Source organism: Trematomus bernacchii, unplaced genomic scaffold (genome assembly GCF_902827165.1).
Source record: "Trematomus bernacchii unplaced genomic scaffold, fTreBer1.1, whole genome shotgun sequence".
Taxonomy (NCBI): domain Eukaryota; kingdom Metazoa; phylum Chordata; class Actinopteri; order Perciformes; family Nototheniidae; genus Trematomus; species Trematomus bernacchii.
The window spans coordinates 2387708-2448655 of NW_022987733.1; the positions used below are offsets into that span (position 1 = coordinate 2387708).

The following is a 60948-nucleotide window of genomic DNA, read 5'->3' on the forward strand; positions in this document are numbered from 1 at the left end:
ATGACATTTTCGCGCTAAACACCAATAAGTGGAGGAATACAAACTAAAGCCGGACTTGTTTACAGGAAGCTGAGCAGACGTCTCTGTCTCTGTGACGCCTGTGGTCTCGAGCATTTATTGTTTAAATCCCCCGAAATCACAACAACATTCCTGCCATTTCTTTCATCGTTCTGAAGAAGAGGCTGTCTCCACTGATGGAGGGCGGATGAGAGGTGTGAGTTACATCTCTATCAAACTTTAAAGCTTTAAGAGGAGGAGGAAGAGGAGGAGGAGGAGGAAGAAGAGGAGGAGGTTTGTTATGCAATGTTACGCCCGCATCCTGTTTCTATTGTGACTGTGGAAGGCAGAGTTAATGGTCTATGCTGTTATGGTTTCCTCAACAAGGACAGCAAATAATGCGTAAAGGACACAACAGATTATACGTTTTCTTTTGAGTACAATCCATAAATTACGTTGTCCGACAAACGCGTTACCACTTCCATTAGGAGAAACGTGCTGCAGCTTAAAAAAAAAAATTAAAACACAAATGTGCTAAATCACATGAAAATGAAGAAACATCTTCAGCAACTTTAAAACACATTTGCAGTATTTAGGAAACATCAGAAGAAAGATGTGCAGCGTTTAGTCAAAGTGTTGCATAAACCAAACTTTGCAAAGACAAAGCGCTGCAATAGTGGAAGTGTTTTTGTCATTAAAGTTTTTTTTGTTATAAATACTTCAATGTAACTTTGGAAATGGATATGAACCAAACCAAGTTTCATGTAAATGGGGCTTTCGTACGGTGGCCGACAGGTGCAAACACACTTCAACAGCCCAAAACATTTCCATTAGGTTTTACCAACGAGAGGAAACATGCGTAGTGTTTACAAAAAGCTGCAAGAAGCTCAAACACAACGGAGACCAGGGGACACTAAAGAGTGACGCACACAGCTGGGAGACCAGGGGACACTAAAGAGTGACGCACACAGCTGGGAGACTAGGGGACACTAAAGAGTGACGCACACAGCTGGGAGAGCAGGGGACACTAAAGAGTGACGCACACAGCTGGGAGACTAGGGGACACTAAAGAGTGACGCACACAGCTGGGAGAGCAGGGGACACTAAAGAGTGACGCACACAGCTGGGAGACCAGGGGACACTAAAAAGTGACGCATAGAGCTGGGACACCAGGGGACACTAAAAAGTGACGCACACAGCTGGAGACCAGGGCAGGGGACACTAAAGAGTGACGCACACGGCTGGAGCGCTTGGGGTGTTTCTCGATGTCAAGGAAAGCTGCTCCAGAGCCACTATTTCAAGGATACTACGTCATCGAGTCCCGCCGAAGGACTGTTCCGATGTCCAGGATCCTTGGAATTCTACCGAGGCCGGCGTCCTTCGTTGCGGGAAATTTCAAGGCTGCACATGTGTAGACTCCGCGGTCTTAAAATCCCCACAATGCTTTGCGCACGGACCAATTTCCAAATCTTTGGCAGAAATCGCGCTCCATTTAAGGCGGGGCCTCGCATATGACGCACACCTGCACACCTGTTAGCCTGTTCCACCATTCTTCGTTTTCCGAGGATAGGAAGGATTCTTGCCTCGCTTCTGAAGCAAGTGACTCGGAGGGACATGTGCTAACAAGCAAGCCTCCTCGACATTGAGAAACACCCTTGGTGACGTTCAGGATTATAAAGCTGAACAACTGTCTCTGTCTCAGAGTTAGTCGTCTCATAACTGTAAGTGTTTGTCAGGATATCTGAAAGGACTAGGTTAGCTACGTTAGCTAGCTAGCTTACAGCAGATCTGCAGTAACATCTGAAGGAGTCATGTGACCACATTGTTAAAATAAGACCATAAAACATTTTAGGTAAGTTTCCAACAACAGAGACAGTTGTCCAGCTTTATATAAAAACATTTAGCGCCCCCTGCAGCGTTTTAGTAAATTATATTTCTACATTTTCATGTGTTTTGGCACATTTGTGATTTTATATTTGCATCGTTTCTGAAGCTTCACTGCGTTTCTTAATTTTACATTAGGCCTTAATCCTCTTCCATACAAATCCTTATCAAATATACTTTATAAACATGAAAAATGTTGATGCTATTGTCTCAAAATGTAAACACACTACATTTCCTTTTTCATCCTTTATTTCTTTGCAGACGTTGATGCAGTTGTGATGCATTAGTGATATGACAGGTTGTTTATTTTCTGTTTTATGTCACAGAGATGCCTAGAGTCGCTGTCATTCCAGAGCTTAAAGACACTCAAGGCAGACACCTGACATCTTGCAATAGGATTGTTGTGATAGTAAACAAACAGAGCTTCCTGTCATTAGGACATTCACGTCAGATTGGAGATAACACTTTACAATGGCGCCATTTTTCAAGTGTTGCAACACCAAAGTTCAACCAAAGTTTAGTAGATTCAAATCTCTTCTTTCGCCAACAAGAGGAACCCTTACTGTGCATTCATCTACACCTTTCAATACAACTTAAATAAACTGTCAATAATGTTTAAAGGGGAATTATTTATTTATGGATTACAGTCGCAGTTCTAAACATGTCCTTAAAGTTTTAAAATAATTGACATTGCAGATGAGTTGTCTGGGAACGTAATTTCTTCAGTTACCGCTTATTGGTAACTCATTAATCATCAAAACAGGTTTTTAATTGTATCTAACCGTGACAGATTAGTGCAGGTGTCGACTTGTTTTTGGAAGAAACCCATTAGTTTATGTCACGGTAAAGTCATTTTACAGTCCGTAAGAACTATTTTCCCTCTTCGTAAATGCCTACTGTACAAGTCTCATCCTGTCTTTTCTCCTGAACTTCTCTTGTTTCTCATCGCTTCATCTCTGCAGATACAGTTACAGGTTTCACTTAAATCAACAACCTGAGGTTCACACACTGAGACACTTTGGTCAGGTGAACATCCACAGGTGTAGATTTAAGCGACCTGGTATTCTTGCAGGAAGAGCTAATGGACAACAGATTAACACAATGACCTTCTGACCAATTGAGATTTTAGCTGGCGATATTTTTGGTTTACTGTCCTACATTGGAATGATTTCAAACCTGTTTTTATTTATCCTAATAATTATAAAGGTGTGCCTTGGAAGTATTTGTTTACATAAATTGTGATCAAAGAGGGAGGCGTGTGGCGCAGTGGGTTGTGTGTAGGTGTTCGGATCAGGGGGTGACAGGTTCAAACCCCACTGCAGTCTGCATGTCGTTGTGTCCCTGAGACACTTCACCCCAAATTGCTCCTGTGGGGATTGTCCACAGTATTGAGTATGTAAGTCGCTTTGGATAAAAGCGTCTAACAAGTAACATGTAATGTAATGTAATGTAATCAAAACGTTTGAGACCCACTGAGATAACTTAGACTAAAGTGAACTATCTAAACACTCAAGAGTCCTTTACCTCACTGAGCTGTAGTTATCAGCCTCTCAGTCTGACAGGAGAGAGCTCTACTTCTACCTTCTTGTAGAAACATCTTCTTATATCCGTTAGCGCAGCTAGCACCAGATGCTAACAACAACAATAGTCGGTACCGGTGCGCCCTCTCTCTCTCTCTCGCTCCCACGCTCACACTTTGGCTGTGAGCTGCGGGCGCCTGATAAGCCAACATCCCCCACTTTCATCATTAACAGCGCCCATCGTACAGAGCAAATGAAAAGTGTAATCGGGGTGAAAAGGGTGTTACCTCTACTTAATTATGAATATTGTTACATGAAGGCCGAAAGTTAGGATGAGCGCAAACAGTCAAAAATGTTTTTTTCCCTCCCAGAGACCAGCGCAGCGCCCCCCCAGATCTGGGCCCTAGGCGACCGCCAAAAAACCAGCCCTGACCTCTGATTTTGAATCTGGACAAAGCAGAAACGCCGAGTGGCTTTGTGAAAGTGCTAATAAACTGCAGTTCATCAAATGGCCACTTGAGGCTGGCTTCAAAAAGGATGTGTTGGAATGAGTCCAAAACTCAGAAATTAGTTAGCATTTTATCACATCCTATGGACATTTGAATATGTTTTTGCTTGCCTGAAATAAAGTCTATGGCTATTACAATTTGAAGAGATTTTAACGCTTTGTTCTACGATAAAAAATACATCAGTTAATACCCCACTGGTGAATTTTTAAATGGTCGGTTGCTAACAAGTGGGTAAATGAGACGACTGCAAGATGCATTTTTGTGATTGCATTTTTTCTTCAGTTTAATGTTATAGAGATGTTTTAAATTGTTGTCATTCCAGGGTTTTACTCAACAGTGGCTGAAATCTTGCGCGTGTCACATGCTAGTACAAAGTGTTCCTGTCATTATGACATTCACGTCAGATTGGAGATAATACTTAGCAATTCCTCAAATGTTGCCAATTGTAAAAATGTTCATGTGTGGCACTTCTGTGGTAATTCTTAGTCAGTTCCACCAGGCTCATGTTCTGTAGATTTAAATCTCTTTCAACAAATGTGGTGAATAACTCTGCTCCTTTAACCTTGAACATAAAAGCTGGTAAAAAATTACTCAGATTTTGTTGTTTTGTTGGGGTTTCTTTTAAACAAAAATAAGCTCAATCAAACGTAAATGGAAAGCAGAATACCGAATTCTCACCAGTCATTATATTTCTACCTGTTTCCCAACTCTCTTTACCAGGGCTGTGATATTGAGCGCTGTTTAGATAGTATTGACAGTCAGCTGCTTAATCCAGTGGAAATAAACAGTGGAAGTTGTTAGACATGCACACTTTAATCCAACTGAGCGGATTACATTTGATACAGATTTGTTTTGATGTTTGACCGAGATATGTGGATTACTTCAGCTTTGCTTTGTGTGATTTTGAGACATTTTAAGCTGTTTTATGGTGCACAAATACATCTGTAATTACTGATGTGTGCACAATTTTCAAACATAGCTAGGTATGCTAATGCGTATTGGAACAATTAAAAGTGTGACCTGGTGGTAGCGCTAAAGCAAAGGATATGCAAAACTACTAGAATTCATCCTGAGGCTGGCATTGTGTTGTGTACCAAATTATACAGTAATCCGTTTTATAGTTTTTGAGATGCTAACCCTAATTTTATTATATTATATATTATTATATGTCCATGTTTTAGTTTATTCCTTCTACTTAAGTACTTGATATTGTTTTATTGCACTACTTTTATTTTAGGTACATTGTTGTATTATTTTCATAGGCTTTTATACAATCTGACTTCTTTTTGCAACCAGAAGTTATATTACAAATCATAACTCACCTTCTGTGTGTTGTACATTTTAAGTGTGTTTTTTTATGATTTGGGTTCCTTGAAAAGTACCCTATAAATACAATTACTACTTTTATTATTAATTTTTATTTCATTAGTTGTATTATTATCAGTATAAATGAATGCCAAACAAGATATACTCAGGAGAGCAAAATTAAAGAGAGGTCCTACGCTCATTTTCAGGTTTATTTTAGTATTTGTGTCTCTACTGTGTCCATGCTTTAATGTTCAAAAAGCTCTTCAAAGAGCCCAGTCTGCTCTGATTGGTTAGCTGGCAGGCTCTGTTGTGATTGGTCGACCGCTTAGAGAAGTCCCGCCCCTTCAGCCAATCACATACAATGTGTTGGAGCGCTAGCCAATAGAAGCGTGAGTGTTACATATCGATGTCACTATGTTCTAGAAGTAAACAAAGGAGTCCAATGGAGGCGTTTCAGGCGGGCGGGGAGAGAAAATATGTTAGCCTCTGCAGACCATTTACATGCACTAAAACCTATAGAACACACAATGGAAACCCCAAAAACCTCAATAGGGCCTATTTGGGATTAACTCTGAATTATAAAAAACCTTGTGAGAGTTATCGGGGCAACAAGAAAATATCCAAACTGGGAAAAAAGTCATGTAAAGAAACCCGGTGTCACCTGACTCTCACCATGAGACTCCAGCAGTTCAACTGTGCGTGCCATAGATGTTTTATTTGCTGTTGAAGTTGGTGTTTCTTGTCTCTCCATCAGTGCAGCAGGCTGGCTCCTAGGACATAAGGCGATAAGACAATCTCCCGATCAGAGAGGGTGTGTTTGTGTGTGTCTGTGTGTGTGTGTGGGGGGGGGGGGGGGTAACTGTAGTAACACCATGGAGGCTACAAGAGGCCTGGCACCAGATGAGAGGAGATAAAGACCTGATGAAACCTGCCTGTGAGGTCACAAAGAGAAGCTGTCGAGGTATTTCACACATTATACTGTATACCAGGGGGGGGGGTACACGCTCAATGCAGAGTGAGTATGTGTGCATTGAAAAAACATCTATCTTAGCTTATCATGTCATCGTTAGGTTTATAATATGTTTAAAAAAAATCAAGGGAGCAAATATCCGGAAAACAGGGAGATTCGATTCAATTTTCACTTTCGATACGTTTTCATACAAACAAAAATTGTTCCTTTCCATTTAGTTTTTTACAAATACAAACCTGGTTCACAACTGTTTCGCCGTTTTATTGCATTGACGCAAATATTGTGAATGTTGAAATCACATACAAAAATTCTGATTCACAGGATGATATGTCAAGAAAGAAATATGTATGTTCTTGTACAGAAATTACAACGTTTTTATTCCCCAAAAATTATGAAACATTTAAAAAGGTTTAATGAGCAGTTTTTCCACACACACACACACACACACACACACACACACACACACACACACACACACACACACACACACACACACACACACACACACACACACACACACACACACACACACACACACACACACACACACACACACACACACACACACCAGAGAGGCCCTGCAGGCTGAACAGAGTGAGACAGGTTGGGAATGTAGATTATCTGTGTGTCTGCTCAGATCTCTATCTGCCTGTGGGAACATCACGGGGCGTCGACAGTTCAGACACGACGGGTTCAGCAGTAAATCACAACATGTCGGGGACAACAGGTCAAATATTCTCTCCTGTTTTTGTCTAGACGTTGCTAATTTAATAAAATACGTATGATAACTTAATTTAGGTTAGTGTGTGGGAGAAAAACTCCCTTTGCAGACCATTTGCATGCACTAAACCTATATAACACACTGCTAGGAGGTTTTTTTTCAAATTTAAAACATAGGATTATTTTGTTAATTGGATACATTTTTTAGCTTTACTTTCTGCCTGGCTGCTTCAACAAACTTTTCTTGTACCTTGACTATATATATTAATATTGGAATGAGAATAATAGTGTAATTTGCAATGTTTTATCAGACTACATCTAGGTCAACATGTCTCCTAAAACAAATATTCTTGCAATTCATAATGGTTTTCTTTTGAACCGTTATAGGAGGAGGAATCATAGTGATAAGGAGGTGGAAGGTGTGTGTTTATGCACCTTGGGTCAACATTTACAATAATTAATTTGGCAGTACGACAAGGAAGCACCGTGAGACGAGGTATGTCAAGGTTTACTTACCCAGCATTCATAGCGTGACCGTCCTCCTGAATGCACCTGATGAAAGAAACACAAAGCAGTGAAAGAAAAGTCAGTCGAAAGAACAAGTTCTCCTGAAGTGCTGCTTTTATTTTCTCCTATGAGCACCGACTAAAATCTCACACCTGAATCTGCTGCACTGTTGTATAGAAATTAAGCTACACCGAGGAGAGGAATGCAAAACATTGTTTGCTGCATAACAAAGGGTCAAAGGTTAAATCCAGATCCATTTACACTCCCTGTGAGCATGTGTGTGCAGAGATAAGAAAGGAACCCGCATTTACCTGCATGAGAAGCGGGGGGTTACAGGTGACCCTCTCTGAGCTGTCAGGAATATTTCTTTTTCAGGGGGCAAATCTTTCAATACGCTCAAAAACTGTCACTCTCCAGGAGAAGGGGCATGTGTAAAAATGTTAAAAATGTCCTCGGGGCTAGGGGGGAACCTTTCAGAGCGGTGCAAATGTTGTCAGAGGGAACATACTTTTAACTGTGAGGCTGTCTCCATGACCCCGCCACTTGTCACGCCTTTCGTCAACAGAGTCACGCACCGTGCAGCACTGATCCGGCATCAAACCTGCTCCCAATCAGCCTCTCATCTGCTGCACCGGGATGGGAGGGACACGTCAGATAAATACTTTTATTACACGGGTTAGTGTAAGTGTTGTTTGGACATTCAGCGCTCTGCTATATTTCTGTAGAGTGGTGAAGGAATGAGTCCCTAAAAATCAGAAATTAGTCAGTATTATATCACTTCCTGTTCTCTCGTGTTGAAGTAAAAAAAAGTTGAATGTGTGTTTGGTAGTAAGCATGAAATAAGGTCTGTGATTAACACAAGCTAAATACATTTTTGTTCTACAACACATAAATAAAGGAGGTTGCTAACAAGTGTCTAAAAGAGACGACTAAACATCATCAGGCCCAACATTAGCCACCTTTAGCTTAGTGGTGGTGACGTGAAGTCATGTGACCGTGCTGTAGTTCCTTTATGGCCCAACATTAGCCGCCTTTAGCTTAGCGGTGGTGACGTGAAGTCATGTGACCGTGCTGTCGTTCCTTTATAGCCCAACATTAGCCGCCTTTACAGTAGCTTAACGGTGGTGACGTGAAGTCATGTGACCGTGCTGTAGTTCCTTTATAGCCCAACATTAGCCGCCTTTAGCTTAGCGGTGGTGAGGTGAAGTCATGTGACCGTGCTGTAGTTCCTTTATAGCCCAACATTAGCCACCTTTAGCTTAGCAGTGGTGAGGTGAAGTCATGTGACCGTGCTGTAGTTCCTTTATAGCCCAACATTAGCCACCTTTAGCTTAGCGGTGGTGACGTGAAGTCATGTGACCGTGCTGTAGTTCCTTTATAGCCCAACATTAGCCGCCTTTAGCTTAGCGGTGGTGACGTGAAGTCATGTGACGGTGCTGCAGTGACGTGCGGTGAGGTTCATGGCTGGTGAGGCACTGACATATTATATTTTGACCTTAATCGAAATATTCGGTTATTTTCAAAAGCTTTTTTAGTCTGGGATTCGATTCATTTTAAACAGACCGTTCAACAAAAGGATACCCAAAATCTAAATATTGGATTGTTCTTTCTTAGTAAGATCCCATTTTCATTACAAATGTGGTCTTACCTTGACTTGAAGATGAAGTCCATGCTCTCCTTCTGGACAACAATCTCTATTACTTTTTTGTAAATGTCCTCATCTTCCTCTAGTTTAAAAACAAAAGTCTAGTTTGTTGTTTGCTCTACCGTCTCTGCGTAGAATAACAGTAGCAACAAGAACCTGTGGACTCACGTGCGCCCCCTTCAGTGCGGCAGAGGTTATGGCTGCCTCCCCTGGTGCTTTTTTCATTGCCGACGTATGATGAGACCAGCGAGCCTAAATATCATATATACGTGAAATAAGTTATTTAGAGACTATGGATGGCGAGGATAAATGTAATAAAGGGATCTACAAACATTACATTGGTGACCTACAGTGAGATGGTAACAGGCATGCGCTTAGGGCCCGCTTTCCAGCCAGTTTCTGTGGGGTGACGCATTCTGAGGTGAGGCAGATCTCATCTGTGCCTCACCTCACCCCACAGTAAATGGCTTGAGCGCGCTCACAAAATAAGTGGCCGTGCTAAATTAGTGCCCGTGCTCCAGCAAGTTACTGTGGGCTTACGAGAGGCAGAGCTCGTCCCTGCCTAATTTCTCATCTCTCCCGTAGCGGAGCTCGGCAAATTTGCTGATTTTGACTATAAAAAGCGATTGGAATCATACATAAATCACACTTACAACACAGATCAGTGGAGACATTTTATTATTATTACTATTTAGTTTTTCTTTAGTTGTTTTTCCGTTACATTGGAGTATGGCAGGTGAGGCTCTGCCTCCCCTGTCTCCCCTGACTGCACGTTGCTGCGGTGCTGTAGTTCCTTTGTAGCATGACTTTAGCTTTTTACTTCAGAAATCATAAAGTGGTGTTAATATGTGGAGATTATCCGGCTGAACTAAAAGTGTGAGTATCATAAACGTTGGTTTGCCACAGAGGTTATTTTCTGCAATAATCAAAAATCCAATGGAGAAATCTCATTGGCTTATGTTGAGGAACCAGGGAGATGTTATTTTAAGGGTTATAATTTCCAGCTGAATTAATTAAGAAGCTAAACAGGATGAACAGGAATATTCCGACTCAAAATAATGTGATTCCCAGGCCCTCTCTCTGCTGCAGGAGTGAAACCTCACACCGAGAACTAATCAATCAATCACATAAATCTGAAGTGTCAGAGAGCGTTCACCTGCAGGCGGAAATATGTTACTGAGAACTGCTGCAGCTGCAGAGCAGAGAAGAAATCGGTCTTGGAAAGGAAAATAATCTGTGAAGGCTCCAAACACTTCCCATTCTTCATGTTGAACTCCATCTGACTTGAGAAAAAGTACAATAAGCCTTTTGCATTTCAATAAGTAGAGTTAATCACATATCGTAGTTAAAATGCTTTGTGTAAAATCGTTTTGCATATGTGCTTTAATTGAGCTGATATGGACGATATGGGTTTTAATTGTGCTTTTGTTTGTTTTCCTTTTAATGAATCAATTTACTGCAGATGAAAATTAACCTCTATGGCCGAATCTGGCACCTTTACATGATAGACTCAAGGCTCATGTTATTAATGTGCATTGTCCCTCCTTAATGTAAATAAATAAATAAATACTACGAAGTATACAAAGGGAATGTTTTTCTTCTCTGCTTGTATCATGATATGAACTGTTGACCGTGGTGTTTGAGTCCACACTCATAGGACTCAAACTCTGTATAAACTAAACACACATTTTGCATTATAAAATGCATTAAAGTTACGACATTAAAGGTGGGGTAGGTAAGTTTGAGAAACCGGCTCGAGATACACTTGTTATATTCCATGGAATGCTCTTAACATCCCGATAGCAATGAATATCTGAAGTGCTTTGACAAAAAATCCATAAAAAATGTCATCTGTGGAAGCCGCAGTACTGTAAAAAGTACGACCAATCATCTGAGCCGGCCCGGCTAAAATAACTGGATGGACTACCTGCCTGTCAGCCTTCCATCTGTGCACAAACTTATCTCGTGCCCTCATTGGTCATGTGCACGTTCATGTGTTGGAGGAGGGGCTCTGTAAGGAAGTGGCAGATTCTTTCCGGTTGTGTATTTTCAAATTCTAGCGATCTCGAGCTGGTTTCTCCAAAATGACCTACCCCACCTTTAAGGAGCGATAAGAGCGTCATGTTTCTTAATTTATTCCTCCAAAGAATACTCTATTTTGTTTGGCCTAAGCATGTTTCTTCCTCCTTCCAGAAAAAGTGATGGCAACACGAAACAAATTGTTGTCCCTGGTGTTTAAAGAGGCCTTATTCTGCTTTTTGGGGTTTTCTCTTTCTTGTAGTGTGCTATATATAGGCTTTAGTGCATGTAAATCTACAAAGGCTAAAATCCCTGTGTTCCCTCCAGAGAGAGTTTCTCTATCCCTGGATCGCACAGATGAAACTAAGAGAGGAAGAAGTGTTAGTATTAATACTGTCTGCATACAGCAGAGGGCAATGTCTGTGCTGCTTACACACCGGAATCTGTGATGCTGATGAAAGAGAGAAAGAGGGGGAGAAATGCATGTAAAGTTGGGTTTTGTGATGACAGTTGCTCCATTTCAGAATGAAATAAGATAAAAGATAAATAAAATAGAATAAAATATGTATATAAACAGGAAGTTAAAGAAAAATGTCAATATATACAGGGGTGCAATGCTATAAATACGATAGTTAATAATTGCACAGTTTAAGATAGATAGATAGATAGATAGATAGATAGATAGATAGATAGATAGATAGATAGATAGATAGATAGATAGATAGATAGATAGATAAATAGATAGATAGGTAGATAGATAGATGGATAGATAGATAGATAGATAGATAGATAGATAGATAGATAGATAGATAGATAGATAGAGATAGATAGATATATAGATAGATAGATATATAGATAGATAGATAGATAGATAGATAGATAGATAGATAGATAGATAGATAGATAGATAGATAGATAGATGGATAGATAGATGGATAGATAGAGCTGCAGAGACAGTTGTCTGTTTTCACCTCGAGGCGTTTGGGTGAATATTAATTGGAGGGTAAGAAAGAGTCCCATTGATGACGGAGCTCAGTGGACGAGCAACACAACAAAAACAACAAAAGGACCCCATTATTTCATCTTTTCTCCACATTGGTCGGTGTTTGTGTAACCACCGCCTACTGTCACTGCGTGAGGCCGTGACCGACACAGCTTCCAATGACAAAGATGGCTGAATGCACTCTTTAGTCCTCTTTGGCAGCGGCCCCTCTGGGAAAGGATAGGAAACACAGGGAGGCTTATTGTGCTCAGGCTCATCACCATATACACACTGTATGCTACAATATGCTGTGTTACAGGAGGAGACAATATAATACTCAGCGTGCCAATTGGAGATTTTCAGTCAAATACGTGCGTAAACAAAAACAGGATTTCAATGCCACAGCGCTCAAGAGTGAAAATCACAATCACAACAGAGCCGGCCAGCTAACCAATCAGAGCAGACTGGGCTCTGGTTTCAGACAGAGGGTGAAAAGAGGTGCTGCAGCACAGGCAGTATGAGAGAAATAAAGAGCTTTTTAACATTAAAGCATGGAGACATGTAGAGACACTACATATTGATATACACCTGAACATCAGCAGGAGAGGACTCTTTAAAGTAGAGACACTACATACTGATATACACCTGAACATCAGCAGGAGAGGACTCTTTAAAGTAGAGACACTACATACTGATATACACCTGAACATCAGCAGGAGAGGACTCTTTAAAGTAGAGACACTACATACTGATATACACCTGAACATCAGCAGGAGAGGACTCTTTAAAGTAGAGACACTACATACTGATATACACCTGAACATCAGCAGGAGAGGACTCTTTAAAGTAGAGACACTACATACTGATATACACCTGAACATCAGCAGGAGAGGACTCTTTAAAGTAGAGACACTACGTTCTGATATACACCTGAACATCAGCAGGAGAGGACTCTTTAAAGTAGAGACACTACATACTGATATACACCTGAACATCAGCAGGAGAGGACTCTTTAAAGTAGAGACACTACATACTGATATACACCTGAACATCAGCAGGAGAGGACTCTTTAAAGTAGAGACACTACATACTGATATACACCTGAACATCAGCAGGAGAGGACTCTTTAAAGTAGAGACACTACATACTGATATACACCTGAACATCAGCAGGAGAGGACTCTTTAAAGTAGAGACACTACATACTGATATACACCTGAACATCAGCAGGAGAGGACTCTTTAAAGTAGAGACACTACATACTGATATACACCTGAACATCAGCAGGAGAGGACTCTTTAAAGTAGAGACACTACATACTGATATACACCTGAACATCAGCAGGAGAGGACTCTTTAAAGTAGAGACACTACATACTGATATACACCTGAACATCAGCAGGAGAGGACTCTTTAAAGTAGAGACACGACATACTGATATACACCTGAACATCAGCAGGAGAGAACTCTTTAAAGTAGAGACACTACATACTGATATACACCTGAACATCAGCAGGAGAGGACTCTTTAAAGTAGAGACACTACATACTGATATACACCTGAACATCAGCAGGAGAGGACTCTTTAAAGTAGAGACACTACATACTGATATACACCTGAACATCAGCAGGAGAGGACTCTTTAAAGTAGAGACACTACATACTGATATACACCTGAACATCAGCAGGAGAGGACTCTTTAAAGTAGAGACACTACATACTGATATACACCTGAACATCAGCAGGAGAGGACTCTTTAAAGTAGAGACTCTAGATACTGATATACACCTGAACATCATCAGGAGAGGACTCTTTAAAGTAGAGACACTACATACTGATATACACCTGAACATCAGCAGGAGAGGACTCTTTAAAGTAGAGACACTACATACTGATATACACCTGAACATCAGCAGGAGAGAACTCTTTAAAGTAGAGACACTACATACTGATATACACCTGAACATCAGCAGGAGAGGACTCTTTAAAGTAGAGACACTACATACTGATATACACCTGAACATGAGAATAATAGAGCCCATTTAAAGATGCAGGTGTAGGTTGGCTTCCAAGGTATTGCAGCTTGGTTCAGAAACGTCACCAATTTTACAAATAAGGATCATAGTCACTGTTAAAAAAGTACTAGATTCCTTCGGTTCTCTTTTGATGGTTTCACTAACTAACACAGAGCGGAATCAGAGACAAAGACAGCATGTCAGAGCTTCATTTGGTCATCAACATGTGGAGCAGAGAGGACAAACATCCTGTTTACACCCTGTTGACAACAGGCTGGGCCATATGACCCGGGTGAGGCGAGAGAGAGAGAGAGAGAGAGAAAGAGAGAGAGAGAGAGAGAGAGAGAGAGAGAGAGAGAGAGAGAGAGAGAGAGAGAGAGAGAGAGAGAGAGAGAGAGAGAGAGAGAGAGAGAGAGATGAACAGTCAGGGCTCGGACAGGAGAGCAAACAGGGATTAACATCTACACAAAGTTATGAATTATCCAGGAATTCAGACACTTTGAAGACATCGTGGAAATGTGGGAGGATGAGCGGACATCTGGAGCTTCTCAACTTCACAGGTTTGGACCATTTGTATTTATTTTATCAGTGCTACTTTCATATTTAGGTTAAAGTATAGTCTGCAAATACCATGCTGACCTTATATACTCCAACAAGTGCATAAAATGCTGGAGTATTTGTCACAGTTAATTATAATTTCTCCTATTGTCAGAAAAGTTTATGCATCAAAGACTGCAGTTTCGCAATAATTTTGTATCTTTTTTCTTATAAACTGCAGGATCTGACAGAGCTACTCCCTTCATAATGAACTGTGCTGTGATTCTTCTGTTGATATCGAGCTGCTTCACCTCCTCAGCTTTATATATCCCCAACAGAGCAGGTACAGTAACAATGATTAAGAGTTTTTCCTGATCCAAAGAAATGTTCGTCTGATCTTTCCAACTTCAAAGTTAGGGTTTAAATTCACGTTACTTTTCTGAAACTAAGACAAGAGGCTGTTTTACGATAATGATTGGCTGGGTGTGTTCAGGCCTGAATGTGGGCAGGGTTTGAACCTCTTACTCAAGTTATTTTTCCATTTTTAAAACACAATTTCTTTGTGTGATGCGTTTCTAAGTGGATCTCCATGAAGGCCTTCCAGAGGGACTGCCCAGTGTTATTCCCTTTTGTTTGATTTATGATGTTGGGACTAAAAACATATGACTTAGAAATGACATTACTATACAACCAAAGAGCATTAGGCGTTTTCACACTGGAGTACTTTTCCCCGTACTTTTCCCGTTTAGTTCCGATAGTTCCTGGGATTTTGCATTCACACCAAAAAGAGAACTTAGTTCTTGAGAACTTTTCCCCCTTTTCAGTCCCTGCTAGAGAGTAGGTACTTTCCTGGGGAGAAAAAAGTTCCAATTTCTGATTGGCTGGGCGGATTGCAAACCACGCCCCGTAAAACTCGGAAACGTTTTGTGAAGCCGCCATTGTATTTGCTGGCATTAGCATTATTAGCATTAGCATTAGCCCCGCGCACCAACGGAGAGAGAATAACTTATGGCAACACAAAAAAAACATGGGAGCGGTGGAGTGATGAGGAGGTGTCGGCGTTCTGGCGATTTACTCTGAAGGCTTCAGTAGAAGCTGCTGGGAGTCCCAGTGGTTTTCACTATAAGTAATGGGTTTTTTTTAGGCGGAGGTAAGAATTTACACTTTTACTATGTTCCATCTGAATTTACTCTGACACAGAAACATCTATATTGATTTTGACACTTCTACATCCAACTCACAGATGTAACCTTGCTTTGAGAAAAAAGATTATTAATTTAACCCTTTTAGAAGTGAAGTTATAGTCATTTGTCCTGTCATTTTCGAGCCTGAAACCTGAAAAACAGGCTTGGGGTCTAACAGGTTAAGACATCTGTAGGTCAAACAGATGGTGCCCATGCAGGGTGTGAACTGTCCTTCACAATGTTCTTTACTCTACTGAGGAAGCGGGAGATTGATTGATTGATTGTTTGACTGATTGATCCCGGTTCCTCCACAGTTACCTCGAAGCTGAAGTACCTCTTGGAGCCTCCGGTTTACGCCGAGGTCGTCGCTCGAAGAGGACAAAACGCCACCCTGCCGTGTATCCTGAGAACCAAACCCAGACATTACAAAGTTAAGTGGACCAAGCTGGAGCCGGAGAACATGGGGCGGGAAAACATCATCATGATCTCTAACGCACAAGCCTTCAAACCGTACGGCCATCTTGGAGCGCGAGCGTCTCTCCGGAGATCTCACAGCATGGATGCCTCGCTGCAGATCAGACGCCTCCTGCTGGACGATGGGGGGAAGTACCGCTGCGAGCTGGTGAACGGCATCGAGGACGAGAGCGTGGTCATTACTCTGAGGATAGAAGGTAATCAAAGCAGTATGGAGACCATTGGCAGCCAGAGGTGGGAAGTAGTGGAGTACAAATACTTCGTTACTGTAAGTACATGTTTCTGGTATCAGTACTTTACTCCACTACTTATTTTTCTGACGACTTTTTCCTTCTAACATTTTGAACACAAATACCTGAACTTTCTACTTCTTACATTTTCCAAACAGGCTGGTTACTTTAGTTTTAACCTGTTAGGCCCCAAGCCTGTTTTTCAGGTCTCAGGCTCGAAAATGACATTTCCAGAACAAATTACCTTAACTACACTTCTAAAAGGGGAAAATTAATAATCTTTTTTCTCAAAGTAATGATAAACCTGTGAGTTGGATGTAGAAAAGTCAGAATCAATATAGATATTTTTTATTTTAAAGAAAATTCAGATTGAACTAAAGCTACTCGTGTGTTGTCTGTATTTGCTTCCCCTGTCACGAGTTCAGATCGCTCAGTGATGATACTTATATTTCTATAATCTGTGGAATCTCAGGATGTTATCTAAGCTTGTTTGTGCAGATCCAATAAGTATATCGATCGGCATAGCTAGAGTTCTGTGCTAACGGCCTTAATATTGTTTTGCCCGTGGCTAACTCAGAGGCTCAGCGTTAGCATTGAGATTTTTTGTGAAAAAAAAAAAAAAAGATCAGTTAGCTGAGTTTCTTTCCGTTACATAGATATGAAACATTCATAGTTTATTAAATCTTAAGAAGCCCTCAGAGACTTTTGCTTGCAGATGTTGTGATTTCGGCCCCTTCGGCGGGTCCGTGGGGCTTAAGAGGTGTTAATCTGCGTTTGGTGGCGTGATCATTATTATTTAGAGTCATTGCGTGCCTATTGATTTGAACACGATCCGTGTATCCATCATTTCCTGGTCTTCTCTAAAGAAGAGGGACCAATGAAAACGTTGTCATGTTGCCGTTGTTCAGCATGGAAACATTCATTAGCTAACAATGACATTATTGTTCTATTAATATAAAGGGAGGTCAGGTACTGTACTCTTTAAAACAGCTGCTAGTTATGGGTACTTTTTACTTAAGTACATCTCAAAGCCCATACTTCTTTACTTTTACTTGAGTAAAGAAGTTTAGTCAGTACTTCTACTTTTACCAGAGTATTTTTAAACTCAAGTATCTGTACTTCTACTTGAGTAAAGGATGTGTGTACTTTTCCATCTCTGATCAAAACACCCTGCTTCTGTCTGCAGGAGTTGTATTTCCGTACCAGAGTGAAAACGGCCGCTACAGATTGACTTTCCACGAGGCGAAGGAGGTTTGTGCCGAGCAAGACGGCATCTTAGCTTCCTACTACCAGCTGTACAGAGGTAAACAGGACTGAAAAGTTTGTATTTCAATCTCAATCTCAATCTTTATTTATAGCACATTTAAAACGACCTCAGTTGACCAAAGCGCTGTACAGGGAACAAATACAATATAATAGACTCTGTGCATTACATTAATGCACACAATGTACAACAATATCTGTTTTCTTTCTTTTTTTAATACTGCCGATTTTTATTCCATATTTTATTCCTTTTTATTCCATTCCATTTCATGTAAATACTGTTTTTTTGAAATTATTTGTAATATTTTTCAAGTTCTCTATCTGTGTTTTTAGTTTTAGTTATGGTGCGATCACACCGGACGCGATGCGAATATAACCGCTCTAGTTTCACCGCGGTCCGCGGCTGTCAGCTGTGTTTATTTGCGTCATTCAAACAAGACGCGCTGACGAGGGAGCGGGGCTTATCTCCATGTAAATACTATGGTAGATACCAACTACAACTAAATTAACATATTGACCGTGATTTAATTGTAATACACGTTTCAAAAGGATGCCGAAGTAACAACATACTGATTACGGTTAGTAAAAACCATGAATTAAAGCTTTGACAAGTGTGCAGACAAGACGGCAGGCGAAAAACCTTTTAAAATTGGTGTTTTCTGAATTGAGATCAGCTAACGTTGTATATGCTCCGTCCACACTCACAACAACGTCCTAAAGACAGAAATAAAGCAGCGACTGTATTCACCATGACATAGACAGTCTGTGGTTTGTACATGTTTAACTTTTGTCCAGTTTCTGAACAGATATGAGGAGCTGTGAGCTCTGAGTGCTAACAGCTAACGGCTGATGTTTTGGTTTTCTGATTCAACGTAAGTGACGGCAGGCTGAGATCCTCACCGATAATTGGCTACCGCGCGAATGCGTCAAGCGAATTTCACGCTTGAGTTGAACAAATGTAACTCGAGCGGTTCGCATCGCATCAACCGCTTCATGCGCACCGTCGGAGCGAATTCGCGTCTGTCCGTGTCTTTGTATTGACTTTACATGTAATCGCGCCGCCCCCAAAATTCGCATCGCGTCCAGTGTGAACGCAGCATTAATGTGGGCATATGTATAAATGTGTCTTTTGATTGTAGGTATTGAAGTAAGAAGATATGATTCTACACTATATTGAAGTAAACATGTATTATTTTGAACTGTTTTATGTAATCACAAACGGGTTTTGATAATCACTTAGAAAAATAATGTTATTCTCACTTTTAAATTCACTGACTTAGAGATTCTGTGTTTCACACACCAACATTGATCCTTATCACCACTAAGAGCCAGATGCGGTCACTAAGTCGTTAAAAGACATCGTAAAATAAGTGGAGAAGAGCTTAAATGTCTGTGGGAGAATGGTTTAGGTGAAAATATCCCCTAGAAAGGAATGTAGAGTAAGATAAGGTAAAGATAAACATTGACTTTTGACCTGGTGTGGTTGGGGATCTCACTCTGTTCGAAAACTCTGATTGACCTCGGCCAGAAGCGAATCCAGCCAATCAGGGCACTTGGGGGAGGTGGTCAGTTTAAACAGCTCCTCCCCAGGGGCTCTCTAATTCGCTTGGGAGAAAAGTGGGAAGGAAGAATCGACAAATCTCCGCCCCAAAGACAGATAGAAATACTGATGTTTGTGTGTGTAAAATTGCTTTTTGGTTTGGTGAGTTTGTTGGTCCTGATAACTGTATCCGCATCGCATCACAAACTTGAAGTCCAATTTCTTCTCGTTTGATGAGTTTGTCTGGTCCTGACGCTTTTATCCGCATCGCATCACAAATCTGAAGCCCAGAGTACTCTGTATAACTTGTATAATTGTTCTATTTCCTACCAGTAAACTCAGATAATTGTTGTAACTTTTGATTCCGGTGTTTTCAATTCCTTTCTTAATTTAATAGAGATCCAGCCTCATCCAACGAACGGCGCGGAGAGGGGGGCTATTTAGCCACCAGAAAAGTGTTCTACTCCTACAGTATATACATATTTTTATACATGTTTTTATATATATTTGTTTTTGTATTCGGGATTGTGGGAAACTGTATTTCGATGTCTCTGTCTGTACACACAAACTGAAAGATTGACAATAAAGTTGACTTTGAGAGCTGCAACAGCGAAAGCCCTGTCACCTCAGGTTTGTTCATTGTATTTGCACATATTTTTCATTGTATTTGCACACAGTAACATGTGGACTTGCAGGTAAATCAGCGTGTTTGTCCTCCTGCAGCGTGGACGGAGGGTCTGGACTGGTGTAACGCCGGCTGGCTGCAGGACGGCACGGTTCATTACCCCATTATCCAGCCCCGACCCGCATGCGGAGGAGAGCTGCTCCCCGGCATCCGCAGTTATGGAGCGAAAGATAAAAATCAGGATCGGTTTGACGCTTTCTGCTTCACCTCGCAGACTTCTGGTAAGCTTTGAGTGGTTGAAGATTGTTAGGAAAAAAGTATCACTCGTCACCGGCTTGAGCTTTTGTCTTAACTTACATTATTTAATATCATATTCTGTTCTTGTACATAATCATATTCTATTTACACGTATATAGACTTTTTGCACTATTTATTTTTATTTTTGGAGGAGCTCAGGTCAGAAGATTTTCATTGCCATTTCTACACTGTAGCTGATAAATCCTTTGAATCTTTTGAATCTTTAATACTTGATAAGACACTGCTGCTAAGGAGGATCAAGGGAGAGAAAGAAAAGAGGTTAAATGTATATAATATCCTGCTTATATTTGTTTCTGTAAATTTGTATTTCCACATGAATATTTTCCACATGTATATTTTTAACTTTTTTAATGCTATTTTATTTCTATTTGAGACGTTTACATTTTTGATTGTTTATTTATAGTCTTTTAATTTCTCCAGTGTACAATGCCTTGTCTTTTTATGCTGCTGCAACACAAACATTTCCCAAATTGGGATTGTTCGAAAAATATCCCTCGTCCCCGGCTTGATCTTCAACATCAGGATCCATGTATTTGTGATCCTCTCCAGAATGGAAGTAGTCATCACATACAGAGCATCAACTAGTTCCTGAACAGTGTCCTTCACATGCTGATATCCAAGAGAGGGAGTTACACAGTCACAAGATGGAGGAATAGAAAGCAGTATTCAATGTTTACTTCAGATTAGCTCCACGTCAGAAATGAGCATGCTTGTCATATGTCTATCTCCATAGAGGCTGAATCATCATGTTAATCACATAGCTATCATATGCCTCAAACAGTCCTGATGCTCTTCTAGGTACTCATACATCCTGTCATGTACACAGCTACAGTTGGGATACCTTTGTTATCATGTGATACCCAAATATTGGAAGAGTTCATTCAGTATTTTCCCAACAAAGATCAAGGTTTTGTCTGGTTTGGAAAGCCTGAAGCAAATGGGACTTTTAAGGGCGTTTCACAAACCAATATTTAGTTTCAATTGATATCTGGTGCGGCTCGTTTGGGTGGTTTTGAACTCAATAATCGTGCATCGATGCAGACCAAAGAAAATGGTCCGAGACAGGTTGTGTGAGTTGGTCTTGGACCGTTTCCAAATAAACCAGAGTGGTGTTTCATTGCAGTGAGAAAATAATCCGACCAAATTGCATGAAATGAACCAAGTTTCGGTGTCGGTTTACTAATTCTGATAGAAGACTAGTATCAGTAGAGTGTGGTTTCGTGTACCAAATGCTTTCTAATAAGCCCCACAGTTTATCAAGTTGTGTTAAAAATGACAGAGAAATCTCTGAAGAAGTTTCTTAGTATTGAATTGGATTTCCCCATAGTCAAAAACATATAATTCAATATCCAAATCCCTGAAATTGATCCAGTGGGTTAAATTCTGTGGGAAAATACTGTTTCCTCGGCTGGAAATGACGTCCGCATTTTCGAAAATTCAAGTGGTTGACAGGATTTCTTTCAAATAAATGGCCAATGAACATGGACATTGTGGTGCTTCTATCCTCTTTTTAAACATTGTTAGAGCTTTCTGCAGGACCATAAAGACATACAGGTTGTGGTAGCTAACGTTCTCTGGATTAAAGCTCTCTTATAAAATAATTTCACAAATTGGGATCAACAAAGTATCTATCTATCTATCCATCTATCTTATCTCCTCTCTCAGGCTCCGTCTCCTTCGTCTCGGGGTCTTTCTCCTTCGAACAGGCCGGGCACGCATGTCAGCGTCAGGGAGCGGAGTTGGCGCTGGTCGGCCATCTTTACTCCGCCTGGCGTTTCCAAAACTACGACCAGTGTGACGGCGGATGGCTGAGAGACGGCAGCGTACGGTTTCCCATCAGCAACCCCCGGGAACTCTGCGGAGGAATCCCTGAAGCCGGGGTGCGCTCGTTCGGATTCCCCAACAAGATGAAGCCTCTGTTTGGAGCCTATTGCTACATGTAGCCCGAAAATAAGAAGAAATTCGACAGCAGGGCAACTTAGAGATCGAGTTTAAGCAGGAAAACATGTCCCAGAATTCACTGCTAAGCTTAAATTGATCTGCCAACAAAATGTCCTGAGAAAGATCTCAGCTACGATGATACGAACAGTAATGGAGAAATATGAGGTTGAATTCAAATGTTAATGTCTTTAAAAATGAAAAAGTCATTATTTAATCTAGTTTAATTTTCTTTTTAAGTATGGTGGCCGGTGCTACAACAAACCAAAACACTTCCACTTCCACTTAGTGGATTATAAAGCTGAACAACTGTCTCTGTTGCAGAGTGAGTCTGTCTCATAACTGTAAGTGTTTGTCAGTATATCTTAAATGACTAGGTTAGCTACGTTAGCTAGCTAGCTTACAGCAGATCTGCAGTAACATCAGAAGGAGTCATGTGATCACATTGTTAAAATAAGTCCATACATTTTTTTTTTAGGTATGTTTCCAACAACAGAGACAGTTGTCCAGCTTTATAATCCTGAACGTCACCAAGCGCTGTGTGCTTCACTTTTTAGTGTCCCCTGGTTTCCGTTGTGTTTTGAGATTTTTGCAGCGTTTTGTATTTGCAGCGTTTAAGCGTTTCAGCTTTAAAGGTCCCATGTCATGGCCATTTCTACTGATCATAATTCCATTGTTGAGGTCTACTAGAATAGATTTCTATTGTGCAATGTTCCAAAATCACATTGGTTTCTCATACAGCATCTCTGTATAGTATGTGTATTCACTCTCTGTCCTAAATGGCTTGTTGGAGCTCCTGCCCCCCCCCCCCCCCCCCTCCCTGTGAGCCCAGTGGCCATCTGCGAGACAGCGAGACACAGCGAAACCCAGCCCGAAACCAGCCCGAACACACACACACACCCGCAGCCTGGCTGGGAGTTTGTGTGTGTGCTCACACACCGACTCACAGCCTCGCCGCGTCCCACCGTCTCAGGGAGGAGAAATCGGCGGAGCTGCAGCTGAGAAAAGATTGAGTGTGTGTGTGTGAGGAAGTCCGTGGATTGGTCCATTTGGACCAATCCACGGACTTAACGTAACGGCTCCGCGGACGTAACGTAACGGCTCCGCGGATTGGTCCATTTTGACCAATGGGTCCATTTGGGTGGTCGTTACGTCACTTAGTACCAGGAAGAAAAAGAGAAATCTCCAACGAGGCGTTCTGGGGCAGCATAGACAGATCTTTTCTGTGTTAGAGTTTTACTCGCTGCAGGGTGTACTTTGAGGGTTTGTGACTCTGCAGACCGTTTACATGCAGAAAAACCTTCATAACACACAAGGGGACGGGTAATAACCGGAAAAGCATGACATGGGACCTTTAAGTAAATGCTGCACGTTTTTCCTCAAGTTGGTAAAACCTAATGGAAATGTTTTGGGCTGATAAAGTGTTTGCACCAAAAGGCCCCATTTACATGAAACTTGGTTTGTGCCCTCCTGATCTTAACATCTCTTAAAGTGAACAACAAAAACAATTCAGGGTGCAGAAAGATCTTATTTTTCAATAACACGAGACACAAACTATTGGGCTGAACACCCGTTGATGGAGCTTTTGACATCAATTTGATTTAAACATAACTCATGTCAAACTGAGTTATAATGAGACATTGTTTCTTCCTGGATGCTTTTCCTTAGCCTGAGAGGAAAACATTGGAGACATTTTGTTGTTAATTGGTAAGTAAAACAGTCGTATATTCAGGGAACCACAAACCACTCTGGCTTCCCAACGCACTTGCAAAATGTGGTAAATGGAATAAAAATATAGCTATGCACAATAACGTTTCAGAACGTCAAGGAAAGTCAAGTAAAGCGAGGTGAACATTTGTGTTTAATTAAAATGTTTGTCCATGTAACATGACACCAAACTGCTTCCTGCGAGCTCCAGCAAAGAAGCTAAAGCTCTGAACTGTAAATAACAGGATGTACCAGTTTATCTGTAAATTAATTACATGTTATTTAATGTATTCAATAAAGATATGTCCACTTGTCAGCGTATTGATTTGCCCATACACATTTTTTGCAATATTTAAAGAGGACATATTTTGCTCATTTCCAGGTTTATATCAGTATGTAGTGTCTCTACTTTAAAGAGTCCTCTCCTGCTGATGTTCAGGTGTATATCAGTATATAGTGTCTCTACTTTAAAGAGTCCTCTCCTGCTGATGTTCAGGTGTATATCAGTATGTAGGTTCTCTACTTTAAAGAGTCCTCTCCTGCTGATGTTCAGGTGTATATCAGTATGTAGTGTCTCTACTTTAAAGAGTCCTCCTGCTGATGTTCAGGTGTATATCAGTATGCAGTGTCTCTACTTTAAAGAGTGCTCTCCTGCTGATGTTCAGATGTATATCAGTATGTAGTGTCTCTACTTTAAAGAGTCCTCTCCTGCTGATGTTCAGGTGTATATCAGTATGTAGTGTCTCTACTTTAAAGAGTCCTCTCATGCTGATGTTCAGGTGTATATCAGTATGTAGTGTCTCTACTTTAAAGAGTCCTCTCCTGCTGATGTTCAGGTGTATATCAGTATGTAGTGTCTCTACTTTAAAGAGTCCTCTCCTGCTGATGTTCAGGTGTATATCAGTATGCAGTGTCTCTACTTTAAAGAGTGCTCTCCTGCTGATGTTCAGATGTATATCAGTATGTAGTGTCTCTACTTTAAAGAGTCCTCTCCTGCTGATGTTCAGGTGTATATCAGTATGTAGTGTCTCTACTTTAAAGAGTCCTCTCATGCTGATGTTCAGGTGTATATCAGTATGTAGTGTCTCTACTTTAAAGAGTCCTCTCCTGCTGATGTTCAGGTGTATATCAGTATGTAGTGTCTCTACTTTAAAGAGTCCTCTCCTGCTGATGTTCAGGTGTATATCAGTATGTAGTGTCTCTACTTTAAAGAGTCCTCTCCTGCTGATGTTCAGGTGTATATCAGTATGTAGTGTCTCTACTTTAAAGAGTCCTCTCCTGCTGATGTTCAGGTGTATATCAGTATGTAGTGTCTCTACTTTAAAGAGTCCTCTCCTGCTGATGTTCAGGTGTATATCAGTATGTAGTGTCTCTACTTTAAAGAGTCCTCTCCTGCTGATGTTCAGGTGTATATCAGTATGTAGTGTCTCTACTTTAAAGAGTCCTCCTGCTGATGTTCAGGTGTATATCAGTATGTAGTGTCTCTACTTTAAAGAGTCCTCTCCTGATGATGTTCAGGTGTGTATCAGTATGTAGTGTCTCTACTTTAAAGAGTCCTCTCCTGCTGATGCTCAGGTTAAATCTTTAGTTATGATTGCTTATAGTGAGGGCATGGAAGAAACGTTTAAAGCCTGTGTGTTATAATTGTAACTTTGCTTGTTTGGCGACCTCTTGTGGTTATATAACAAAATAACTAATGTGAACAGTTAACTCCATATGGACTTACTTTACTTCTCAAATAGTTTGCGAAGTATTCAATAAGAAACAAAATCAGATGTGATAAAAAGTCTGAAGCCAAATGTACCTGAAACACAAATAATACAAAAATATAAACTTAGGTGTAAGATTCAGATTTTGATGTTTGGAAGTTTTAAAGACTAGGAACTTATTTTGAGTATAATATAAATGAACTGAATAACTAATAGTTGATCATTTGAACCTTTGTAGATCTGATCAGACAGCAGTCATGTGATCAAGATAATACAGAAGAGAGTTTTATAAACATTTAATCAAAAGACATTTTCAACAGTAAAAAATCTGACTAACTTTAAAAAAAAAATCCATTTTATTTCTCCTTTTTCATCGTATTCATGTTTACTATATTATCTCTACTTATACATTTATTACGTTAATTAGATAAACAATTAACACCACCTGCATTGTTACAAGTATGTATTACAGTACTACAAACTAGAAAAGAGACCGTAGATAAGATGTCCTTGCATCATTGAAATACTTGTTTTTTTACTCCATTGATCCCCAAAAATGTGCGTCTTTGTGTAGATAATATTTACACATTTTAAATTAAACTTTCTCATCATACTGACAGTTCATATTGGCAAACAGATAGAGAAATACAAAGCACCAAAAGAAGTGGAGAGTCTTTAGAAAGATGTCACCTGTGCACAGATACATTAGCATTTTAGCTCGGGTTGTTTTTAAGGTTTCGTCTTGCATCATTTACCAAAAGTATTTCGATTTGACAGAAAAACACACATTTGGATTACAGCTTTTCCAGGTGGCGTCGAAATGACTTTAATATTAAAGGTTAGACGTATACAGTTTAACTTTAATGCAGAGAATTGACTTTTAAGGACCAAATAAAATATGGAAACAAGATTTTTTTTTTTTTCAAAGGCTTCAGCCGACCCACTTGATGTCCTAGAAGAGCCACACAGTTTTCTCTGTGACTGTTTCCTGGACCTCCGTGACCTCCACACGCCGCACAGGAAGTGATGTCACTGGGTCTTCTTCCTTTGAAGGGGCTGGATAAGATAAAGGTAAGATAAGAAGTACTTTATTGATCCACATTTGGGAAATGTTTGCGTTGCAGCAGCAGAAAAAGACATGGCATTGTACATTAGGAGGGAAGGACACAAAGATAAACCAGATAATCCCGGGCTCCTGAACCTTTTCTGAAAACGATCCCAGTGTCCTAAAGGTCCCCTATTATACTGTTTTTCATCAATATATCACAGGTCTCAGATATATCCAGAACCTGTCTCTGATTGGCTGAAACACCAAACAGATCATTGCAGCATCCCATAATCCACTCTGTTTCAGCCCTGTTTCCAAAGTGCTGATTCTCTGTCTGTTACTTTAGATGAAAATAAGGAGCCCCTCCCCACGCCCCTCTGAGAGAGATTTGGTTACAAAGAACTCAATGGCCGCGTTCACACCAAGTACTTTGCCGTATTTAGTGCCGGCACTCAGAGCCCCGGCACTAAATACCCCAGGGCATTTAGGCCCCGGCTCCACGAGGACAAATACGGCAAAACGCATCGGAGTAACGCAAATGCAACCGCAAAAAACCTTCCGTCCCCACGCAATATACACCGGATTGTGTCAAGCTCCACGAGACAGCTCCGTTTACATCCAACCGCTGGAAAAGCTGCAGTACATATGCCGAACCTGTACGTGGCGCTGTAACTTCCTCCACAAAAGCAGCAACTTCCTCCACAAAAGCAGCGAAGAAGAATGGTTGTCATGGCTGCACTTCTGTGTATTCTCCGCGGTGGGGGCCGACAGAACCGGGCAGAGTTTTTCGCCGGTCAGCGTGTGTTAAAGTTTAAATCTTCCGGACAAAATTATAAAAGTGCCGGTCAAAGGTCTTCATTGTTATTTATTGAGCTTTAAAACAAATGAATAACGACGATATAATGTTATATAATCATCAAATACATCTCTTTTTCCTCTCTTCTGACAGCGTCAGTGTCTGTCTCATGCAGCAGCTGATCCTGTAATGAGTGACCCGACAGTAAAAATGAACATATTTATAACTAGTTTAGTTTGAGAGGTAATTAAAATAGCTAAGGGTGATGATCTGACTTGAAGTGTGTGTTTTGCTCCCGCTGCATCACAGCGGCAGGAGCTGCGTGTCTCCGTCCTGTCAGATTAGACTTCACTCGCGTTTATGTCCATATCGAGATAAAGATAAATAATCTGAATTCAAGGAGGAGCTCCTGTAGATGTTGCACAAAGAACTGTAGCATGGTCAGTAGCGACTGGAGCACGATAGCAACCCCGCGGGGGAGAGGCAGGGAGAGGCGGGGCTATGAAAACGAATGACCGTATAGGCGACTCCACGGCCCCGTTGGACCCCCCAGAGCGCTCAGTTCCCAGATCTATCCACCTTTGGACCCATTGTCGTTTGCGGGGTCTGTTTCTACGTTTCCCTTACGGCGTCGTGGAGCTTAGAGGGCTATACGCATGAGAAATATGCGGATTCAACCAGTTTCCGTCCTCGTGGAGCCGGGGCCTTAGTACAGATCGTGTTCACACCGAAGTACTTTACCCTGAGGGAAGATTACGCAAATGAGCCGCTGACGTCTTCTTCTGCTTTGGGTTTACTGGCAGGCAGCAAACCACTTCACATCGTATACTGCCACCCGGAGTCCCCGGCCGGAAGTCCCCGGAGTTGGGGACTGGCTTCAGTAGAAGCTGCTGGGACTCCCAGCAGCTTCTACTGAAGCCTTCCGAGTAAATCGCCAGAACGCCGACACCTCCTCATCTCCACCGCTCCCATGTTTTGTTTTGTGTTGCCATAAGTTAGTCTCTCTGCGTTTGTGCGCTGGGCGAATGCTAATGCTAATAATGCTAATGCGAGGATAATACAATGGCGGCTCTACAAAACATTTCAGAGTTGTACGGGGCGTGGTTTGCAATTCGCTCAGCCAATCAGAACTGGGGCACTTTTTTCCCCCAGGAAAGTACGATCTCTCAGCAGGCACTAAAAATGGGGGTAAAAGTTCCCGAGATTAAGTTCTCTTTTTGGTGTGAACGCGACATAAGGGGTACTAGCGGAACTAAACGCGAAAAGTACGGGGAAAAGTACTCCGGTGTGAACGCGGCTAATGGTGCTCTAGGAGGAGATTCAGGTGATAAGGTGGGGGGGGGGGTTACCTTGATTGCTGATTGGCTAATGGTTACACAAGCCAAAAACATCGTTATGACATCATAAAGTGGCCAAAATCTGATCAGCTCATTTTCAGACAGGATTTTATATAAATGGATCAAAAAGAGAGAGAAGCTTTGTTCCTGAAACTTTCAGAGTCTCTTTACACAGAGGGGACACATGGTGATGAAGAAGAGACATGAAGAAGAGGGGACACATGTTGATGTAGAAGAGACATGAAGAAGAGGGGACACATGGTGATGAAGAAGAGACATGAAGAAGAGGGGACACATGTTGATGTAGAAGAGACATGAAGAAGAGGGGACACATGTTGATGTAGAAGAGACATGAAGAAGAGGGGACACATGTTGATGCAGAAGAGACATGAAGAAGAGGGGACACATGGTGATGAAGAAGAGACATGAAGAAGAGGGGACACATGTTGATGTAGAAGAGACATGAAGAAGAGGGGACACATGTTGATGTAGAAGAGACATGAAGAAGAGGGGACACATGTTGATGCAGAAGAGACATGAAGAAGAGGGGACACATGTTGATGTAGAAGAGACATGAAGAAGAGGGGACACATGTTGATGTAGAAGAGACATGAAGAAGAGGGGACACATGTTGATGTAGAAGAGACATGAAGAAGAGGGGACACATGGTGATGTAGAAGAGACATGAAGAAGAGGGGACACATGTTGATGTAGAAGAGACATGAAGAAGAGGGGACACATGTTGATGCAGAAGAGACATGAAGAAGAGGGGACACATGTTGATGAAGAAGAGACATGAAGAAGAGGGGACACATGTTGATGTAGAAGAGACATGAAGAAGAGGGGACACATGTTGATGTAGAAGAGACATGAAGAAGAGGGGACACATGTTGATGTAGAAGAGACATGAAGAAGAGGGGACACATGTTGATGAAGAAGAGACATGAAGAAGAGGGGACACATGTTGATGTAGAAGAGACATGAAGAAGAGGGGGACACATGTTGATGTAGAAGAGACATGAAGAAGAGGGGACACATGTTGATGTAGAAGAGACATGAAGAAGAGGGGACACATGTTGATGTAGAAGAGACATGAAGAAGAGGGGACACATGTTGATGTAGAAGAGACATGAGGAAGAGGGGACACATGTTGATGTAGAAGAGACATGAAGAAGAGGATTTTGCATAATAAGTGACCTAATACTCCACTGATTTAGCATTGTTAGAGTGGTGCAGGGATGTCGTATTTCTGTGTTGGACCCTGAAGGCAGCATCTCCCTGGTTCCCTCTACAAAAAGCTAGAGGGTCTTGAACATACCATCTACAGTGATTGTGATGTTATGTTAAACAAAATGATGTAATTGAAGAGCCATGCCATCAAATGTAGGGTATAGTTATTGTAGATCATTTTGTGCTAGAGGAACATACCATTTAAGTTGTTTTCCCAGTGATTTATATGAGGTCATGTTTTAGTTTTGGTCATTTTGACAAGTTTTCTACTTTTGCAGTATACAGTAAATCCTCCTCAAAAAAGCATACTTCTGAATTGATGTTATCAATATGTGATTGTTTGTGTTAAAAACCAAATAAAGATATATTTAAAGGTATTGCACTTACCTTGAATGCAGGTGATCAGCGGCTCCTCCCATTGGCCGCTGGGCAGACAGCTGATCACGGGGTTGAGTTTCTGCAGGAAGCCGTCCTCACAGTAGTACCGCACCCTGGAGTTCGTCTCGAAACGCAAACGCTTCTTCCCGAACACCTTAGCACCGGGAACTCTGGGCGGCTCGCCACAGGACGCTGACAGAGAGAAACATGGGGAGGTGGCTCAGCAGAGAGGGTAGAAGTACACACATCCTTTACTCAAGTAGAAGTACACACATCCTTTACTCAAGTAGAAGTACAGATACTGGTGTTTAAAAATACTCTGGTAAAAGTAGAAGTACTGACTAAACTTCTTTACTCAAGTCAAAGTAAAGAGGGCTTTGAAATGTACTTCAGTGAAAAGTACCCATAACTAGCAGCTGTTTTAAAGAGTACCTGACCTCCCTTTATATTAATAGAACAATAATGTCATTGTTAGCTAATGAATGTTTCCATGCTGAACAACGGCAACATGACAACGTTTTCATTGGTCCCTCTTCTTTAGAGAAGACCAGGAAATGATGGATACACGGATCGTGTTCAAATCAATAGGCACGCAATGACTCTAAATAATAATGATCACGCCACCAAACACACATTCAAACTAAAGGAACCAGCCGGTTTGGAAAATGTGAGAAGTAGAAAGTTCAGGTATTTGTGTTCAACATGTGAGAAGTAGAAAGTTCAGGTATTTGTGTTCAACATGTAAGAAGTAGAAAGTACAGGTATTTGTGTTCAACATGTAAGAAGTAGAAAGTACAGGTATTTGGGTTCAACATGTAACAAGTAGAAAGTACAGGTATTTGTGTTCAAAATGTAAGAAGTAGAAAGTACAGGTATTTGTGTTCAAAATGTAAGAAGTCAGAGTAATAAGTAGTGGAGTAAAGTACTGATAACAGAAAAATGTACTTAAGTACAGTAACGAAGTGTCTGTGTGTGTGGACTTTAACTCCTCAGACACTCAAATCCAGCACCAGACACTTTTTTACGCTGCTATGGACAGTCTTGCACTAATGCACATTTCTCAAAGATATTGAAGTGACTGCTATTTTGTATCTATTGATTGTTGTGCTTTTCATTAGGCCTAATGCGTGCACATGTATAAATGTATTTTTTGATTATATATACATATTTGCATACATATTTTTTATATGTATTTGTTTTTGTATTCAGGATTGTGGGAAACGTTATTTCGATCTCTCTGTCTGTACACACAAACTGAAAGATTGACAATGAAGTTGACTTTGAAGTATTTGTACTCCACGACTTCCCACCTCTGTGGCTCAGTAACTACATTTGGGGGCAGAAGCGCTCCTCTTTTGGGAGCCATTGTTTTTTGTGCACAGTATTTTAAGGCGACTCACAGGCGCTCTTCTTGCAGGTGTAGGACAGGTGGTAGTTGCAGGGAACGTCGCTCCAGCGGCCGCCGTCGTGCCACACCATCACCACGCAATCCTCCCCGGACAGGAAGTAGCTGTCGGGCTGACCCGCGAACCAGTTCTCATACAGCTGAGGAAAAGAATAAATAATGAACTCATCAAATCAGAAAGAAGTACTTTTGCTTTCCTCAAGGAAGAGTAGCAATACCACGTTGTAAAAAAACTCTGTTACGAGTTAAAGGCCTGCATTCAGGATTGAATATTCTGCTCATTTTCAGGTGTATGAGGTTTTTTTTGTGCCTCTAAATAATAATAATACTCTTTATTTGTATAGCACCTTTCATACAATAAGTGCAGTCCAAAGTGCTTCACTTAGACATTTCACTGAAAATTGATATCACACAGAATACAGTTACCAGTAAAAGACATCAAAACAAACTAAAAATAGCATAGAGTAGATACCAATTACATTTAGATTAAACGATGAAATTGTGCATTAAAAGGAGGATAGTGCAAATTCAACAATCAGATGACAGGTTAAAATGCATCGGAGTGCATGGAGAAAGTGCAGCAGAGAGCAGGAGCTTCCTAAAAGGCTCAATTGTACAAATGTGTTTTGAGTGTTTTTTTTAAAGACTTCCACCGAGCTGGCTTCCCTGATGTCTGTATATCATTACAAATATATATATATAATAGGTATTTTGTTCCATGGCTTTGGGGCGTAGTTAATGAAAGCTGCCTCACCACATGTTTCCATCCTTTTCATCACAAAAGGCAAGGCATGTTTATTTATATAGCAAGTTTCAACTCGGTAATACAGAACAAAACATTCAAAACGTTCATATTACATTTAAAGGGGCCCTATTAAGCTCATTTTCAGGTTCATATTAGTATTTAGTGCCGGGGTGTCCAAACTACGGCCAGGGGGCCAAATGCGGCCCGTGGACCATTTTGAATCGGTGTAGGAGCCAAAATGCTTGTTTTGCCATTACTTATTACTTCTATTATTATCTTCATTTCTGTTTGCTTCACGTTTAATTCTTATTGTTTATCACTTCCGGCAATGGTCACGTGGGTGTGGTTTATTGGTATTTAGGTCACCTGTTTGGAGGATATGATGTAGGAAGAGGGTGAATTGCTCTGATACTTTCTGTTGACCGTGTGGTCTGGAGTTGTATATTGTTTGTTTTCGTCTCTATTAAACACCATGGACTACAAATGACTACGGACTCTTACACCGAACGCGTCACAGCAAAGAGCACATGTTAGCCTCTCAGCGGCTAACTCATAGGGAGTTTGTGCCGCTATAATCGGCCTTCAGCAAAAAGTATAATGGAGTACGGCCCACAAATGAAACTTGTGCTTGTCTTATATTGTACTTCTTAAATATAAATGTAAACATATATTACAGTAGTATTCATGTGTTAATAAGACCACTTTTCAAATAAATCAGTCAGTTAAAGTTGGAAACATTTTCTAGCATATCTTAGTCGATAAGAAATGACCGGTTTACATATCAAGCTTGAAATAAACCCTTCATATTTCATCTTATTATAATCACTCTGAGGCTTCTGTTTAAAGGGATGAGCTGCCAACACTCACAAGCATCATGTACCTACATTTGATTGATTTTGCTAACTTATAACTGAACTTATGAGGCAGTATACCTCTAGTGAGGGGCCCAGTCCTTCATGTATTTTGTTGGCCTTCGGTGAAAAAAGTTTGGACACCCCTGATTTAGTGCCTCTACTGTGACATGTTTCACAGAGATTTTAACCTTTGCAGACCATTTACGTGCACTAAAACCTATAGAACAGACAGAAGTACCAGAGGGTTCCCGTCCGACCAGCGGAAGTCTCCCTCGATGGTTCGGTCGTTCAGTCCGATCCACTGGTACTCTTTGTCTCTCTCTGAAAAATAAAAAAATTGAAAATAAAAAGAAGGGTTAATGCACTGTGACTGTACGTGGTATTTCATAAATGGTGTTAAGTATTTGTAAGTAAATTGTATAAAGCACTTTTCTACATAGTGCCTCAGACTTAAGGACAAAATAACTATACAGAGGTGAAACATTGATAATATGGCCTCTTTAATATCTGTCAACAGAAGTATGCTCGACTCTCTGACTGCTTTTTGCACATTTCTATGCTAATTCTGTTAGCTTCTTTGCTTGTATGTCATTTGCTCATGAGGTCGTGCTCACTTAGGCTCCGGCCACACGGAGACGAAAACGAAAACGAACCGAATTCGATATCAAAAAAATCTTCCGTCCACACGGAATCGGCTCAAGAAACGTGTCCGTCCACACGAGACCGCTCGACCCGCTGGAGACGCTGTAGTACATATGCCGGGTCTGTAAGTGGCGCTGTACTTCCGCTACAAAATACACCAAAAGCAGCGAAGAAGACCCCCCGAGCATGGTTGCCTGGTTGCCATGGTTGCCTGGTTGCCCTTCTGGTTATTCTCCGTGGTGGATTTAGCAACATGTAGTTCATGTAGTTCTCCATGTCCACTTGTTGCTGATGGTTGTGGTAGAGGAGCTGTAGATGTTGCACTAACATCTGTAGCATGGTCAGTAGCGTCTGGAGCACGAACGCAACCATGTGATCCGCCATTGTTGTTGTTGTTGGCGAAACGCATCAGCAATGACGCGGGTGACGCGGGGGTGAGCAGGAGAGGTGGGGAGAGGCGGGGCTATGATTGTTTATGGCGTACACACGGTGCCGCAAGCGTTACGTTACCAGACCTTCCCACTTTGGGATGCGTTATCGTTTGAGGGCTCCGTTACGGCCTCGTGTGAACGAACCGTCCATATGATAAAGAACTATAGCGGATAACACCCGTTTCGTCTCCGTGTGGACGGGGCCCTAGTATTGATGTTATCATGTAGATTTAATTACCTTACATTAATTATCATATGCATCTTAGTTTGAAGGCCTTCATTTTGCTAATTTTCTCAGGTTAACATCATAAACAAAGCCGCGTTATTGGAGGATTAAACAAGCCCAGCTCCAAATGAAATCTAAGAATAGATATGAGATCAAATCAAGACAGAAATACCTGTAAAATGCTGTGTGAAATATACATACATCGACTGAATATTCTGCTATTTCTCTTCTAGTTATTTGTTTTGAAATTAGCTCAAAAAGCCTCTGTGCTTTTCGAGGTTGTTCTAACGTTTTTTTTATGAACACGACTCTTTACACTTGCTTCTCTACCCGAGTTGAAGCCTGTTCTCTTCCCGGTAAATCCCCGCAGAGTTCAAAATAAACCACCAGAGGAATGTCAGATTAATATCTCAGCTGCTCTTCCTCAGACCAAACACCAAGTAAGAAAAAAACCACAACATTTTCTGTGGAAAAACGGATTCAATAAAAGGGAAGACATGAAAGGTTGTTGTTGTGTCTGGACAGATCTGAGAGATGGGAAAACTTCTCTTTGGATTTCGTCTGAATACGAAGCACCAAAGATCAGTTTGATGATATCTGCTGCAAAAAAACATGTTCTATGGCTGCACCGAATAAACATTTTCATTTAAGTTTAATTTGGGTTTAATTGATTAACGGTTTATAAAATGTAAATAAAACGGTGAAAAATGTGCATCGTAGTTTTTGAAACTCCATTGCATTGAAAAAGGTCTTGTGTTGCCATGAAACCTGACAGATATTCCCTTTAATTTAAGATAGAAACCAATTAGCACTCATTACTGAATGTCCTCTTCCAACATGAGAGCAACATGATAACAAAGGTATCCCAACTGTAGCTGTGTACATGACAGGATGTATGATTACCTAGAAGAGCATCAGGACTGTTTGAGGCATATGATAGCTATGTGATTAACATGATGATTCAGCCTCTATGGAGATAGACATATGACAAGCATGCTCATTTCTGACGTGGAGCTAATCTGAAGTAAACATTGAATACTGCTTTCTATTCCTCCATCTTGTGACTGTGTAACTCCCTCTCTTGGATATCAGCATGTGAAGGACACTGTTCAGGAACTAGTTGATGCTCTGTATGTGATGACTACTTCCATTCTGGAGAGGATCATAGATACATGGATCCTGAGATTGAAGCTCAAGCCGGTGAATAGTGAGACTTTTCTAACAGTAATATTGTGTCAGTGTACCGTTGATGTGCAGCTGCTCCTCGGGGGTCATGACTGACAGCAGGTGTCCTCCACACATGCGGCAGTGCTGCTCCGCCGCCTCCCAGCTCTGCCTCTTCACAAAGTGTCGGTAACAGAAGCTCTGGAACTTCTGCCAGCCGGCCTCACACAGCTCCACGTCTGAAGACAGGAGCAACATCAGAGGGTCAATACGTAGGAGAGGGGGTTATGTGCAGGTCAGTACACTTTTGAGGTACTTGTGCTTTAATTGAGTATTTCCATGTTTTGCTACTTTGTACTTTTCCTCCACTACATGTATTGAATACATTTAGTTCCTTCACAGATGTGGATGAATGATGTGAAATATAACCAAGTGTTAAATCAGACTTTAGTTCCACCTGGAGTAAATCCACAAGCTACCCTGCAGTATACAAAGTCATTCAAACTAGCTGCTCCTTTACCAGCTTTGAGAACACTTTCATGATCAATCATTATAAAACATATCATATATATTATTCTGAAATGGACCAATCTGCACAATGACTACTTTTACTGTCGCTACTTTCACTATATTTTGATGATAATACTTTTATACTTTTACTTGAGGAACATTTTGAATGCAGGACTTTTACTGTAACAGAGTATTCCTACACTCTGGTACTTCTGCTTTTACTCAAGTACAAGATCTGAGTACTTCTACTTTTACTCAAGTACAAGAACTGAGTACTTCTACTTTTACTCAAGTACAAGATCTGAGTACTTCTACTTTTACTCAAGTACAAGATCTGAGTACTTCTACTTTTACTCAAGTACAAGATCTGAGTACTTTTACTTTTACTCAAGTACAAGATCTGAGTACTTCTACTTTTACTCAAGTACAAGATCTGAGTACTTCTACTTTTACTCAAGTACAAGATCTGAGTACTTTTACTTTTACTCAAGTACAAGATCTGAGTACTTCTACTTTTACTCAAGTACAACATCTGAGTACTTCTACTTTTACTCAAGTACAAGATCTGAGTACTTCTACTTTTACTCAAGTACAAGATCTGAGTACTTCTACTTTTACTCAAGTACAAGATCTGAGTACTTCTACTTTTACTCAAGTACAACATCTGAGTACTTCTACTTTTACTCAAGTACAACATCTGAGTACTTCTTCTCCCTCTGATTGAGGGTCTCTATGTTTATGAATCACTGCACCTGTCTGGCAGAGGTCTCCATGGTAACCGGGTAAACAGATGCAGATAGTTGGTTCACCGTCAACACAGGTTCCTCCGTTGAGACACGGACTCTCAGCACACGAGTCTGCAGGGAGAATAATTATCAATAATCTATTAAAGTCATTCTGGGGGAAATCGAGTTTGGCTCCAATCTGAAATGATTGGTCCACAGTTAAGGTGAATGAAATTAAATATAAATAAATATTAGAAGTTAAAGCTAGAATGTGTAAAAGATCAAATAAATAAAATATAATTAATTATTAAAATAATAATAAGTAAGAATATGCAATAAAAATGTTAACTTAAAATGTCCAATAAAAGATCAAATGAACTAAACTTACAAGTTAAAGTAAATAATTGCAATAAATGATCAAATCAAATAAAACAGTCAAATAAAGAAAGTAATAATGTGAATACAAAATATTAAATAAAATAGAATAAGATATTTATGTATACATAATCATTTTAAGTGAAAGTGTCAAAGACCCAATATATTTCAAACAAAAAAAGTATGAATTATTAATATAAAATAATAGTTAAAGGAAGGAAAAATAATAAATTAGTATAAGATATTTCTATAAACAATAAAGTAAAAATGTTAAAAAATATATAAAATAAAAACTATATATATGTATATAGACATAACAGCTAAACTAAGAATTTGCCATAAAATATCAAATAAAATAAATTGTGTATCTTAACATAAGAAGTTAAAGTAAGGGCAATTACATTATAAAAATATATTTAAATAAACATTAGGATTTAAAGTAAAAATATCCAATCAAATATTAAGTTAAATTAAATAAAACATTTATATAAAAATAAGAAAATAAGAAGTTAAATCAAGAGTGTGCAAAATAAATAAAAAATTAATAAAAAGTTTTATTAATATGAGAATTTAAAGTAAATATGAACAACAAAAAATAGAATGAAATAAAGCTTGTTATATAAAAATAGTTAAAGTGAGCATCAGAAAAATGCTATGTTGCTACCAGCAGAGGTAGCTGTTACATCAGGTAAGTGACCAACAGGTAAAGATGCATTGTTGAGTCAGCAATAATGACAAGGTGTCAAAAAAAGGTTGCGTAACTTTTACTGTGTGTTTGTTATGTTTCTCCAACAAAGTGAAACCCTCTTATGAAACACTGTGTTACAGTTCTCAGAGTTTTAATTTAAAATCTGAGCTAATCTCTCCGTGGTGCTGAGTCAGCGGGAGGTGTTACGTTCAGCACAATCTCTCCTGATGAAGCATTTTCAGAAACACACGTCAGAGATAAAACACGCAAACAGCTGTTAAGAAAAAACCCTGTAATACATCATGCCTGTCTTTTTCTATTCTAGCTTGTTTTAATTGTATTTTAATTGTAATTACTGTGTTTGATATACTTAAAGAGGTCCTATTGTGCTTTTTGGGTTTTCCCTTTCCTGTGACGTGTTCTTTAGTGCATGTAAATGGTCTGCAAAGGCTGAAATCCCTGTGTTCCCTGGTTTCAGACAGAGGGTGACAAGAGGTGCTGCAGCACAGGCAGTACATACTGATATACACCTGAACATCAGCAGGAGAGGACTCTTTAAAGTAGAGACACTACATACTGATATACACCTGAACATCAGCAGGAGAGGACTCTTTAAAGTAGATACACTACATACTGATGTACACCTGAACATCAGCAGGAGAGGACTCTTTAAAGTAGAGACACTACATACTGATATACACCTGAACATCAGCAGGAGAGGACTCTTTAAAGTAGAGACACTACATACTGATATACACCTGAACATCAGCAGGAGAGGACTCTTTAAAGTAGAGACACTACATACTGATATACACCTGAACATCAGCAGGAGAGGACTCTTTAAAGTAGAGACACTACATACTGATATACACCTGAACATCAGCAGGAGAGGACTCTTTAAAGTAGAGACACTACATACTGATATACACCTGAACATCAGCAGGAGAGGACTCTTTAAAGTAGAGACACTAAATACTGATATACACTTGAACATCAGCAGGAGAGGACTCTTTAAAGTAGAGACACTGCATACTGATATACACCTGAACATCAGCAGGAGAGGACTCTTTAAAGTAGAGACACTACATACTGATATACACCTGAACATCAGCAGGAGAGGACTCTTTAAAGTAGAGACACTACATACTGATATACACCTGAACATCAGCAGGAGAGGACTCTTTAAAGTAGAGACACTACATACTGATATACACCTGAACATCAGCAGGAGAGGACTCTTTAAAGTAGAGACACTACATACTGATATACACCTGAACATCAGCAGGAGAGGACTCTTTAAAGTAGAGACACTACATACTGATATACACCTGAACATGAGCAGGAGAGGACTCTTTAAAGTAGAGACACTACATACTGATATACATCTGAACATGAGCAATAGAGCCCCTTTAAATGTCATATGAACGCTTTTTAATATATATTATAGTCTTTTCTGGAGGTCAGGTACCTGAAGTATATCTGGAGGCGGCCATGGCTGAAGACCCCGGGAATATAGGGGGGGGGGTCACATCTTCTCTGGAGACCGTCAGGCCCCCGCTGTCCTCCTCACCTGGAGGCATCGTGCAGAATTTACCTGAGGGATCGTCAGTGCTGCTCTCCCCCTCTGATCCAGGATCTGTAGAGACCGTTTATTTTCTAATGCAGACAACTTCAGCTTTTTTTTAGGCATACTTCTACTTGTACTCAAGTACAAGATCTGAGTACTTCTACTTTTACTAAAGTACAAGATCTGAGTACTTCTACTTTTACTAAGTACAAGATCTGAGTACTTCTACTTTTACTAAAGTACAAGATCTGAGTACTTCTACTTTTACTAAGTACAAGATCTGAGTACTTCTACTTTTACTAAAGTACAAGATCTGAGTACTTCTACTTTTACTCAAGTACAATATCTGTGTACTTCTACTTTTACTAAAGTACAAGATCTGAGTACTTCTACTTTTACTAAAGTACAAGATCTGAGTACTTCTCCCAGCTTTTAATGGACCTTGAAACTCACCATGCATGCTGCTGGTGGAGATCTCCTCCTCTTCCTCCTTCTCTTCCTCCTCTTCCTCGGCTGCAGGAGGCATGGCGCTGAACTCCACATCAGAGCGGGACTCCTGTAGCGTGGAGGAGGAAGAGGAGGAAGAAGAGGAGGAAGAGGAAGAGGATGGATCTTGCTCCCAGCCGGGGGAGAGGCTCAGTCTAGGGAGGAGTGTGATTTTAACCTCAGAAGGGGGAGGAGCGTCGGTGGCCTCCTCCCCCTCACTGTGGGCAAAAGTGGGATTTGTCAGAAAGAGCGAAGACGTGACCTCCGTGTTTTCTCCTGAGGATTCAGCTGATCCTTCTCCGCCGTCCTCATGCTCCTTCTCCGTAGAACCAAAGTGGAAGATATTCTGGGTGGTGCTGAGGAAAACTTCTCTCAAATCCTCCTGCTTCTCCTCCAGATGTTCTGTTGTATTCTCTGTGGACAGGGTGACAGGAGCAGAGGAGGGGAAGGAGGTGAAGGAGGTGAAGGAGGTGACACTGGAGGAGTCTGTGAGGAGCAGAGAGGGCAGAAGTACACACATCCTTTACTCAAGTAGAAGTACAGATACTCGTGTTTAAAAATACTCTGGTGAAAGTAGAAGTACTGACTAAACTTCTTTACTCAAGTAAAAGTAAAGAGGCTTTGAAATGTACTTCAGTAAAAAGTACCCATAACTAGCAGCTGTTTTAAAGAGTACCTGACCTCCCTTTATATTAATAGAACAATAATGTAATTGTTAGCTAATGAATGTTTCCATGCTGAACAACGGCAACATGACAACGTTTTCATTAGGCGCGTTCACACCGGAGTACCCGTTTAGTTCCTGGGATTTTGCGTTCACACCAAAAACAGAACTTAGTTCATGAGAACTTTTCCCCCCCTTTTTTGTGCCTGCTAGAGAGGTGGGACTTTCCTGGGAGAAAAAAGTTCCAATTTCTGATTAGCTGGGCGAATTGCAAACCACGCCCCGTAAAACTCGGAAAAGTTTTTTGAAGCCGCCATTGTATTTGCTGGCATTAGCATTATTAGCATTAGCATTAGCCCCGCGCACCAACGGAGAGAGAATAACTTATGGCAACACAAAAGAAACATGGGAGCGGTGGAGATGAGGAGGTGTCGGCGTTCTGGCGATTTACTCAGAAGGCTTCAGTAGAAGCTGCTGGGAGTCCCAGCAGCTTCTACTGAAGCCAGTCCCCAACTCCGGGGACTTCCGGCCGGGGACTTCGGGTGGCAGTATACGTCGTGAAGTGGTTTGCGGCCTGCCAGTAAACCCAAAGCAGAAGAAGAAGTGACGTCAGCGGCTTCATTTGCGTAATCTTCCCTCAGGGAACTTATTCTGGTGTGAACGCGATCTGCTCTTTAGTTCCATGGGGGTACTAAGTGCTGGCACTAAGTGCTGGGAACTAAGTGCTGGGAACTAAGTGCTGGGAACTAAGTGCTGGGAACTAAGTACGGCAAAGTACTTGGTGTGAAAGCGGTAATGGTCCCTCTTCTTTAGAGAAGACCAGGAAATGATGGATACACGGATCGTGTTCAAATCAATAGGCACGCAATGACTCACATTCAAACTAAAGGAACCAGCCTGTTTGGAAAATGTAAGACGTAGAAAGTACAGGTATTTGAGTTCAACATGTAAGAAGTAAAAGTAAAAAGTTGTCAGAAAAATAAGTGGTGGAGTAAAGTACTGATACCAAAAAAATGTACTTAAAGTGGACCTATCTATATTTGAATAATATAGTGTAGGACCATACCTATATGAGGCATATTTATATATATATTTTTTCAAAATACCAAACAGATCATGCATTTTAGCCATGCCTCATTTTGCTCAATTTGACATTTTTTAGATCTGTTTTAGCAAGGGCAGATTCAGTGAGAACAGCACCATCTACAGGCCTGGCATATGTACTACAGCGTCTCCAGCGCTTTCGAACGGCAATGGCCGTGGCTGTCTCCTCCTGATTGGTGGAGTTGGCCCAATAGCCGTAGCGCCACCGTCCTGACGTCAGGACAGTGTTCAAATCTGGATCAGTTTTTATCAGATCCGTTGCAGCCCCTTTTTTAGAGATTTGGGTATGGAGGAAAATAGAGAGGGTTGTGTTTTCTGACACTTGGTGAGTTCCCTGGAACACCGGGGACACATATTCATGTAGAAAAGACGTACAAAAGTGCATTTTGCATGATCCCACCTGTGGTGAGGAGGGTCTCTGCAGGGTGGAGGTCTCCGGGGGGAGGATGTGTTGCTGCCTCCTCTGAAGAGCTGCTGGAGGTCAAATCAGCTCCATCTCCGAGGGAGGGCGACTCCACAGAAACACCCGGAGGCTCTGCAGTGAGATCATAACCTGCAGAGAAAACAGATCAGATCAGAAATTATACAGAGTTGAAAATGGAAAAACTAGAGCAGGAAATATCCTTATTATCTAGACTAAGAAGTACGATATGCAGAGTTTTAAGGAGTACTCAGATCTTGTATTAGAGTAAAAGTAGAAGTACTCAGATCTTGTACTAGAGTAAAAGTAGAAGTAGTCAGATCCGGTACTTGAGTATAAGTAGACGTACTCAGATCTTGTACTTGAGTATAAGTAGACGTACTCAGATCTTGTACTTGAGTATAAGTAGACGTACTCAGATCTTGTACTTAGTAACCCTAACCCTAACCCTAAAAGTAGGATAAAATGTAAAAAAACTAAACGGTATTCCAGTATTGTGACGACACGAGGAACCTCTCGGTAAATGTGTCACTTTAATCTTCTTTGTTCTCACCTGAAGCCGACGTAGGCAGCAGTTCAGAGGCTGCAGAGGTTTCAAGAACACCTGAACTTTGAGTGAAAGGCTTTTGAGTTTCCAGCTCCAGAACCCGGGTCACCTGCTCCTCTTCTGTCGGGTAGATCTCAGGCGTGCTGAGATCAGGCTGCGGGGCGTCGGAGAGAACATCTGTTTCCTGTGTGTTCGATGCAGATGTCTCCTCCAAGGGAGCAGCGCTGGCTTCTGAAACACTTGAGTGGACGAGCTCAGCTTCAGGAGTATGTGAAACGGGAAGGTCAACCTCATGGGGAGCATCTGGAGAGCTGCTGAGGAGCTCGTACGCATGAGATGCAGATGTTGCATTTAAAGCATCCGTTGTTTCGGTGACAGAAATATGAGATGCAGGTGTTGCATTTAAAGTATCCGTTGTTTCGGTGATAGAAATATGAGATGCAGGTGTTGCATTTAAAGTATCCGTTGTTTCAGTGATAGAAATATGAGATGCAGGTGTTGCATTTAAAGTATCCGTTGTTTCGGAGACAGAAATATGAGATGCAGGTGTTGCATTTAAAGTATCCGTTGTTTCGGTGATAGAAATATGAGATGCAGATGTTGCATTTAAAGTATCCGTTGTTTCGGTGATAGAAATATGAGATGCAGGTGTTGCATTTAAAGTATCCGTTGTTTCAGTGATTAAGAAATATGAGATGCAGGTGTTGCATTTTAAAGTATCCGTGTTCAGGAGACTAGAAATATGAGATGCAGGTGTTGCATTTTAAAGTATCCGTTGTTTCGGATGACTAGAATATGAGATGGCAGGTGTTGCAATTTACAGCTGATCCGTTGTTTCCAGGTGATAGAATATGATATGCAGATGTTTCATTCAGCTGGAGTTGTTTCCAGTTATCACATCTGAGATGCAATTTGCATTACAGGATGGAGTTGTTTCGGGTGTGCTAGAATATGAGATGCAGGTGTTTGCAATTTAAGCTGGAGGTGTTTCAGTGATAGAAATATGAGATGCAATTTTGCATTTACAGCTGGAGTTGTTTTCGGTTGATAGAAATATGAGATGCAGGTGTTGCATTTAAAGTATCCGTTGTTTCAGTGACAGAAAATATGAGATGCAGGTGTTGCATTTTACAGCTTGAGTGTTTTCAGTGATAGAAATATGAGATGCAGGTGTTGCATTTTTAAAGTATCCGTGGTTTCGGTGGTGATAGAAATATGAGATGCAATTTTTGCATTACAGCTGGAGTTGTTTCGGTGATAGAAATATGAGATGCAGATGTTGCATTTAAAGTATCCGTTGTTTCGGTGACAGTAAAAGGATGCTCTGAGGGCTCTTCCGGTGTTGTGGGTAAACTGGAGGCTCCATCAACACTTTGTGGAGAAGCTGTTGGAGACTCTTCAGTGTTTTCCTCATCAGGTGCCGGATGATATGCCTCCGGGAAGCTTTCCTTCTCTCTCTCCTCCCCTCTGGAGTCTGGATGCTCAGATGTTTGAGTGACAGACAGAGAACTGGGTGCTTCCTGGTTGAATCCGAGTGTAATCTGCTGCACAGGAACGTGTTTGAGAGGATTGTCCGTCTGGGCGTGGAGGATTTCTTCGTGGCTCTTTTCCGTCGCCTCGCTGTTGCTGAACCCCTCCTCCTCTGAAGGGTCGGTGAAGAACACGACGTCCTGGCCGATGTCCTCGGGCTCAGTGGAGAGGAAGTCCAGAGGAGAGTCCGTGTAAGGGCCGTTATTTCCTGGAATAAAGAGCAGAAATGTAATCAAAATGACTTCAACAGCTGTTAACCAAAGAGAAGTTTTAAATAATGCATATTTTGTTGATTGATGCAATAGATGAATTGCTATTAATCTAATAAATCCACCCAGGTTTGTTCCATAGTTACACAAAGTAAAACACATTTACTTCATGAAGCTGCCTGTTTTTATACGAAAAATACGTTTTTGACCGGTCGAATTTAACTGCTCTTACATTAACACAAAAAACATGAATCATCACCAAATTGTATTTAACACACTTTTAATCTGTAAACAATGTCTCAGACTACTGGTTTCATGAATAACTGCAGTGAATGTACAAAGAAGATTTAATATGTATTCAGTGTCTAAATGATAGTACACTAATGATAATACACAAATGATAATACACAAATGTACAAAGTACACACTCCCAAATGTAGTCAATTTGTGTGTGTGTTTACTCTCTGATGTTTAAACATAATATAGGGTTACCCATTCATTTCCTATGGTGGTCATTTTTGACCGGCACCATACTGTATGTGTTACAAAGTTGACCAAACACTAAAAATTAAATTAAAGTGGTGATCAGCAATTCAATTTGTTGAAATTCCTACTGTGGAGAACATCATAAGGCTTTGAAGAAATCAGATAAACCCTAAAACACTATATATATGATTCATGAAAGTAGTAAATCAGTCAGTTTTGAACCAGTTTTTTTGTAAGATAAGTGGGAGGAATTGCTTTAAATCTTCAACATGTCTCTCACGTTTGAAGCAGTAGACGTCGTGCAGTGTGTGGGGCTCGGGGAAGCCGGTCTGGTTGCTGTAGCGATACACGGTCCTGACTCCGGGCTCCCCCCCCCCCACAGCGCTCCCTAGGGGTGACGATGGGGTATCGCACGCTGCCGTCCGCAAGCCACCCCGGGCTGCAGAGGTTCAAGCCGTCGCTCCAGGCGGCGTAGAGCTGAGCCGTGGTGACCAGCTCCGCCCCGTGACTCAGGCAGAAAGCCTTCGCCTGCCAGAACGTGAAGCGCTGGGGGGCGGAGTCATGGAACACCTCACCTGTACACAAGGGGAAAGGTGTCAAGATCTCAGAGACGTCAGGGGGTTGTTGTAGTTTAGATAGCTCAATTGTACATCGGATAACGAAAGTTATATACAGCACGGATACATGACTTCACGTCACCACCGCTAAGCTAAAGGCGGCTAATGTTGGCCTATAATGGAACTACAGCATGGTCACATGACTTCACGTCACCACCGCTAAGCTAAAGGCGGCTAATGTTGGCCTATAATGGAACTACAGCACGGTCACATGACTTCACGTCACCACCGCTAAGCTAAAGGCGGCTAATGTTGGCCTATAATGGAACTACAGCACGGTCACATGACTTCACGTCACCACCGCTAAGCTAAAGGCGGCTAATGTTGGCCTATAATGGAACTACAGCATGGTCACATGACTTCACGTCACCACCGCTAAGCTAAAGGCGGCTAATGTTGGCCTATAATGGAACTACAGCACGGTCACATGACTTCACGTCACCACCGCTAAGCTAAAGGCGGCTAATGTTGGCCTATAATGGAACTACAGCACCGGTCACATGACTTCACGTCACCACCGCTAAGCTAAAGGCGGCTAATGTTGGGCTATAAAGGAACTACAGCACGGTCACATGACTTCACGTCACCACCGCTAAGCTAAAGGCGGCTAATGTTGGGCTATAAAGGAACTACAGCACGGTCACATGACTTCACGTCACCACCGCTAAGCTAAAGGCAGCTAATGTTGGGCTATAAAGGAACTACAGCACGGTCACATGACTTCACTTCACAACCGCTAAGCTAAGGGTGGCTAATGTTGGGCTATAAAGGAACTACAGCACGGTCACATGACTTCACGTCACCACTGCTAAGCTAAAGGCGGCTAATGTTGGGCTATAAAGGAACTACAGCACGGTCCAGTGGCGGACTGGCCATCGGGACGTTCGGAACGAATCCTGATGGGCCGGTACTGAAGTGGGCCGGTCGGACGATGTGGGCCGGTCGAATAAGTCACTAGCACCCTCCCCCCCTCGTCGACAATTGACTAGCGGTATTTACTTGCGGTACCGATGTGGGCCGGTCGGATAAGTCACTAGCAATTAATATATTAATTCACATTTTCTTTTGTTCCTTCTCTTGTTTTATGGTCTGTTACACCAACAAGTATTCATTCTTTATGGAGCTGGTTTAGAGCAGAGGGACTTTGCGTCAGTTGAAAAAGCCTCCTAATTTCTAAACTATCACTGTAGGTTTTTTTTAGCATTTCATTGAAACTAAACCAAACAAAAACAGCACAGAACAGGAGTGTAAGTGGGTCAAACTGGGATTAGTTTAACACTCCAGTACCAATCCCAGTAATTAAAACTGCTGGCAAAAAGTTTTGAGTAACACTCTTTATCGTTCATTCAACGTTCATATCGATCTATAATCTGTAAAATCAGATAAAAACCATAATAAAAGCACATTATAAAGCATTTGATTATCTTTACTTTCACTCTAAATATCAATGTTTTTCCACGATTGGTGGTCACTGAATTTTGTGAGTTAGTTATTTGTAGTTACCATCGATATTCTCCACGTAGCAGTAGACGTCGTACAGCTCGTCGGGCTCTAACATCCCATAATTCCTCACTCCCGGTAATCCATCCATGTCCCCGAAGCATCCCTCTCTGGGCATCTGGATCGGATACCTGCGCGGAAAATATCAATTACTGCAAATTCACAACTCAATACGGTATGTCCCTAACATTATTGCATTAAATGTTGCTCTAAAGGGGCCTTTTCTGATCATTTTCATGCTCATATTAGTATGTTGTGTCTCTACTGGGACATGTCTCCATGCTTTAATATTCAAAAAGCTATTTCTTTCCCTAATGATCACAACATGCTGAGTTTCCCTCTACTCCGGTGTAGTGCGATGTGTCCCAACATCATTGGCTGGAAGATGACTCTCTGCTGCAAAGCTTCTCTTGGACAACTGGACTTAAAGATCTCCTAGCATGCTATGTTTAGGCATATATTATAGGTCTTAGATATATAAAGATATATAAAAAACATATCTATGAAGTGTTTTGCTCAAAATACCAAACAGATCACCCATTCTAGCCATGCCTCATATCCCTCTATTTCAGCCCTGTTACTAAAGTGCTGATTCTGGGTATAAAGCTTTAAAAAATATATATATAATAATAAAATAAAAAGAGGAGGGGGAGCTCATAAGGGGGAATTCTACCAGCAGAAACTCAGCTAAATGCTCCCGTGATTAAACGCCATATTATGTTCCAAACCACATCAAGGATTATTTCTGAAACAGTATGGAGCTCAAAGGCTTTCTCTCTTGCCGGTTATACACAAGGTGAGTTCCTTTTTATTTCCTGCGTTTTTACACATACTCTCTCCAGTACAGGTTAGCTCTGAGTGTTAGCATGCTAATGTAAACACAGACCATATTACGTTCAAAACACATCGCGCATTGTTTCTGACAGCAACGTTTCTGATAGGCCCGTGGGTGTAAAGCCCGCCCACATTTTAGATATTACTTCATATCGGACGCAAATCAGCTCACATATCAGGGACACATATTGATGTATAAAGGACATTAAAAAGTGCATTTTGCATGATAGGTCCCCTTTAAATGATTATATGATCATTTGACACTTCTTCTCTCACCTCACGGAGCGGTCGGAGAGCCAGCCGGCGTCACACTGCTCGTATCCGCTGTGGTACGCGGCCTCCAGCTGCTCCGGAGACGCCATCTCCGCCCCGATCTCTGCGCAGGCATCTCTTGCTTGCTCAAAGGTGAAGTTGTACCTACTGGAGGCGTCACGATAGTGGAACACCACACCTGGGAGAAAAAAAAGCAGCAATTTTAGAAATCTGGGTTTTGTGTTGAAGTTCAAATCAAAATAGATATTAGAAATTAATCATCTCCCATCTTTTGTTCAAAAGGACAAGATAACATATTGCTGCAGTTCCTTTACAGCCAAGCCATAGCCTTTTACTTTAAAGGTCTCCTATCATGCAAACTGCACTTTTTGATGTCTTTTATACATAAATATGTGTTCCCGGTGTGTCGGGGAACTCACGAAGAAAACAAAACCCTCTCTCTTTTCCTCCTTACCCACATCTCTAAAAACGGGGGTAAAAAGAAGCGTGACGTGTTTTGGACGTAATATGGTCTTTGTTTACATTAGCAAGCATCGCTAACACTCAGAGCTAACCTGTACCGGAGAGAGTATGAGTAAAAAAGCAGGAAATAAAAAAAGGAACTCACCAATATATGCCTAAAAATAGCATAATAGGAGACCTTTAAAATTCATAAACTGGTGTTTCCGGTTCCTCTTTAAAAATACGTCTTTACTGCACCACTGTATACAACATTTTAATCATGGCAACAAATCTTGCTTGTATATCTTTTTTTACTTTTTGGATTTAACTTTTTTGATATTTATGAATTTTTGATTTTTTCCAGTGTCCCCCTCACCTTTGACCTTGACCTGGGCGAGGTCGTGTGCGTCCTCCAGCCCCTGCGTCACCTCGCAGCGGTAGAACCCGGTGTCGTTGTGCTGCAGGCGCTCGAGCCGCAGCGTGAGGTCTGCAGGGGACGAGGCGTAGTGCAGCAACGAGGCCCGGTCCCTGAACGCCTCGCTGACCCTCACCCTGTCCCCCCGCGCCACCAGGATCTCCGCCTCGTGGCCCTGAGTCAAGACGCTCCATTTGACCCGGGGCAGCGTCAGCACGGCGTGCCGCCCGTTGGAGGAGGCGGAGGGCGGGGGGGGGCAGGGACACCAGGCAGGGTAGCGTCAGGGAGCCGCCCAGCACCGGAGGCACTGGGGGGGGGGAGGGGATGCTCACCTGCAGGAGCTGAGAGCCATCTGGGGAGGAAAGAGGCAGCAAAGGAGCTGGAGGTCAAAGAAATCTGTGCATGAGTTATTTTCAGAGAGGGCAAAAGTACACACATCTTTTCCTCAAGTAGAAGTACAGATACTCGTGTTTAAAAATACTCTGATGAAAGTAGAAGTACTGACTAAACTTCTTTACTCAAGTAAAAGTAAAGAAGTATGGGCTTTGAAATGTACTTCAGTAAAAAGTACCCATAACTAGCAGCTGTTTTAAAGATTACCTGACCTCCCTTTATATTAATAGAACAATAATGTCATTGTTAGCTAATGAATGTTTCCATGCTGAACAACGGCAACATGACAACGTTTTCATTGGTCCCTCTTCTTTAGAGAAGACCAGGAAATGATGGATACACGGATCGTGTTCAAATCAATAGGCACGCAATGACTCTAAATAATAATGATCACGCCACCAAACACACATTCAAACTAAAGGAACCAGCCTGTTTGGAAAATGTGAGAAGTAGAAAGTACAGGTATTTGTGTTCAACATGTAAGAAGTAGAAAGTACAGGTATTTGTGTTCAACATGTAAGAAGTAGAAAGTACAGGTATTTGTGTTCAACATGTGAGAAGTAGAAAGTACAGGTATTTGTGTTCAACATGTAAGAAGTAGAAAGTACAGGTATTTGTGTTCAACATGTAAGAAGTAGAAAGTTCAGGTATTTGTGTTCAAAATGTAAGAAGTAGAAAGTACAGGTATTTGTGTTCAACATGTAAGAAGTAGAAAGTACAGGTATTTGTGTTCAACATGTAAGAAGTAGAAAGTACAGGTATTTGTGTTCAACATGTAAGAAGTAGAAAGTACAGGTATTTGGGTTCAACATGTAAGAAGTAGAAAGTTCAGGTATTTGTGTTCAACATGTAAGAAGAAGAAAGTACAGGTATTTGTGTTCAACATGTAAGAAGTAGAAAGTACAGGTATTTGTGTTCAACATGTAAGAAGTCAAAGTAAAAAGTCGTCAGAAAAATAAGAAGTGGAGTACCTACATTTGATTGATTTTGCAAACTTAAAACTTAACTTATGAGGCAGTATACCTCTAGTGAGCGGCCCGGCCCTTTCTGAACGTGGCTCTCGGTGTAAGTTAAAGTCACCCTGAAACGGCCTCCAGAGAGTGCGTGTCAGCGAAATCAACGACGACAGGAAATGATTAAACAGCGCCGTGATGACCTCAGAGTCAGAGGTCGTGTGTGATTAAATGCAGCATTGTGGGGGGTGGGGGGGGGGGGCGGGGGGGGGGGGAGTACAAATACTTTGTTACTGTACTTAAGTACATCTTTCTGGTATCAGTACTTTACTCCACTACTTATTTTTCTGACGACTTTTTACTTTGACTTCTTACATTTTGAACACAAATACCTGAACTTTCTACTTCTTACATTTTGAACACAAATACCTGAACTTTCTACTTCTTACATGTTGAACACAAATACCTGTACTTTCTACTTCTTACATGTTGAACACAAATACCTGTACTTTCTACTTCTTACATGTTGAACCCAAATACCTGTACTTTCTACTTCTCACATTTTCCAAACAGGCTGGTTCCTTTAGTTTGAATGTGTGTTTGGTGGCGTGATCATTATTATTTAGAGTCATTGCGTGCCTATTGATTTGAACACGATCCGTGTATCCATCATTTCCTGGTCTTCTCTAAAGAAGAGGAACCAATGAAAACGTTGTCATGTTGCCGTTGTTCAGCATGGAAACATTCATTAGCTAACAATGACATTATTGTTCTATTAATATAAAGGGAGGTCAGGTACTCTTTAAAACAGCTGCTAGTTATGGGTACTTTTTACTGAAGTACATTTCAAAGCCCTCTTTACTTTTACTTGAGTAAAGAAGTTTAGTCAGTACTTCTACTTTTACCAAAGTATTTTTAAACACGAGTATCTGTACTTCTACCTCAGTAAAGGATGTGTGTACTTTTCTCTAGGGGCGGGGGGGGGGTACCTGAGTCCTGGAGGTGGGTGGAGGACGTCGTCAGGTGGAAACAGATGGAGAGCAGCAGCAGAACAGGAAGAGACACATCCAGTCTGTGGGGGGCAGGCAATGTTTGATATTTAATATGACGGGAACATCTGGACTGCACAGAAAATATTCACTTAATATGTACTCACACAAAATTCTGAAAAAGTTGAACCAAAACAAATCGACATGTCAGTGTAAACTAAGATGCTGGTATTTAATAAACAGATTACATTTCACCAAGAGAAAGAGCGAACTACTCGTGATCTTCCTGACATTTTGTGTAGTTAAAGGTTAAAGGACAGCTGGCAAATGAACCCTCCAACAGACATATTGATGTGTTTAATATGTCAACGTCATGTGATTGCTGTTTTTCACATTACACACACATTACACTGTTATGACACCAATATTAGAGATGAATACACTTTGAAAACAGGTTGAATTTTAGGATAACATTTGATACACAAGCTTCAGACTGTATTATAGGGAACTGGCCATTCAGAATATTAGATAGGACCAATTTCTGTAACAAAATGTGCCCTTTTCAAAGTGGAAAATATGTGTATTATCCCAACGAGATATAAAAGGCAATTTTATATAGTGTGCAAAAATATAACATGATAGTATTTAAATAAGATTAAATATTTAAAAAAGAGTAAACAAAGATTATGAAATATCCAAAACTAAGAGGTTTTATAAATATGTCGTACATGCTGGGATTTGTTATCTGTGTTCTCAGAGGTGAACTGTTTGTGAATGCGGCCTGCAGGTGGAGCTCTGACAGGTCTCGCTGTGTTGGAGCTCACCTGCTGTTTCCTGTTTGTTTCATTACATTGCATTTAGCTGATGCAAAACAGAGAGGTTTTATAAATATGTCTTACATGCTGGGATTTGTTATCTGTGTGTGTGTGTGTGTGTGTGTGTGTGTGTGTGTGTGTGTGTGTGTGTGTGTGTGTGTGTGTGTGTGTGTGTGTGTGTGTGTGTGTGTGTGTGTGTGTGTGTGTGTGTGTGTGTGTGTGTGTGTCCTTGCAGCTCTGTATCCGCTGTGAGTCAGACTTCAGGAGCTGCAGAGCGTGATCTGAATCCTGATTCTTTAAAAAACTGAACTGAGGCCCAGGCTCCGACTTCAATACAGTTAGTTACTGTTAATAGCACTGCTTTCATCCCCACTATCCACTCTCCTTTTTATCCTGCTTTTTATGTACTGCATTGCTAGTCTTTGTCACTATAAATTCAACAAAATGAATCTAACATACCTACTGTATGTTAAAACTTTATTATAAAGCTGGACAACTGTCTTTTTATACTGTTTAATGGGATTATTTTAACAATGTGATCACATGACTACCTCATCCTACTAACCTAGTAATTTCAGATATACTGACAAACACTTACCGTTGTGAGACTAACTTATAATAGTTTGGCATATTTGCAGCCCCTGCAGGATTATTTCTGTTTTGAGTTTGACACACAGATCTGCTTTTAACACAGTGGTGAGAAAGAGTGGTGTGAACATGTTTTAATGGGTTTATAACAACAGCGTGTATATCTAAATGGTAAAAGGACTGTACTTATAAATATCTTTATCAGGTATTTTCGACCCCTCAAAGCTCTTTACATACTACGAGTCATTCACCCATTCACACCTCATTCATGCAGAGCAGCACCACTTGCTCTAGGGAAGCTAAAGGTCCTGACACACCAAACTGATACCAAAGAACACGTCCCGACGGACCCCCGACTGTTGTGTCGCCTCACGTCTCCTGCGTCTTGGCCAAAAAGTCGCACTGGAACACACCGCAAAGACTTCAGCCACGCCCAAGTAGCACGTACGCACTGCGCATGCGTGAGTGGCAATAACTCTCCTTACCAGCAGGCGGCGGTAGTGTGTATTCGTCATTCAAAAGACGCAACCGGAAGACAGACCGCGTGATATATACAAACAACAAATAGCGTGTGCGTTCCATTTTCACTCTCGTCCATCACAGACTGTTTCACATAGCGACTTATAATCGTATCATTCTTGCGTCCAGGTGAGATGAAAAGGAAAAATAATAGCTGTCTGTGTGTGCCTAATCGTTTGTTTGCGTACCGTACCTCACTTCCGTTTCGCTTCTCATGCACTGATTCGCTAAGCTGAACAGCAAATCAGAGTGATTTATTTAGCTGACAGCCGAAAAGACACTACGGTGCGGGAAACACCAATCTGAGTAGGGCGACAGGACGCTCATCGACGGCCAGACATCTATCGACGGCCGAAATTGGCTTGGTGTGTTAGGGCCTTAACACTCACACACTCACACACTCTCACACACCGTTGGCCATCAGGAGCAACTCAGGGTTCACCTTATCACCTGAATCTCCTCCTAGAGCACCATTGTGTTTTTTTAAACCAATCATCTCTCAGAGGGGCGTGGCCAGCAGCAGCTCATTAGCATTTAAAGCTACAGACATAGAATCTGCACTTTTGAAACAGGGCTGAAACAGAGGGGATTATGGGAAATCTGTTTGGTGTTTCAGCCAATCAGAGACAGGTTTTGTATATATCTGAGACCTGTGATATATTGACGAAAAACAGTATAATAGGGGACCTTTAAGATTGATGAATACATACTATTTATTCTCATGCAGGCGCCAAACATACAGGACTGTTAGCTGTAGTCTTTGCGGTGTGTTCAAGTGCACCTTTTTGGCCAAGACTCAGGAAAAACACAAGTTTTTGATGTGTGTTTGGTGCGTCAGGGACCTGAGGACATATCCCACGGATGATGAAACCCTTTCTGTCAGATCATCCCGGCACAAACAAAGCGAAACAAACAGGAAACAGCAGGTGAGCTCCGACACAGCGAGACCTGTCAGAGCTCCACCTGCAGGCCGCACACACAAACAGTTCACCTGGGAGAATACATCCAGACGATTCTATTATGTTATTTCGTTATCTGTCTGACACACTCTTTCTCTTTCTAGGAAACACACACACACACACACACACACACACACACACACACACACACACACACACACACCCACACACACACACACACACACACACACACACATACACACACACACACACACACACACACACACACACACACACACACACACACACTTTCGGGTTGTTTGATGGCCTCAGTTAGGAGGGGAGAGGGAGAAAACGAGAGTCTGAAAAAGGGGAGGCATCCCAGCAACATCAGACTTGTCTGAATAGTCAATGACCTCACCGGGAGAGAAAAGGCGACGGTGGCAGAGAGAGAGAGAGAGAGAGAGAGAGAGAGAGAGAGAGAGAGAGAGAGAGAGAGAGAGAGAGAGAGAGAGAGAGAGAGAGAGAGAGAGAGAGAGGATGTTTGACCGCTCCGTCTGCCAGGAGAGGTCGTTTGAGGATGAGGGGAGAAGGGGTGAGGAAGAGGAGGGAGAGGAGAGGGAGTGAACTACTTTCTTAAAGGAGAGGCATGAGAGTTTGGCCAATGTGTCTCTTTTAAGAGAGTGTGAGGAGAGGGCAGCACACACACATCTCATCTAAAGGGAAACCTCCAGAAAAGCCAACGCACGATTACCTGAAGAAAAGAGACCCCCATGTTAAAGTACCCTTTACAGCAGAAATAAAGTTTATTGCTAACTAACTCGTTGTGAGGTTGAGATTGTATAAAACGTATACCTGTTTAAATTGCATGGATTAAAGAGGCTACTATCCTTTCCTGTAATTTTTGATATTTTTTTTTGTGAACGTACATCCACAAGCTACCCTGCAGTATACAAAGTCATTCAAACTAGCTGCACCTTTACCAGCTTTGAGAACACTTTCATGATCAATCATTATAAAACACATCATATATATTATTCTGAAATGGACCATTCTGCACAATGACTACTTTTACTGTCGCTACTTTCACTATATTTTGATGATAATACTTTTCTACTTTCACTTGAGGAACATTTTGAATGCAGGACTTTTACTGTAACAGAGTATTCCTACACTCTGGTACTTCTACTTTTACTCAAGTACAAGATCTGAGTACTTCTACTTTTACTCAAGTACAAGATCTGAGTACTTCTACTTTTCCTCAAGTACAAGATCTGAGTACTTCTACTTTTACTCAAGTACAAGATCTGAGTACTTCTACTTTTACTCAAGTACAAGATCTGAGTACTTCTACTTTTCCTCAAGTACAAGATCTGAGTACTTCTACTTTTCCTCAAGTACAAGATCTGAGTACTTCTACTTTTACTCAAGTACAAGATCTAAGTCCTTCTACTTGTACTCAAGTACAAGATCTGAGTACTTCTACTTTTACTCAAGTACAAGATCTGAGTACTTCTAATTTTACTCAAGTACAAGACCTGAGTACTTCTAATTTTACTCAAGTACAAGACCTGAGTACTTCTACTTGTACTCAAGTACAAGATCTGAGTACTTCTAATTTTACTCAAGTACAAGACCTGAGTACTTCTACTTTTACTCAAGTACAAGACCTGAGTACTTCTAATTTTACTCAAGTACAAGATCTGAGTACTTCTACTTTTACTCAAGTACAAGATCTGAGTACTTCTACTTTTACTCAAGTACAAGACCTGAGTACTTCTAATTTTACTCAAGTACAAGATCTGAGTACTTCTACTTTTACTCAAGTACAAGATCTGAGTATTGTCCCCTCTGCTCCTGGGTTAATTACCTAGTCTTTCCCACAAATGTTCCGCTCTGAGAACAGGGTTAAATCTCTCTCTGTCCTCCTCTCTTCTTCTCTTCCTCACATCACCTCCTACATCACCCTAACCCACATCACCCCACCTCGCATGACTCAGCCTCCCCATCTCCAGGGGCAACCCGACCCCCCCGACAGACACAATATGACAGGAAGCACGAAGCAGCCGGGCTGAAAGCAGCGGAGGCTTTCACAAAAACACAGAGAGGAAGAAAGACTGGGAGACGTTGAGGTCACAGGAAGGAGCTGCAGCCATGTTAGGAGAGGGAGAAATACTGCTTCACTTCAGTCAAAGTAGAAGTACTCTGGCTTAAAGAGGATATACTGATGTTCAGGTGTATATCAGTATGTAGTGTCTCTACTTTAATTTGACCGTCAAGGCAAAGTGTAAAAAGCTGCTATAAATTCCTAACTTTTGATAGGAAGCTCTGGTCGGTTCAGGCTCAGTTTGCACCCCCCCATTTTCACGTACCCCACATCCAACGGTACCATCCCCAAGACTCTAGGACGTCGAAACGGAGTTATGGCTAAAGAGTCCTCTCCTGCTGATGTTCAGGTGTATATCAGTATGTAGTGTCTCTACTTTAAAGAGTCCTCTCCTGCTGATGTTCAGGTGTATATCAGTATGTAGTGTCTCTACTTTAAAGAGTCCTCTCCTGCTGATGTTCAGGTGTATATCAGTATGTAGTGTCTCTACTTTAAAGAGTCCTCTCCTGCTGATGTTCAGGTGTATATCAGTATGTAGAGTCTCTACTTTAAAGAGTCCTCTCCTGCTGATGTTCAGGTGTATATCAGTATGTAGTGTCTCTACTTTAAAGAGTCCTCTCCTGCTGATGTTCAGGTGTACATCAGTATGTAGTGTCTCTACTTTAAAGAGTCCTCTCCTGCTGATCTTCAGGTGCATATCAGTATGTAGTGTCTCTACTTTAAAGAGTCCTCTCCTGCTGATGTTCAGGTGTATATCAGTATGTAGAGTCTCTACTTTAAAGAGTCCTCTCCTGCTGATGTTCAGGTGTATATCAGTATGTAGTGTCTCTACTTTAAAGAGTCCTCTCCTGCTGATGTTCAGGTGTATATTAGTATGTAGTGTCTCTACTTTAAAGAGTCCTCTCCTGCTGATGTTCAGGTGTATATCAGTATGTAGTGTCTCTAGTCCTCTCCTGCTGATGTCAGGTGTATATCACTATGTTCCTACTTTAAAGAGTCTCCTGCCTGATGTTCAGGTGTATATCAGTATGTGGTCTCTACTTTAAAGAGTCCTCTCCTGCTGATGTTCAGGTGTATATCAGTATGTAGTGTCTCTACTTTAAAGAGTCCTCTCCTGCTGATGTTCAGGTGTATATCAGTATGTAGTGTCTCTACTTTAAAGAGTCCTCTTCCTGCTGATTGTTCAGGTGTATATCAGTATGTAGTGTCTCTACTTTAAAGAGTCCTCTTCTGCTGATGTTCAGGTGTATATCAGTATGTAGTGTCTCTACTTTAAAGAGTCCTCTCCTGCTGATGTTCAGGTGTATATCAGTATGTAGTGTCTCTACTTTAAAGAGTCCTCTTCTGCTGATGTTCAGGTGTATATCAGTATGTAGTGTCTCTACTTTAAAGAGTCCTCTTCTGCTGATGTTCAGGTGTATATCAGTATGTAGTGTCTCTACTTTAAAGAGTCCTCTCCTGCTGATGTTCAGAGTCTGGAACAGGGATTTCAGTCTCTGAGACCATTGACATGCACTAAAACCATTATAACACAGGCTGAGAGAGAGATTTTTTTTAACGTTGATTACTATACTATTCTGTAAGCATAGCCTAAGATAAAAAGAGTACACATTTTGATCCTTAATATCTTGCTTTCTTCTTCTTCTAAGGTCACATTGTTTCTGTTGTCTTAAACAGAAAAAGACATTTTAGTAATCTGTCCTTTCTCTTGTATTTATCTGCATTGCATTTGATATGTAGGGAATCCAAAAGTAAAGTAATCAGGTTACTCTTATATTGTGATACTCAGATTACGTTTTGGATTTGAAAAGTAACCCTCGCGAGTCCCGACCCCTGCAGACTGGTATAAACAATGAGTCATGAGTAAATATGCTGTAAAAGGACTTACTTCATTTTCTTCAGAGTCCTCTCTCGCTCTGCAGAAGTTGTCCGTGTCCTCCGATGGTTTTCTGTCTCCGAGAGAAAGTCCTTCAGCAGCCGATGGGACGCAGAGAGAGGAGAGACTGTGAGGAGGGCAGAGTGTTAAAAGACCAAAACCTCCCCCTCTTCCTCCTCCTCCTCTTCCTCTTCCTCTTCCTCCCCGCTGCCTGGAAAATCATAATCCTGCTGAGGTAGAAGAATTGAGACTGTGAACAAAAAGAAAAGTGCTTATAAATTACTTTTTACATCTTCTGTTGATAACTGTAGAGCCACTTTCAACACCAGACGAGTTGATATTTCGATGTGTGTTGTGCGATGACCTTGAATTGTGTTTTCGTTTTTTGTGTGTTTTAACTTTTAAGGTTATTCGTAGTTACATTTCAATTTGGTGTAAATACTTAAGCATCCTTTTTTAATGCTAAATTGCAAAAATACTTATTTATTATCATCCTTATAGATTTCTTTTTTACATACTTTTCAACTTGTCTTTTTAGATTATCTTTGTTCGCACCACCAGATACCGAATCAGATTCCTTGTATGTGTAAACGCACCTGGCAATAACCTTGAACCTGATTCTGATTCATTAAAGTCAACGTTTCAGTTTTTTCAGTGTCGGGAGCAGAGGAGGCTTTTTCCAAAATGCTATCATGACCTTTCAAAGTTGTTAAAGCTAATGTGTTAGCAAACTCCAGCCGACACAAAGCCTGAATCTGTTTGCAGAGTGCTCATGCGTTTAAACAATGTTAGAGGTTTAGTTGAGATGTGTTTATTGAGGTTACATGAGGAACGTATCCATAGTCAGTGATTTATCTACAGTCAATCATTTAAATGGTGGAAGGCATCACCATGGCCGTACCCACCATTGAGGTCCTCGGTCATTTTTTCCAGGTGTATATAATACAACTTGTGATATAACTGCACATAATTAACAGGGTTCTTTGTAGTACTTCCATTTACTGGCAGTGGGGGCGCTGCACAACTAAGTAGCCTACATTAAAGCAAACAGAAGAAGACAACATCAATTTATCAACAAACAGCCGCAGTCCAGACTTGTACCCATGGATGTATAATAACGGAAGGTGAAATAAATACTTTACATTAAAGGGGACCTATCATGCAAAATGCACTTTTGTACGTCTTTTATACATGAATATGTGTCCCCGGTGTTCCAGGGAACTCACCAAGTGTCAGAAAACACAACCCTCTCTATTTTCCTCCATACCCAAATCTCTAAAAAAGGGGCTGCAACGGATCTGATAAAAACTGATCCAGATTTGAACACTGTCCTGACGTCAGGACGGTGGCGCTACGGCTATTGGGCCAACTCCACCAATCAGGAGGAGACAGCCACGGCCATTGCCGTTCGAAAGCGCTGTAGACGCTGTAGTACATATGCCAGGCCTGTAGATGGTGCTGTTCTCACTGAATCTGCCCTTGCAGAAACAGAGCTAACATTTTTCAAATTGAGCAAAATGAGGCATGGCTAAAATGCATGATCTGTTTGGTATTTTGAAAAAAAAAAAGTATAAATATGCCTTATATAGGTATGGTCCTACACTATATTATTCAAATATAGCATGATAGGTCCACTTTAAGTTATTTTCGTATTGTTTAAATAATGTTGCTGAGCCAACACAGTCTCACAAAAAACGTGTAATAGCTACGTTGGTCCACAGGGCAAAACGTAGTATATTCACAAATAACCCTCTCAAGACGTGGATACAATATGTTGTAAAAAAAAACATGGAGCTCAAATAATCTTCATAATATCTATCAAACTATAGATCCTACACATCCACTGGACGCAGATTCTAAAAGTACAATATAAACTTCTCGCTAGAAATGTAATCAAAAAGCATTTTAACGGCCAAACTATCTGACAATTTAGGATTTACAATCCAGCGACTTGGACACTGGTCATTAGAAATAGGAAAAAATATTGTATCCATGTCACGTCTTGAGAGGGTTATTTGTGAATAAACTACATTTTGCCCTGTGGACCAACGTAGCTATTACACATTGTTTTGTGAGACTGGGCAACTAGAGGGAGACAGCAAACAGTGTGATTTTGGTGACAGTACGACTATCTTGGACAAAGTTATATTGGGGGTGCCAAATCCGGCAGCACCAACACCTGGTCTGCTTCAATGTGGAAGCCCCTCTTTAGTTTCTCACCTGCTGAGCCCAGAGTAAAATGCTTTTGTGGGAGGGCCTGCCGCCGAGCTCCCCTAGCATGTTTTGGACCTCGGTATTTACGAAATCCTGGGTACGGGCCTGGGCATCACCCAAACCAACTTTAATCCGTGCACCAATTATAAACAGTCTCCGTGTTCTAGAGGTAACATTACAGTTTTTGACGACGGTGGCTTTAAAGAGAAAATAAATAACGGCTTTTGTACCCCAAAGAAAGTGAGTGAACTCAGACCACTGCTTGTTGATAGTGGAAATATTGAAAAAGAGTTACGAGGTGTGGAACAATTAAAAGTGACTCTGGATGAATTTAAAGATGCTCATGCTG

At 41.1% G+C, this 60948-nt stretch overlaps 2 protein-coding genes across 2 annotated transcripts; one reads left to right on the forward strand and one right to left on the reverse strand.

Moving 5' to 3' along the window:
• The first annotated feature begins 14480 nt into the window (after nucleotides 1-14480).
• hapln2 (hyaluronan and proteoglycan link protein 2) lies at nucleotides 14481-22668 on the forward strand. The gene is made up of 6 exons (XM_034145880.1): nucleotides 14481-14633; nucleotides 14852-14953; nucleotides 16109-16465; nucleotides 17685-17801; nucleotides 20025-20207; nucleotides 21910-22668. Exons 1-6 carry the CDS (start codon nucleotides 14600-14602, stop codon nucleotides 22185-22187), a joined length of 1071 nt encoding a protein of 356 aa, XP_034001771.1. The 5' UTR covers nucleotides 14481-14599; the 3' UTR covers nucleotides 22188-22668.
• Nucleotides 22669-25840: 3172 nt separating this feature from the next.
• bcan (brevican) lies at nucleotides 25841-58479 on the reverse strand. Its single transcript, XM_034145843.1, is given in 19 exon segments — nucleotides 25841-26654; nucleotides 30397-30579; nucleotides 31788-31932; nucleotides 33630-33712; nucleotides 35935-36093; nucleotides 37117-37221; nucleotides 39621-39788; nucleotides 40173-40691; nucleotides 42374-42526; nucleotides 42948-43675; nucleotides 44337-44679; nucleotides 45447-45543; nucleotides 45545-45741; nucleotides 47287-47414; nucleotides 48394-48568; nucleotides 49208-49506; nucleotides 49508-49598; nucleotides 51582-51664; nucleotides 58398-58479. Coding segments are annotated over 19 exon segments (3765 nt in total). The 5' UTR covers nucleotides 58403-58479; the 3' UTR covers nucleotides 25841-26550.
• Between the last annotated feature and the right edge of the window lie 2469 nt (nucleotides 58480-60948).

Bases quoted from the DNA above. Each gene is read 5' to 3' on its own strand.
- hapln2 (XM_034145880.1), top strand. From the start codon at position 14,600: ATGAGCGGACATCTGGAGCTTCTCAACTTCACAG. The intron at 16,466-17,684 runs GTAATCAAAGCA...TTCTGTCTGCAG, and splicing joins CATTACTCTGAGGATAGAAG to GAGTTGTATTTCCGTACCAG. The intron at 17,802-20,024 runs GTAAACAGGACT...GTCCTCCTGCAG, and splicing joins CTACTACCAGCTGTACAGAG to CGTGGACGGAGGGTCTGGAC.